This window comes from Plecotus auritus (assembly GCF_963455305.1).
Source record: "Plecotus auritus genome assembly, chromosome: 3".
Lineage (NCBI taxonomy): Eukaryota > Metazoa > Chordata > Mammalia > Chiroptera > Vespertilionidae > Plecotus > Plecotus auritus.
This window is the reverse complement of record NC_137772.1, coordinates 172,101,694-172,173,782: the sequence shown is the minus strand read 5'-3', so window position 1 is coordinate 172,173,782 and position 72,089 is coordinate 172,101,694. Positions and strand designations below refer to the sequence as shown.

Sequence of the window (72,089 nt, the reverse complement as noted above, 5' to 3'; positions counted from 1 at the left end):
TTTGTGCCCAGTTAAAAATGGGTTGCTTTTTAGAGTTCCCTTCTGTTAGCAGCTCTGCGGACCCCCTTCCACATTCACGGATCACGCCAGCCCCAACAGCCATGGATTTTTCTAGGCGCAGACTTCCCCAGGTCTCCAGCTCCCACATGCACGTTCCTCTCTCCTGCCAGGACCACAGACCTCACCTTCTCTCAGGCAAAATCTGATCTTTCTGTGGTGGAGTGTAGAGCTCCTCTGAATCCGCGTGCTTGTGCCACTTGGGGACCGGTGTTCTCGGGTTCGCAGCTGTTCAGTGGGTGCCATAGTTGTAGATTCCCCAGGCTTTTCAGGCGTCCGATAACATCCACTTCCCCCTTCAAGATGCCGCGGTCTCTGCGTCCAAGCAGGTCGCTCTGGGAGGGAACCCAGCAGCAGTGGGGGCTGCCTGGTCAGGGGAGCCCCGTCTGAGAGTCTCCCACAGTCTCCTGGAGTATAGCTGTCCCTCTACTCATCAACAAACACTCCCCATGTGACCACACACTCTCCCTTTGTTTTCTCACTCACACACTATCTTGCAGTCTGCCTTCCTGTCGGCAGCCATCTTCCTTCCCCCTGATTTCTTTTAATACTCTATATATTTTTAAATTAAATTAAAATTTTAAACATGTTTCTGTGATACCTTTATTTTATTTTAATTATTAATTAATTAATTATTTTTGTTAAGCTTATTGTTGAAAGTATTACATATGTCCCTCATTGACCCCTTCTAACTTGGCCCTGCCCCCCACCCCAGGCCTTCACCACCCTATTGTCTGTGTCCATGGGTTATGCATATATGCATACAATTCTTTGGTTGATCTTGTTCCACCCACCATGCCTACCCCCTCCCCCCCGCCGCACCTTTCCTCTGAGATTCAACTGTCTGTTCTATGCTTCTATGTCTCTGGATCTATTTTGTTCATCAGTTTATTTTGTTCTTTAGATTCCACAGATGAGTGAGATCCTGTGATATCTGTCTTTCTCTGACTGGTTTATTTCGCTTAGTCCAGCCATGGGCAAACTACAGCCCGCGGGCCGGATCCGGCCCGTTCGGCTGTTCTATCCGGCCCACGGAGCCGAAAGAGCGGAGGGTTCTCTTGCTCTCCCCTCCGCTCCTTTACTTTGAATTTATATTAGTTCACACAAACACTCCATCCATGCTTTTGTTCCAGCCCTCCAGTCCAGTTTAAGAACCCATTTTGGCCCTCGAGTCAAAAAGTTTGCCCACCCCTGGCTTAGCCTAATACTCTCCTAAAGGAATACAGATGCTTGATTAACATTTGGGAACTTTAGACTATAATACTCTATACTTGTGCTTATTTCTACTGAATGACTCTGTACGTGATCACACACCACATCTATATCTATATCTATATCTATATCTATATCTATATATATATCTATATATATATATATATATATATATAACTGTAAAAATAATATTAAAGATTAACCCACTTCATATTTTAAATTTAAAGTCAGTTATTTCTTAAATATTGGATACAAACTATATCACATTCATAAGCCAATTTTTGTTTTTTCCTGACTAGTTTTTAGAAATCACTACCATTCATACACATTCCATTATGTGGAGAGCTTCTCTGGCAAAACACCTTGCTACGAGTGAGCACTCAAACAGTATTTACTATATGAACAAGAAAAACAGGGTTAACATGCACTTACTACCCTTAATGTGCTGGGCTCTTCTCCAGGTACAAAGCAAATATTGCTGTAGAAATATAGGTACTAAAATATAGATCAAATCACTTTAGAAATATATTTGGAATATATTTACTCATATCAATTTTATCTCATCTCTCTCTTCTTCAAAGTCTAAGAAAGTTGAATTGGGGCTCTGGAGAAAACAGAGTAGTGTAGCTGCCCTTTCAAATATAGGTCTTGGTCCTTGAAGCCCCAATGGCCCCACTCAGAGAAAAAAATAATTCAGATGTTTTGCTCTGTATAAAGTCACTGTGTCTTAAAAAGCCCTCTATCCTGAGCAAATTTGGCTGCTTTCAGTTAGTAGCAATTTATTGACTTGTGTGGGGAGGTTTTGAGTTTGGAAGGGCTGCTGGCCACTTAACTGTTCAACCAAATGTGGTGAAATTACTCCTCCAAACTATAACACAAAAAGAAAAGTGGTAGCTAGAGTGTGGGATTAGGTCAGCAGCTAAAATTATGGATTGACTTATGTCACTTTTTTACTGACTGGTATCCCATGTGGAGGAGGAGCTAGTGTGATAGGAAAAAGTGGAGATTTCATAGACCATCAAATCAAGTCAAAGTTAAGCCCATTCTCACTAGTTGTTGCCAAGACAACCTCTCATTATCTCTATTTTAATTCTTAAAACAACTAAAATACTTCAACATTATGGAAAGTACTGAAGCTAGTAAAATATATTGTCATCTATGAACTATCTCAATTTAGCAGATTTAACATTTTTCATATTAGCTCCAGAGCTCTCTGTTTTAAAATTTTGACAGTAAAATGATACTTAGATCACTAAAATTTTATACCTCTGTCATTTCACCCTCTCTTTCATGAATACATTTTACTTCTGCTATTTAAATTTAGGTCCGTAGATAATACATAATATATTTAGTATGACTAACAGTTTATAATTATACTAGAGGCCCAGTGCACAAAATTTGTGCATGAAGTGGGGGGGTGTCCCTCAGCCCGGCCTGCACCCTCTCCAATCTGGGACCCCTTGGAGGATGTCCAACTGCTGGTTTAGGCTCGATCCCTGTGGAATCAGGCCTAATCCGGCAGTTGGACATTCCTCTCACAATCTGGGACTGCTGGCTCCTAACTGCCCACCTGCCTGCCCGACTAATCGCCCCCTGCTGGCCTGATTAATGCCTAACTACTTCCCTGCTGGCCTGATCGCCCCCAACAACCCTCCCTGCAGGCCTGGTCACCCCAACTGCCCTCCCCTGCTGGCCTGGTCACCCCCAATTGCCCTCCCCTACTGGCCTGATGGCCCCAACTGCCCTCCCCTGCTGGCCTGATCTAACCCCAAACTGCCTTCCCCTGCAGGTCTGGTCCCCCCGCAACTGCCCTCCCCTGCCAGCCTGGTCACACCCAAATGCCCTCCCCTGCCAGGCTGGTCACACCCAACTGCCCTCCCCTGCAGGCATTGTCCCGCCCAATTGCCCGCCCCTGCAGGTTTGTTCGCACCCAACTGCCCTTGCCTGCAGGCCTGGTCCCCCCCAATTGCCCTCCCCTGCAGGCCTGGTTGCCCCCAACTGTCCTCCCCTGCTGGCCTGGTCACCCCCAATTGCCCTCATCTCTAGGCCTGGTTGTCCCTAACTGCCTTCCCCTACTGGCCTGGCCCCCCCACAACTGCCCTCCCCTGCCAGCCTGGTCAGCCCCAAAGTGCCCTCCCCTGCTGGCCCGATCGCCCCCAACTGCCCTCCCCTGCTGGCTTGTTCGCCCCCAGCTGCCCTCCCCTGCTGGCCTGATCACCCACAACTGCCCTCCCCTGCTGGCCTGCTCATCCCCAACTGCCCTCCCCTGCCTGCCTGATCGCCCACAACTGTCCTCCCCTTCTGGCTATCTTGTGGTGGCCATCTTGTGACAACATGGGGGCAGCCATCTTGTGGTGGCCATCTTGTTATGGCATCACAGCAGCCACCTTGTGATGATGTCATGGCAGCCATCTTGTGATGACATTGTGTGACACCACCAAGGCTTTTATTATATAGGATCCTTCTTTTCATCATTGCAAGATGTACACATACTAATATATGTAACTATATGTATATATGCTGTTTATTCATTTAAAAATCTATAATATATAGATCAATAAATCCCATATACAATATCATATTGATTAAAAGTATTTTTCAGTTTTTTAAATTAAAAAATGGAAATGTGTTTATGTCTGTTGTGCACACACCTAAGAGCTAATTTGGGGTGTGGCTAAGAATAAAATTGCTGGGCCATGCAATACATGTATCTTCTACATTCTTAGGTATTTATAAATGCTCTCCAAATAGGTTACACTGTGAGTATAAAACATCCATTTTTCTTTATCCTTATTTGCCAGCTTGATGGGTGTGAAAAAATAAGAATTTAAATATTTTATTATTAGTGGTATTGATTGCAATGCAAAGTTTTTGTTTGACAGAGGCATGGATACATGGAACAGACTGACAGCTGTCAGCGGGGAGGTGGTTGAGGGACTGGATGAAAAAAGGTGAAGGGTTTAAGCAATATAGATACATATATATCACATAGAGAACAGTGTAGTGATAGCTAGAGAGAAAAAGGGATGGGGGTAGGAGGAGGTGGGCAAAGGGGGATTAATGGGAATTGAAAGAGACTTTGCTTGGGCCAATGGATACATGATGCAGAGTGCAGATGATGTCTTATTGAGTAATACACTTGAAACCTGTATGGTTTTGTGAACCAATGTCACCCCAATCAATTCAATAATTTTTTTTTTTTAGTTAGCCCACTTATCTGTTTTGTTGTTTCTTTTTTCGTATACATTTATCTGAAATAATTATAGATCCTGGATAGCAATCCTTTGCCGGTTGTTGGCACTGCACGTGTTTTCTCCTAGCTTGTGGGATTTAAAAAATATTGTTTATGATATATTTTGTCATATAGATTTTTAAAATTTTAAATATAGTCAAATTTATGAACCCATTATTGCTTTAGGAACCTTATCCTGATTTTGAAACCCCGTTTGCTAAGTAAAGGAAACCCTAGCTGGAGATTTCTAAACTAATAATCAAATTCACCTTTCTTTCTGGCTGGGCTTTAAAAAGATCCTCTTAGCATGTAGATCTCTCTGTGTCTTTTTTTTTTTTTTTAACTAAGAATACTTTGGCTGTGGCCCAGCCAGTTGGGAAGAGAAAGGAGGCAGCTGCAGACTTGCTCTGATGAGGCTGTAAAATAGGCAGCTGCCTCGTCTAGAATCAACACTCCATGTCCATCAGCTAAGAACTGCTTATCACACTCCTGATAAAATTCTTCTTTACAAGTTTTTAAAAAAGGAAAACAGGATAGCATTTTGAGTAGGCTTGAGCCTTAAAATGTGTGTGTATGTGTGTATGTGTGTGTATGTGTATTTGTATTTCAGGTCTTATATGAATTCCCCCAGTGCCGGAAGCCAATTCCAGCATGTCAGCAGGGCTGAATTATCTGGGATGGCTGAAAGGCATTTCCCCAAACCTGAAAAGAATACATAAATTGATTGCTTGCTGCCAGACAGCTGAGGGCAACTCAATCTACATGTTATTGCCTCCTGTTGGCCAAACACCTGAACAGCCGAAGGCAGTTTCTCCCAAACCTGACAATCTGACAATGGATTCTGTACCTAACCCTACCTTTTGATGTGTATATCTACCTTGCCTCAGGACAAATTGTGTTAATAAAAAGCAAGGGGTCCTGAGACAAGGAGAACTTGGTTTCTTTAGCCAAGCTCCTCTGGCCCCCAATAATTCCTTCCAAAATTATGTTTCATCTCTGGACTCTTATTTAATTTATGCACAGCCCCTTCTCCAGATTGCTGAACCCTTCTAGATGCCAGATCTAGACCACCAGCGTTACCCCAGTTTAATGATACTCTCACTTATTAAGAGTAGAGTATACCCATTTGCCAACCTTATTGATTGATTCCTATTTTGACTTTGTTAGCACTTCAGTTATTTCCAAGCAGTCTCACTTTCATTAGGTTACATGCTCAAATCATTCTTTCCCATCTTTCTTTCCAGTCTTATGTGCTGAATCAAACAAGAAGCATTTAGCAGCAAGTAACTAAAGACTCAGTGAATGTTGCTTAAACCTTAAGAGGCTATTATTTCACATAGCAAGGCTGCTGGAGATACCGTGATTCCAGGGTGAGTTCCATGGCATGAGGACCTCATCAAGGACACAGGTTCCTCTCTGCCTTCTGCTCCATCATCCCCAGCAGGTCAGCAATACCATATGGTCATACAATGGCTGCAATGGATCCATATATCAATTAATTATTATTATTTTAAAATATATTTCTATCGATTTCAGAGAGGAAGAGAGAGATCAAAACATCAAAGATGAGAGAGAATCATCGATCGGCTGCCGCCTGCATGCCCCACACTGGACATCGAGCCTGCAACCCAGGCATGTGTCCTGACAGGGAATCAAATGGTGACCTCCTGGTTCATAGGTTGACACTCAACCACTGAACCACGCTGGCTGGGCTAAGACTCTTTTTAAAAAACATCTTGTTACAGCATATTATTGGCTCCATGGAGCATATTGATCTGTTACTAAAAGATGTAGTACCATTTGATTTACTAGACCAGAAGAGCCAAGTAGCACAGCTGGACCATGTAGTTAGCTTATTAAAAAAATATTCAGGTCATTCAAATGCTTTTTTTCTTAATACCTCTTAGGAAAGACCACCAGGGGCAGTTTGCTTTCATCTGCAAAGGCCAATGATTCATTTTCAAAACTTCCCTTCCTAAGGAGTATATCAACTCTCCAACCCTATGTCATAATTTAGTTTGCAGGGATCTTGAATGCTTTCCATCTTCATAAGACATCACACTGATAACATTATGCTGACTGGATGAAGTGAGAAAGAAGTAGCAACTACTCTAGACTTATTGGTAACACATTTGCATGGCATAAGGTGGGGAATACATCTAGCTAAAATTCAGGGGCCTTTCCTCTTAGTGAAAGTTATAGGGGTCCCAAGGTGTGGGTCATATCAAGATATCCCTTCTAAGGTTGTGGGAACCCCTTTCACGTCCCGTGTGGTTCAGGGTTCAGGTTCAGGGTTTGGGTTCTGGAGAAGGCCGCACACTAATGAAAGAGACTAGAAAAGTGTTAATTTGGGAATATTGGGGGCCAGGCGGGAGCCCAAGAGAGGACTTCACCGCTCTGGCCTTGATACACCCATAGCCTTTGGGCAGGAAATTCCAATAATAGCCAATCAGCAGAAATTTACACGAGACTAACAGGTGGAGGCTGCTTCAGCTAACAATGTTTCAACTAAACAATGAGTGATTAGCTCTAACCTTTCAGAGCAATTAAGGTTGACCAGCCTTCCTGGTTCCCTGTCCACATCTTTCTAATTAGTAAGACATGATGGGTTTCTGGCATAAGGTGAAGGATAAGTTGTTGCAGCTGGTCTCTCTTAAAACCAAAAAGGAGGCACAACACTTAAATGGGAGGAGGGAATAATGGCGGCGGAATAGACAGACGTGTTCCGAGCCTTGTCCCGGAGCAGAAAGAAAGAACAGCTGAGGGTCGCACAAGGAGTGTTTGTTGGCTGGTTGGGAGACAGCTGAATTCCAGAAGGAGGTGGGGGACTGCTGAACGGGGTTCCCCTGACCTGGCAGCACCAACTGCGGCTGGGTCCCCTCCCGGAGCTGCGGGCTTGGACGTGGAGTCTGCGCCATCTTGATCCGGAAAGTGGAGCTTATCGGAAGCCTGAGAATCCACAACTGTGGCACCCAAGGAACGACTGCGAGCCCCAGAACAACGCTCCCCAATTGGCGCAAACACACGGGTTCAGAGGAGCTCTACACTCCACCACGGAAAGGTCAGATTTCGCCTGGGATAAGCTTTCCCTTGCCTCATTCCATATTAGTTGGTGTTGTAGTTTGTACTAATCCCCAGGCACTTGTTGCTGGCATTTGCTGGGATTAGTGATTGTTCTATTGGAGTTTTATCACCAATATAAATAGTCTGTTCCCCTTTCTCTCTTAGTCACTTTCTTGTCTCTCTTACTTTTTTTTTTCTTTACTTTCCCTTTTCCCAATTTCATTTTCACACTCCTTTTTTCTTTTTTTTCTTTCTTTCTTTCTTTTTTCCTCTTCTTCTTTCTCTCCTATCACCTAATTTGCCTTTCTCTGGTGGTCACCTATATTGGAGGTTATTAATATCGTGAATACATTCCTGTTCAGTGCCTTGTGAGTTGTACCTGGTAGTGCTGTAGTTTGTGCCTTTAAAACACTTAAATGGGTCTTTTTGGATTTTGGAGACAACACATTCTTTACTTGGGTTTGTTACTCTGGCCCATAAAGATGCTAGTTTGGGTTGGAGCCCAGAATAAGAGAAGGCTCTGTAACAAGTCCAGGCTGCTTGTGAAAGCATGCAGCAGATTCAATGATGCTTGAAATGTTAGCGGCAGATGGAGATTCTCTTTGGAACCTTTGGCAAGCCCTTAAACATATATCACAGTGTAGGCCTTTACGATTTTGAAGCAAAGCCCTACCATCCTTTGCAGATAACCACTGTCCTTTTGAGAGACAGCTCATGGTCTATTACTGAGCCTTAGTGGAGATGGAACACCTGATGTGGGCCTCCGAGTTACCATGCACCCTGAAAGGCTCATCATGAACTGGATTTTATCTGAGCCACTAAACCATAAAGTTGGGCCTGCACAGCAGCACTTCACCATCCAATGGAAGTGGTATATATGTGATAGTCTCAAGCAGGTCCTAAAGGCACAGGTAAGTAACACGAAGAAGTGGCCCAAATGCCCATGACCCCCACTCCTGATGTACTGCCTTCTTTTCTCCAAGCCTATACCTATGTCTTCATGTGGAGTTCTCTAGGATCAATTGACAGAGGAAAAAAGACATGGTCTTGGTTTACAGGTGGCTCAGCTCTTGAAAGTGAATGACTGCTGCACTACAGTCCCTTTCTGAGACATCCCTGAATGGAAGAAACATGATGGGAAAATTTGTGACAAGAAAATTTTGTTAAGAGGTATATGGATAGACCTCTTTGAATGGGCAAAAAACTTGAAGATACTTGCATCCCATGTGACTGCTCACCAAAGGACGACCTCAGCAAAGGAGGATTTTAATGATCAAGTAGATAGCATGACCTGTTCTGTGGATACCAATTAGCCTTTTTTCCTAGCCACCCCTGTCATTGCTCAATGAGCTCATGAACAAAATGGCCATGGTGGTGAAAGGGCGGGGAGAGACCAACTCCATGTTCCCTTTGTTCCATGTCCTCCACCTCGTGGAGTCAGGTTCCCAACCTAGAACCTCTCCAAGAGCCCAACCCACACTTTTGAATTAGCCAATAGAAATGCAAGAGGAAAGTAAGCCGCGCCCTGCCCCCATGTGCAACCTGACCCCGACCAATCAGCGGAGGCCACACTACCTCACCCCTCCTACCTCTCCCAGGCCCCCTATAAATCAGCGCGTTTGGGGCCTGGGGCTCTCTCTCTCTCCACCTCGCTGCTGCGCCGGTGTGTGTGTGTGTGTGGGACTGAGCTCGAGCTAGCTCGATTAAAGGCTCTTTGCTTTTGCATCGGACTCGGCTCCCTGGTGGTATTTGGGGATCACAAAATCTGGGCATAACAGTGGCAGGGATGGAGATCAGGCATGGGCTCAGCAGCATGGACTTCCACTCACCAAGACTGACCAGGCTTTAGTCACTGTTGAGGGTCCAAACTGCCAGCAGCAGCAGATGCTAAGACTGAATCCCCAATATGGTCCCTTTCCCTGAGGTGATCAGCCAGCTACCACGTGGCAGGTTGGTGGTGACATTGGATTGTTCCCACTATAGAAGGGGTAGAATTTTGTTCTTACTAGACTAGACATTCTACATATAGATTGGCATACCTATATGCAATGCTTTTGCACAAACTATCATTCATGAAGAAAGAGAATGCTTTGTACACCATCCTTGTATTCCATACAACACTGCTTCTAATCAATAAACTCACTTCTCAGCAAAAGGAGTGCAGCAACAGGCTTATATTCATGGGATTTGCTGTCCTACCGTATTTCCCATCATCCTGAAGCAGCTGGTTTGATAAAATGGTGAAATGGCCTTTTGAATACCTAGTTACAGCACCAGATAGGTGACAGTATCTTGGATGGCTGGGGCAAGGTTCTCCAGAAGGCTGCATATGCTCCATCAGCATCCAATGTATAGTGTTGTTTCTCCCACAGCCAGGATTAATTGGTCCAAGAGTCAGTGGGTGGAAAGAGAGTGGCATTCCTCATTACCTATAGAAACCCACTAGCAAAATTTTTGCTTTCTTTTCCTGTAGCCATATGACCTACTGGCATAGAGGTTTCTAGAGGAACAGCATGCTCAGGTTGCTGTGGTCTTGGATCTTCGCAAAGCTTGGTCTGGCCCAAGGGTTCTGTGCAAGAGGCCAGAATGGCTATTGGGAGCCCGAAGGTTATAGATTCACAGCCCATGCATGTGCAGTTCAATCCTTTGTTCTGGCCTAAAAACATCCCACAGCTTCACAGCCTCTGGGCCAGAACTCTTGTCCAGCACCCACCAGAGCCACTGAGGAGAGGCTGCACTGCACTGACTCTGAGTTAAGGGTCCAAGGTGTCTGTGAGGATTGGCATTTGCTTGTAGGTGGCATGAGCCAGACTCCTTATGGACATGTCTAGGACCAGGGTCCTCTAGAACCCCAGGCACCCAGTTGTTCCTAATCCCAATTATCCTCTGCTTGGCTGTAGTAAAATTTCTGAGATCCCTGGAGATAGTACTTCCTCTGGGAAGCTGCTACTCAGGCCTGAACTCACCATTCTCCGAGCCATTCCTGATGCTCAGTGCACTCCAGCCCATCTTCTCCCTGCTCCTGTGGATCTGCATTTACTGCCCCACACTCCCCAAGCCACATAGAGCACCCCGCAGGCTCCAACTGCACCTTGTTTACCTTCCTGGGAAACCCCACACGCCATCTACTCCGACCAGGCACTGGCTTGTGGATGTCCTCCATGGTATTTTATTTTAAGGTGAGTCATTTTAAGATGACTTTGAATTTTACACCCTAGCAATATTCATCCTTCATTTCACCAAACTAAAATAAAAACAAACTAACAAAAATGTTATACCTATGGTTACACTCATTCTCCCTTGATGGGTCTTTGATATGATGATGTAGTGTCTTGATTTTGTGTATAGATGTGCTAACCTAGGAATTATTATGATAAAGCTGATGGCACACCAGGGCATACTTTAAAAATAAATTCTAGAAACCTCAAAGAGCCCACTTATTTTGAATCTGGACTTACAAATACCTGCATGAGTTATGAAGTGATTTCCTCTAAACATCAATAATCATAAGCAAACCATATAGACTAAAGTTGTTTTCTTTGTTCTTCTTTTGTCAAAGGAAAATAATTTCATTTGTCAATTACTCCATATAGCTTCATATATGTTTTCTCCATTATAATTACAACTAGAGGCACGGTGCACGAAATTCGTGTATGGGGGGGGTAGGTCCCCTTAGCCAAGCCTGCACTCTCTTCAATCCTGGACCCCTCGGGGGATGTCCGACTGCCGGTCTAGACCAGCAGTCAGACATCCCTCTCACAATCCTGGACCACTGGCTCCTAATCGCTCACCTGCCTGCCTGCCTGATCTCCCCTAACTGCCCCCTGCTGCCTGCCAGGTAGCCCCCAACTGCCCCCTCCCTGCCATCCTGGTCAACCCTAACTGCCCCCCCCCCAGCCTGGTCACCCCCAACTATCCCCCTCTGCTGACCTGGCTGCCCTAACTGTCCCCCCTGCTGGCCTGGTCACCCCCAACTGCCTCCCCGCCAGCCTAGTCACCCCTCTCTGCCCCCTGCCAGCCTAATAGCCCCCAACTGCCCCCCTGCCAGCCTGGTTGCCCCCAACTGCACCCCCCCCCCCCGCCAGCCTGGTCACCCCCAACTGCCCCCCCTGCTGGCCTGGTCGCCTCTTACTGCCCCCCTGCCAGCCTGGTCACCCCCAACTGCTCCCCCCCACCCCCGCCAGCCTGGTCGCCCCTCATGGCCCCCATGCTGGTCTGGTCACCCCATGCAGCCTGCTGTTCAGACGTTTGGTCATCCCTCACTAACACACCTGCTGGCCTGGTCGCCCCACACAGCCTGCTTGTTCAGTTGTTTGGTTGTACCTCAGGCCAGCCCTGGGAGGCTGGGCAGCCACCATCTGAGGCTTGACTGTGCCTCTGGCCGGCCCTGGGCAGCTGGGGGGCTGAGGGGACTGCGGGACTCTGGAGGCAGGTGTGAGGAGCCTGGGGTCGGGCCCTGCTGTGCTGCATGCCTGCTGCCCTGGTGGGGCTGAGGGGACTGGGTGCCGCCATCTTGTGGCTGTGGGCACCATCATCTTTGAGGGTGTGGCAGTCAATTAGCATATTCCCTCCTTATTAGAGGTGGGTGCCACCAACTTTGTGAGGGCATGATGGTAATTTAGCATATTCCCTCTTTATTAGCTAGGATTCTTGAAAGATTTTCTGTATTCAGCTGGATAAATGTTAATCTTTGAAATTATTTATAAAGAAATATTTTTTAAAATTACACAACAAACAATTATAGTTAAGAATTGGATTTCACAGGAAAGTATTCAGTGTCTTCATACTTTGATAAATACATGAAAAAGATATTATGCATAAGATGATATACAACTTTAGGTATGGTCCTTATTTATATTTTAAAGGAAATATACATTTCACATTTTACATTCTTACCAACAGTTCAGAAGGGTTCCCTTTTCTCCACATCTTCACCAGTACATGTTATATCTTTTTTCTTATGCTAACCATTCTAACATGTGTGAGGTGATATCTCTGTTGTTTTGAGTTGCATGCTCTGACAACTAGTGATGTTGTCAGCTTTTCATATACTGTTGGCCTACCATATAGCTTCTTTGAATAAATGTCTTTTCAGGTCCTTTCCCATATTTTAAGTGGGTTATTTGTTGTTTTGCTACTGATGTGTATTAGTTCTTTATATATTTTGGATATTTACCCTTTATCAGATATATGATTTGCAAATATTTTTTTCCTGTTCCAAAGGTTGTATTTTCACTTTGTTGATAACCCTTTTCTTTCCTTTCCTTTCCTTTCCTTTTCTTTCCTTTCCTTTCCTTTCCTTTCCTTTTCTTTTCTCTTCTTTTCTTCTTCTCTTCTCTTCTCTTCTCTTCTCTTCTCTTCTCTTCTCTTCTCTTCTCTTCTCTTCTCTTCTCTTCTCTTCTCTTCTCTTCTCTTCTCTTCTCTTCTCTTTTCTTTCCTTTTCTTTCTTTTCACTGTGCACCTAAGGAGATTTTGCACAGCAAAAGAAATCATCAACAAAGAGAAAAGACAATCTAAGAAATGGAAAAGAAAATATTCTTTTTGATTCTCAGTAGCATTTTTTTCTTTATTTCTCTTTAGGTAGCTGTACTTTATACTAGTATAGTTTCTCTTTTCAGATAGTACTGAATTGCAACTAACTTTTGTATATTGATTTTGTATCTTGCAATGCTATTGTATTAATTTACGGTATTAGTTCTAACAGGTTTTGGGTGGAGTCTCTAGGATTTCTATATATAAACTCATGTTATCGGCAAAGAGAGACAATTTTACTTCTTCCTTTCCAATTTGGATGCCTTTTATTTTTTTACTAGAGGCCCAGTGCACAAAATTTGTGCACGGGGAGGGGTGGTGTCCCTCAGCCTGGCCTGTACCCTCTCCAATCTGGGACTCCTTAAGGGATGACCAACTGCCTGTTTAGGCCTGATCCCAGTGGGGCCTAAATGGGCAGTCAGACATCCCTCTCACAATCTGGCTCCCAACCACTCACCTGCCTGCCTGATTTCCCCTAACCACTTTTGCCTGCCATCCTGATCACCCACTAACCACTCCCCTGCCAGCCTGATCAATGCCTAACTGCTCCCTGGCCAGCCCAATTGCCCCTAACTGCCCTCCCCTGCCAGCCTGGTCACGCCTAACTGCCCTCCCCTACTGGCCCGGTCACCCCTAACTGACCTCCTCTGCTGGCCTGGTCACCCCTAACTGCCCTCACCTGCAGGCCTGGTCCCACTAACTGCTCTCTCCTGTAGGCCGGGTCCCCCCCCAACTGCTCTCCCCTGTAGGCCTGGTCCCCCCAACTGCTCTCCCCTGCAAGCCTGGTCACTCCCAACTGCCCCCCCTGCAGGCCTGGTTGCCCCTAACTGCACTCCTCTGCCAGCCTGGTCACCCCTAACTGCCCTTCCCTAAAGGCCTGGTTCCCCCCCAACTGCCCTCCCCTGCAGGCCTGGTCCGCCCCCAAGTGTTCTCCCCTGAAGGCCTAATCCCCCTCAACTGACCTCCCCTGCAGGCCTGGTTCCCCCCACTGCCCTTCCCTGCAGGGCTGGTCCCCCCCCCCCCCAACAGCCCTCCCCTGCAGGCCTGGTCCCTCCAAACTGCCCTCCTCTGCTGTCCTAATTGCCCACAACTGCCCTCCCCTGCTGGCCATCTTGTGGCGGCCATCTTGTGTCCACATGGGGGCAGCCATCTTTGACCACATGAGGGCAGCCATCTTGTGTTGGAGTGACAGTCAATTTGCATATTACTCTTTTACTAGATAGGATTGGTTGAACGGCTGACCAGATGACCGGACACTTAGCATATTAGGCTTTTATTATATAGGATTGCCTAATTGCCCTGGCTAGGACTCCAATACTATGTTGAATAGCAGTAGGTACTCCTGTCTTGAAAAGTTTTCAACCTTTCACCATTGAGTATAATGTTAGCTGTGGGCTTGCCATCTATGACATTTAATATGTTGAAGTACATATGTCATAGGATTGAGATATTATTAATTTTACATTATAGTATTTAAGTTATGGGATATCAAGGAGCAAAGTAAACATCATTTAAAGATTTGACCTCTTCTGGGGAAGGCATTAGTGTATTTTTGGTTGTATTTTTGGGGGTGATCAGGATGGCAGGCAAACAGTTGGGAGGGACAAGGCCTGCAGGGGAGGGCAGTTGGGGAGGAACTAGTTGTACCATGTTGCTTGGAATTATGACCTTGCCATGGTATTTGTTTGGAGACTAAATATTGTTTACAGAGATGTATATGGGTTCCAAGTTAACAAGGAGTGTATTTTAGATGCTTAATCTTATTGGTTAACTTGAATGAATTATAGGATGCTCAGATATCTGATTAAACATTGTTTGTAGGTATGTCTGTGAGGGTGTGTCTGGAAGACACACGCATTTGAACTGGCAGCCTGAGTAAAGCAGATGCCCTCCTCAATGTTGTGGGCCTTATAGACCTGAATAGAATGAAAGAAGTTTGAATTTCCTCTGTCTGACTGCTTTAACTAAAACTTCCATTTTCTTTTTTTTAATTTATTGATTAAGGTGTTACATATGTGTCCTTACTCCCCCATTGCCCTCCAAACCCCCACTCATGCCCTCACCCCCCTAGTGTCTGTGTCCATTGGTTATGCTTATATGCATACATACAAGTCCTTTGGTTGATTGGACTGGGATTTACAGCATTGGTAGTTCTCAGGCCCTTGGACTCAGACTGGAATTTTTAAAAATTTATTTTAAATTTTTATTTATTGATTGATTTTGAGACAGAGAGATAGAGAGAGAAATATCAATTTGTTGTTTTACTTATTTATGCATTCAGTGGTTGATTCTTATATGTTCCCTGACTATGGATGGAACCCACAACCTTGGCTTATCAGGACAGCACTCTAACCAACTGAGCTACCTCACCATGGCTCAGACTAGAATTTACATGATCACTTTCCTGTATCTCCAGTTTACAGAGGGAAGATGGTAGACTTCTCAGCATCACATGATCCAATTCCTTATAACAAACCTCATTATCTATCAATCTCTCTATCTATCATCTATCTATCTAATTTTCTATCTATAATCTCTATCATCTACCAATACAATGATTTTCTTTTTGTCTATGGAGAATCCTAATACAACTACTTAATGGATTTTAAGCTTACTTTCACTTATTATGCTACTCTGCCTCTTTATATTTCTTCCAAGAATTATCAAAGTTTCGTGTGTGTGTGTGTGTGTGTGTGTGTGTGTGTGTGTGTGTGTGTCTTTTTAAGGCTTTGTGTATCTGAGATATTTTTATGGCATGCTTGCATTTGGTCCTAAGTTCTTGATTTAATTTTTTCAGTGCAGCCTTTAAGAAGTCAGATGGCAATATCATTCTTATTCCTTTAAAGACTATCTATTCTTTCTCTCTGAAGGGTTATAGAAATTCCTTTTTTTAAAATAAATAATCTTAAATTTTACTGTTTCCTCCTTAAATATTATGCTTAGTTTTCTGTGAATATATATAAATTCTAAATTAATAAGATGGTATAGTACTCTCTAAGTTCAAAACAAACATTGATGTATTTATTTAAAGATTGTGTAACTCTTTATTTTCTTAATTGCTTTCAACATGAAAAAGTTACTGGCAGACAGAAAAGTCTTTTCTAGAAAATGTTTACTTAATCATGGTCTTTGACTCTTTGTTTCTACTTTTATAATGGCAATTAAGACAGGACAATTATAACAATGACGACAAAAAAAATTACCAAAACTCAACTAGGCCTGCAAGGCACCATGCCAAATGGAGCAGCAAAAGTTACCCAGAAATTCATTAAATTTAACTCTCATTGCAAACTACTCTCTGCCTGAAAACATGAGTATAATAAATCCCAGTGGGGAGATGCTAGGCTTGTTTAACTTGTAGGACTGATAATGAAGGAAGTTTTAGTGGTGTAGTTCCAAATGTTAAAACTTCAGGAAGTTAAGTTATCAAGTGCTGGTGACTGGGAGGCATGCTTCTTCAGTCTGTATAGTTCCAACGCAAATATCACAGTGGTTTGTAGACTATCATGCAGGCGTTAAGTGACTTTTTCTCTGTTAGCTCACCTCCTCCAACTTCTGAAACTGAAAAAGTTCCTATACAATCTCTACTGGCACCAAAACTACTTAATGAATATATTACAAGATTGTTTATTTACCCACTTCTTCTGATATTACTTGTAAAGGATTCATTCAATGTAGATAATAGATCCCAGATTCAAAGAGTAAAATTATCTCTTCTTCACAATAATAACAAAAAACCATCAGTTCCTAAGATACTTTCTAAAATTTGCTATTTTTCTTATTTTAAAAATTATGCAGATTAAATTAAGACAGTTTCTTTCTTTTAATCTCTAGATCTGCATTTATAGATAATATGATAGAAAAATATGCCAAGGAGAGTCTAAGTCTACAACTTTCATTAGATTTTTAAAATAATTAATGCCTTAATTGCTACACTATTAAATGAATAGTACCTTATGTAAATGCTTTTCCTAGTCAAAACATCAAGTGCATATTACATCAGAAGATTTGACTTTGAGTGATAAGCACACAATGCAGTAAACAGATGAGGTATCAAAGAATTGTACACTTGAAACCTATATAGTTTATTAAACAATGTCACCCCCATACATATAATCCTAATATATATAAAGAGCTAGGTGGTGTCATGACTGAATGGGTGACTGGTCACCATGAAGTGCATGGAGCACTTCTTGGTCCCCTCTCTCCCCCAGCCCCCAAGCCGCTCACCATGAGAGGGGGCTGGCAGCAGGGTGGGACTCGGGACTGTTGAGCAGTGGTGGCAGGCTGCTTCGTGGGGTGGCTGTGAGCTTAGCGGAGCAGTCAGCCAGGTGCAGCAAGTTTCACGAAGCAGTCATGGGGCGGGGGTGTTTCGCGGAGCAGTTGCGGGGTTGGGGGAGCCTTGCGCAGCAGTGGCGGGGCGGGGGGAGTTTCGCAGAGTGTCCAGTGACGAGCTTCGCAGGGTGGCAGCAAGCTTCGTGGAGCAGTCAAGGGGTGGTGGGAGCCTTGCGGAACAGTCAAGGGGCCGTGAGCATCGCGGAGTGTCCCAGAGCGGGGAGCTTCATGTAGTGTCACAGGGCGCCAGAGGCCATGCAACGGAGGCCAGGCTAGGCTTAGAGACCCTAACTGCACACGATTTTGTGCATGCTGGGCCTCTAGTTAAAAAATAAAACGAAAAAGAACTAACCACTAAAAGGGATACATATGTGCTTATTTTTTAGAGATGTCTACTATTAACGATACTGTTTCTGTATAAACTTGTATAAATATTATTCTTAATTTAAGGAAAATTATATAACATAGTAGGTTTTAAATTCAATTTTTACCTATTTATTAATTGCATTTATTTTTATCATGTTTTTATGACATTTCATTAGCCTTTTACTTCAAGAGTGGGTGGGTCAAGCTGCATAATGTCAACATAATTTTGAGATCTTTAATCACATAAACATTTCATGAACTCCTGTGTGTCAGAGGCAGTGGTTTCAAAGTCTCCATTTTGTATTTTATATTGACAACTCTGGGTCTTTTGTCACATCAGATTTTAATATTAAATGCAGTATAGAACAGTACTGACTGTACTGTATTTATTTCTTTTACATTTTAGTTAATGCTATTCATTCTGTTATTTGGTTATTATTATTATTACTAGAGGCCCATTGCATGATTTTTGTGCAAGAATAGGCCTTCCTTCCCCTGGCTTTGGTCCTGGCTGACCGGGAGTCTGCAAGTCCTTGCTCCCGGCGGACCAGGAGCCTGCAAGTCCTCTCTCCTGGCCAGAGCACCGCTCCTGCAGCTTCCTCCACTGCCCCCCTCCCCCTCATAGAAGGCTTCCCGCCCCTCCCAGCTGCTCCGCACCATTGGCGGGTTAATTTGCATACTCACTCCTGATTGGGTGTAGCATAGGTATGGTAAATTTACATGTTTGTCTATTATTAGGTAAGATTTGTAACTAACATATTCAGGTAGGCATTTAGAAATCCATGCTGACCAGAAAATAAGGCATACCAGAGGAAGGGAATGGTAATATGTACTTGTCAAATTTCCATCCTCAAAAAATGTCTCAATAATTTTGTCCTGGGACTCAGTATAATAAATCTAAAATTTAGTTACATTTTGGAATAGACCCAACACTAATGACAAACATTATGCTTTTTTTCTAAAGATATTGTGCTATCATGCAGCAGTACAATAAGCTATTTTTACAAGAATGAGCACATAAAAGTAACATAGGATACCACATTATCTGTTCATTTGATTTCCAAAGAATCAGCATGATATTTTCACCTCAGTATAAGATTTAGTTTGGGGAGAAGAGATCTTCAAATATGAATAATTAGTATAGAAGTAACAGTAAAAAGGAAGGGATATTTCTGAGAGTGATTCTCAAGGAATAAATGAAAAATATGGATGAAATTTTGTATAGGGAATGGAGAAAGTTTAAATACCACCATACAGGCCTTCATGAGAAAACAGAGTCTCTCTTCCCAACTCTAAAAAGCTTACTAGTAACTGTTAAAAATAAATAACTAGTGCCTTTGCTATCATCACCACTACAATGATTACAAATCGCATATTTGGATCATGTTGAACCCTAAGAATATACACACTGATCTCACTGTCTTAGTCTTCTATAAATCTTCTAGTGCAATATTCTAGGCATTTATGGAAAGTTTGCTATCACGTGCAGCCTCCTTTGCACACAGTATAAACATATGAATTTGCCCATAATAATAAGCACTGAGTGTGAAGTTTCTTTTAGAATTTGATACTAAGAAAACTTTGCTTTTTTTGAAGTGTTTTTTACTAGTACTTCTTCTCCAACAATTCCAAAAATTTTAAATGATATAAGAAATGCTTTTCTATTCAGCTCTGATTTGCCATACCTTAAAAGAGGGTACTTGAAGCTAAATTATAGAAAATATTCTAGCTAGCCATATAAAGTTTGTACTTTCACTGTTTTTGTGAGATCTTGTCATTTTAATTTTGCTGAGCAGAACTATGATACAGTTGCTTAATGGTTAAGAGTGGTGTTTCTGAAGGTAGAAACACCTAGCATTTGAGCTCTGCCCTTTGATATTAAATTTCTCTGCACCTCAGTTTTATCATCTCCACAATAATAAAATTAGTATGTAAGAGTTTAAGACTAGTAGATAAAATTGTTTTGGGGATTAAAATATGCAGTTTATATAAAAGTGCTTAGAAAAATGCTTGACACAAATTGTTTTCAGTAAATTTAATATATTATTTTGTCACTACTGTTGTTATAAGTTACCTGAAAATCTTTTTAGAAAAAGAAAATACAAAGAAATTTAATAAGTTAAAAAAAATGACCATCTGTGATGCACTCCAAATAGTGGTAAGTGCTATATTGAATCTTGCTGAGCAATACATTCCTTCTTAATGTAGCAGAAAATACAGTTGGGAATATAAAATAATATGCACAAAATAACCAAGATATAACTAGGTGCTATAATATATGGGGATGATTATTAAAAATAATATGAAGAAGTGATACCAAAGTTGATTACCATAGCAAGACAATGATATATTTTTGGGAGATACTAAGGGAATTTCTCTCCTTGAGTCTAGTTCTAAACACTACCAACAGATGTTGGTAGTGTTTAGAACTAGACTCAAGGAGAGAAATTTTGGGATCATTTGAACAGGGTGCTAAGTCCAGACTGAGCAAGATAAATGGATGCAAAGTGAGTCATCCCATCTGATTTCATAAATTTACAATTTGGAGAGTAATAGAAAGCTCATTTTGCTTCCTGCACATCCCCTACTGAGGATCATGTCCGCAACTAAGGTACATGCCCTTGACGGAAATTGAACCTGGGACCCTTCAGTCCTCGGGCTATGCTCTATCCACTGAGCCAAACCAGTTAGGGCCATATAAGACTTTTCAAAATCACATTTATGTTTAGGTGAGGAGGTTCCAAATTTGGATTACACTGTAGCAGTGAAATAAAGAAAAAAGGAATATATCTGAGGATTATTTGCATTATTTGAAATACCAGATTAAAAATATTTTCTTAGGTAATAAAAATGCAGTGTCATTACTTATAGAAATTTGATAACCGGGATAGGAGCTCATTAAAAGTTGTCACCATTAGCCAATGCAGATTGTGTGTGTTTGTGTGTTGGACAAGAGGGAAGCAGAGAAAGGGGGGCTAGACCTATGTGCTTAATAGTTGGGAGAGTAAGCACATAAGAGTAACATAGGATCATTTTTTGTATAAGTTTATTTGTCTCATCACTAGGATTTCAATCAAGATGGTTTATTTGTTTTACTTTATGCAATTTAAATTTTTTTCATGATTTTCTCAATGCTCATCCTGTCACTATAATGCCTTATATAGATGAAAATCCATTACTTTGAAGGAAACAATTATTTTTCATGCTTCATCCTCTCTTTTATATTCATTTCTATGCCATTATGTCAGGATTGAAAGAGGGATTGTCATGAGTTTGTTTAATAAGCTAATAGGACATCTAAATGGGCAACTGGGTTTTAAATTCTGTGTGCAAAAATTTATATTTTAAGTTATGGTGATAAATGAACATATGGAGGGAAGAGTTTAGAGGTATTTATGAGAGTATCCTATATGATAAAAGCCTAATATGCAAATCGACCAAACAGTGGAATGACCAGTTGCTATGACATGCACTGACCACTAGGGGGGTAGATGCTCAATGCAGGAGCTTTCCCCAGCCCACAGGCCCCAGGCCAGCCAAGGCAGGTGCCAGCGGGGGCCCCCCCGATCGCCCTGCCGGTCGCCCCACGGATAGGCCCCGATTGCCGGCCAGGCCTAGGGACCCTACCCGTGCACAAATTTTGAGCACTGGGCCTCTAGTTAATAAGTAATTTCAGTACACAAGTGAAAATAAAGGGGTAGGAAAGATAGGTCAATAAAGAAGGCATGAGTAATGGTAGGGAGTCATAAAACTTCAAGGTCTATTCAGGCAATGAGAGTAGTATGCTGAGTCTGAGTGTAAGTTGAAGGAGAAGAAAAAGTAGGACTTGAAGGTAGATCGAAGTTACAAAGAAGCACACTTTAGCTTAACATAAGAAACTTTCTAATAGGGAGTTTTGTACAAAATAACTTTGTGATTGTCCCAAGAGTATTCCACAAGTGAAGAAGTCATGGCCCTAAAGTTTGGCCCTTGTTATGAAATTCTGATTGGCTTATTTTTCAGTCCTTTCTCAGAGGGACTTCTTCCTCCAAAATACTGAAAAACTTTATGCTGCAATCCTCTGAAATAGTTACCGCTACTACCATGCAATCTGACTGTTACTATTTTTGTATGTCACCAGGGACCAGGGAGCTGTTGTTTGTCTTACTAGTAAATTTCCACTTTGCTCCCATTCATTTTATGTCCTGTGAAACATGTCAGCATGGAGGCAAGAGACTTGCATGCAGTTTGATTTCATAGATTCATTGGCATTTATTCAATTTTGGAAGAGAAATACCCATAACTTTCTAAGATAAATAAAGAGATTCTAGTCTATCATCTTCACTCTGTGTTCAGGAAGACAGATACATGAGGTTTTCAAACAAAATTATATTAAAGAAAGAGCGAATTTTAATAATAGGTAATGCACCTGTCACCAATGCCCATAAGAAGAGCATGGTCATGCCCTGCTTAAAAGGGTTGTTATTTTACTGAGATTGAGCTGTTTAATTTTGACATTGTCATTGATCATTTTTATTTTTCAAATACACCTTCTTTCCCAGAGTGAGATAAAAAGAATTTGGATCTCTGCAGTTTCACATTTACAAAAAATATAAATTCAGGTAAGAATAATTATAAAATAGAGACATAAGACAGCCAAGAACATTTTCTATATGTTTAAAATATGTTTTTATTGAATTTCAAAATGTGCTATCTTAAACTAAAGATGATCAAGATGAGAATAAACCTTAATAATCCACAGTCCATTGTTTAAAGAAAGATCAAGGCTAAATTACAGGCTTGTAACATGACAATGTTTTAAATATAGTTCTAATAATGTGAATTCTATTACCTTGTTTTATCTTCCTTGTTCTACTGCTTAGAAGATCTCAGAATTATAAAAATCTTCCTTTCTCTATTTTGATTATTTTATACCTAATATTGACTCTTTATAATTCTTTTGTGAAGGAAGGTTAACCTTTTCATAGTTCATATTTTATAATTTTTGTATGAAAGCAATATAAACAACATTACTCTATAATATTTTATTACTCTAGATTAGGTTATCCTTGAAATATTAATGCTACCTTCATTGAAGCAACATCAAAAAGTAATATTTGATTTAGTTTAAGAACTTAAATCTCTTCCCCTTTTCTATCTCCTTTTCCTTCTTCTTTCTCTTCTTTTCATCCTCCTCCTTTTCAAATAAGAATAAAGGATAAGGTCTATTAATCCTGTGACTCTTTGCAGAAAGAAGAGTTATGTGTGAAATGATTTTGTATGTCTTAAGAGTGCTTCATAGTCTTTTTAACAGTTCTCTTTATCAAATACCAGCCAACACATGATGCTTGAAACTGCTCTAAAAAGCTTCATTCTGTTAGTTCCAGAATACAATAAAATCATCTTCATGTATGTTAACCTATATACTTAATTAATTTCCCCAACCCTAATAAAATAAAATTAATATGCAATTATTTAAATGGATTTAAAATATATGGTAGAGCAGAGGATGAAGACAGAATAATATTATTTTGTTTAATCATTTACCCCATTGATTCAAATTTACATGAATTAATTTAATGTCCTTTTTGGAGGAAGTTATTGGGAGAAGCAACAAATGAAAGATGCAAATAAGGTCATGAAGACTTTGGAATCTGAAAGATTTTTGTAGACCATAGAAAAAATAATTAAAGTAAACCTCTTAAAATTGAGGGAGGTTGAAAAGTCTAAGAGAAACTCTGCATACTTTCTAATTTTGATTATTACTATATTATTCATTTTAATTTTGGTAAGGATCACTTGCTGGTTTTTATTGTCCAAACCACTCTTTGGAAGGATAAATGCCACTTAGTTTAAATGTAACAAAAGAAGAAAAGATGTGTAAGATTATCCTTAATTGCTAAACAACTTAATTGACAATAAGTTTGTTGTTTCACAGAAAAATTTGAAAATCTTGCAGATTAACTAAAGGTGTTTTGGTTGCTCAACAGGTCACCCAGATCCAAATAGGTTAATTTGAATGCTTCTAGGAAATCAATACTCTTAATTCTACTTAGCTCTATCAGGTTAAGAGTTTAGTAAATCTAATACATTCTCTTACATCAACATTTTTTTATCAGTTCCTTACTTTGAAGCTTCTAATTTTTTTCTCATGTTTAGAAAAGCTTAAAATAACATGAATTTTTTTTTGACAGGATCAAAAACCTCACAAGATAAAATAATATAAATATAGCCATGGGTGGTGTAGTTCAGTTGGTTAGAATGTTATCCTATACACCAAAAGTTGGCTGATTCAATTCTTATTCAGGGCACATATCCAGGTTTCAGGTTCGATCAGGTTGGGGTGTGGGTGGGAGGCAATCGATTGATGTTTTCTCTCTCTCTCTCTACTTCCCTTTCTCTCTCTAAGATAAAAAACATATATATATATATTTACACTAAAGGCCCGGTGCACAAAATTCATGCATAGGTAGGGTCCCTAGGCCTGGCTGGTGATCAGGGCCCATCTGTGGGGCAACTGGCAGGGTAATTGGGGCTTCTGCTCGCACCCACCTTGGCCTGGTGCCTCCTGCTCGCTGGACCCACCCCCTGCTGCCACTGCTGGTTGGGGCCTGCAGGCTGGGGGCAGCTCCTGTGTTGAGTGTCTGCCCTCTGGTGGTCAGTGTGCATCATAGCGAGCAGTTGTTCCATTGTTTGGTTGATTTGAATATTAGGGTTTTATATAGATACATGTTTTATATATAAAGATATCACTCATATTTTACTTTTGCACTTAAATAAAAATAGACTAGTTCCAGAAATTGAAGACTGATTTTATTTTCAAAGTAGCTAAACAAGACAATTTCTCTCTAGTAAATTACTTGCAATTGTAAGAGCTCTTTTTAGTAGAAACTTCATATTATCTTAAAATGTATTTTTAGCTTCCCTTTCCTCCATTTATTTTATTATGACAGAAAAATAAATAATAAATGATAAATTAAATTTAAGGCAGTGCCTTTTTCTTAGTATAAGTTTATCAAACTATAATATTTTGAAATCATACATGCCATCTCACAAACCATCTCATATGACAAGATAGAGAGATATAAAGCAGTATCAGACTATGTTGTGTTGAAATCAACACTAGACTTAAATACAAAATGTTTCACCTTGAGTCCAAATTCCTTTTTAACTAGTTGTACTGCCTTATGCAAGTCAAAGCATGTCTCATTTACCTTGTTCATGTGTAGAAACTTAATGGAGATAATGGATATAAAAGCATTATGTAAACCATAAAGTATTTTTTAACATGAAGTTTTGTGATCATAGAGCAAGAGTGGAAACTTTATTTGTTGACTTTCTTTATACCTTTGAGCAGAAATTTGCCATGGGTGACAAGAGAGGAGACAACTACTCAGAAGTGACTGACTTCATTCTTGTAGGCATCAGGGTCCAACCAGAGTTCCACAGTCTTCTCTTCCTGCTATTCCTGATTGTTTATGGGATGGTCCTTCTGGGAAACCTTAGCATGATTGGCATCATTGTGACTGATCCCCGGCTGAACACACCAATGTATTTCTTCCTAGGCAATCTCTCTGTTATCGATCTCTCCTACTGCACTGTTATTGTACCCAAAGCCATGATCAACATCCTATCTCAGAAAAAGACCATATCTTTTGCAGGTTGTGTAGCTCAGTTGTTTCTTTATGCACTTTTCATGGTAGCAGAGGCCTTTGTCCTGGCAGCCATGGCCTATGACCGTTTCATTGCCATCTGCAATCCACTTCTCTATACTGTCCGCATGTCAAGAAGCCTCTGTATACAGTTGCTGGCTGGTTCCTATCTCTGTGGCTGTGTCAGTTCCATTCTTCAAATTAGTGTGACATTCTCAATGTCTTTCTGTGCCTCCCGAGTCATTGATCACTTCTACTGTGATTCAAACCCAATTGAGAAGATCTCCTGTTCTAATATCTTTATGAATAAGATGGTGTCCCTTAGTTTAGCTGTCATCATTATTTTGCCCACAATAGTTGTTATTGTAGTATCTTACATGTATATCGTAAGCACTGTCTTGAAGATCCGCTCCAGCGAAGGGAGGAAGAAAGCCTTTTCAACTTGCAGCTCTCACCTGGGGGTTGTAAGTTTGCTCTATGGGACTGTCTCCTTTGTCTATCTCACACCTCCAAACAATCCCGAACTTCGTAAAGTTGCTTCAGTATGTTATATTTTGTTCACACCTATGCTGAACCCTTTAATCTACTCTCTAAGAAATAAGGATGTTAAAAATGCCGTGAAAAAAGTCCTGTGGAAGAAAAATGTTTTACTCTAAATCTCTTTCGGCTCATTTGATTGTTTCTTGCGTCATTTGACTTTTTCTTTCAGATCTTTTAGATTTAGGCATTTAAAGCTCAGGTTTATTTTTTTAAAATCTTAAATGTTTTATTAAATGGCATTAATAATATCCTATAAAAAATGCTCCAAATGACTTACTGAGTTTTCCTCAAGGCAATGTTAGATCTGTAAGTTCCGGATACCCATAAAAATCTGCTGCATTTTACAAAGAGTTATATATTTCTAATTAATAATATAATTTGTAATGGGGAAGCATGGAGTTTTGGTGTTTCTCTTTTCTGTATGACTAAGTAAAATTTAGATTGAGAAAATATTATGTATAATTATCAACTTGGAAACTGTGTGACCCAACTGGTTAATATGCAAATGACTCTCAATATAAATGCTAATGTTATGTTTTGTTTTTGATGTCGCGCCAAAGATGTGAAAGCATGTGTATATCATGAAGAGGAAATGGAAAGGTAAAATGACCAGTGATCTTTTTTTAAATCCTCACCTGAGGATATGTTTACCAATTTGAGAGAGAGAGAAACATTGATGTGAGAGAAACATCGATTGATTGTCTCTTGTAGATGCTCTGACGGGGATTGAACCCACAACCTAGGTATGTGCTGTGACCAGGGATCAAACCGGTTTTGGTGTACAGGATGATGCTCTAATCAACTGAATCACCTAGCAATTGAAGGAACGAAAGAAGAAGAAATGGGGAAATAGCATTGATTTGACTTAATTTATGAAATTTTGTTTGGTTTTCTTTTAATGCAATGGTCGTCTCTTCTTTGCTCTCATACAATGAAAACATCTTATGATGTTTATGATGTTTTACAGCTCAAGTCCTCTATTTTTTGAGGAATACAAAATTTTGATAGTGACTGCAATTTGAAAGGACTATATTGAAATGAAGTCAGCTTGAAAACCTCAGTTAACAATATCACAAGGCAGTACAATAACCTTTGTGGTTGGTTGGATTATATGTAAATGTATGTTTTTGTGTGCAGGCATATGTGTGTCTATGTGTGCATATATCAGAATTAGTTTGAAATGGGGTATTTTAAAAATGTGATTAGTTCTAAATATCAGACATCAGTTGAGGGGGAAGGGTGGTTAAGGAAACATCCCACAGATTTGACATGTATCAAAGGAAGCCAAGTTCTAGACAAAGTCATATCAGAGTTACCATTTTTTACAATTGACAGAAGTAATGCTTCAGCTAAACAATTACAATGTCTATGTCTAGACTATATTAGACATTAGACAAAAACTAAACCTAATAAATAAAATAAAACTACCAGTTTTGTTTATATACTTGGCATTGTGAAAACCTAAATTATGGATCCTGGATTAGGTCTTCTTTTTCTGTTTTGTTTAGATACCAAAGCCTCCTTTGATGAGTGCACAATGATGTGCATCCTGGTGAGTTAATGTTTATTAGGGTAAAAGATCTGAGAAATAACTATTCTTATGAGAGAGAAGCTAAGTGACTTACTATTTCTCCCTTTCTCCCTAGCCATGTGTGAATCTACCATTTTTCTTGGTGCTCAGATACTACCATTTTTCTTGACATTAAAAAAAAAAAGTCATTTGGGAGCAAAATAGGAATCCAAATCAGCTTGTAAATGGACCTTTGACATTGATTATTATAAGTCTAGAAAATACCCTTTTTAGGTTTAGGTTTTATTTATTTATTTAGAATGCCACTCTTTGATATGTCTAACAAGTGTGGGTTAGTAAGGACTATTGGAAAAAAGGCAATAAGCTATTGAATGCAAATACAGTCTAGATTCATTTGCTTTAGTTTAATGGATTATATTTTCTGTTTTATAGCCATAACAGATTACAGTATTCCAGTGTATAACCTCTAAGTGGCATTGCTTAAAACACTCCAAATGTTGGAAGGAATCCAGGAAAGTTGAAAACTAAGGCAGAACGCTTTGAAAGGTGTTAAATTAAGCTCGCTCTTATTTTACTTTAATTGCCATAAACATTTTCCTTGGTAATTTTTTTCTGGGTTCACAGGAATTATGAAAAGTAGTGCCTGCTTTATATATTTCTTGTTATTTGTGCCACTAAGATTCCATCAGAACAACCCAATGTCTTAACAACCTTTTGTTGGCTTTCATTGACAAACTGTTTTCTTTTTCACTGATGTATAGATTGTTTATGAAACACTGCCACCTCTAAGAAAGTTTGAGGACTGAAAGCCAAGATGGCAGCCAATGGGATGGCAGGCTGCAAGATTGTGTGAGTGAGAGAGTGAAATGAGAGTGTGTGGATGTGCAGGGAGTGTCTGTATTTGTGAGTGAGGGACAGCTATATCCCACAGGACTGTTGGGGACTGGCGGACCAGGCTCCCCTGGCCAGGCAGCCTCTACTACTGCTGAAATCTCTTCCAGAGTAGCCAGCTCTGCTGCAGAGACCCCACCATCTTAAAGGGGAAAGCGGCTGTGATCAGAAGCCCAGCCTTACCTTCAACTGGGGATCAGATACCTCTTGGGACCCTACAACCACAATACCCAGGGACCAGCAGCATCAGCTGTGAACCCACGAACACCAAGACTCCAGCCTCCCCAACTGTGGGAGCCTAAAAAGTCTGTCCAGGGGGAGACAAAGTGGTGCCGAATACATGGTCAGGCCCTGCACCTTCTCACAGAGCAGATAGAAAGAACATCTGAATCGAATAACACCCACCTGAAATTGGTGAATTAAACACAACTGGTGAGGCAATTCTTGGGTGGAAAGGTCAGAGATCTCCTGGAGAGAGGTGAGATCTTGGATCCTGGCTGGAGGGAGAAACACATGCAGCGGGGACTAGAGCCTCAGAGGGAGACTGCACCCTACCAAATCCGCGGCCCTTGGGGTCAGTGTAGCCCTTGAATGTGGAAGGGGGTCCACAGGGCTGCTGGCAGAAAGGGACTCTAGATATTACCCCACAGCCATGGGAAACTGTGACCAGAAAGGCAGCCTGAAGTTCTATACTGGCCGCGCAGTGCCAAGGGAAAAAGACGTGAGTCGGTGTGGCTCCTTTGTCTTTTTTTTCTTCTTTTTTTAACCTTCTTGCTTTTGCTTGCTAAGTCCAGCACATAGGATCTTCCAATTAAAAACACTCACTGAGACTGCAGGGGAAAGTTGTTTTTGTGGAAACTGGGGATCAGAATAAGGAGAGACAAGGAGGAAACCAGCTCTGGGTCAGTATGTCCCTCCAATCCAGTATTAAGTGCGGCATGGAAAGAAGAGTCTAAACACTGCCACCCAGGGGTTGTGTCAGAAATTGACTCTTGTGTAAGGCAGGCAGAGAAACAAAGTGAGCAGAGAGATCCTGCCTACTTGAAAACAAGGTTGTGGCTTATGACACAGAGGAGTGGTGGATTGCAGGGAACTACAATACTGTGCTGACTACCTGACAGGAAACAGATGTGCCAGGCAGAACAGTAGAGGAAGTGAATGACCTTCACTACGTCACTTTTTTATTTTTTATCTTTTACTTAAGAAACTAAAATGTTTTTCTCAATTGATTTTACTTTTTTATTATTATATTTTTATTTTTAATTATTATTATTACTACTATTATTTTACCTTTTTTAAAGTTTTATTTTATTTCTCTTTATTTTATTTTGGGATCAGTGTTCTACAGTATATTTTTCTTTTTCTTTTAGCATTATTTTACTCTATCTCAATTTTTCCTTTATGCCAACACTCTCTTCCTCACTTTTCCCCTTTTCCATCCTGTTTCTCTTACTCTGTTCCTGCTTTAGTTTTTCTCTAGTCTTTCTTCTTACTCCCTGTTAAAAATTGATCTTACTCATATATCTAATTTTCTCTCTGCTGCTCTAAGTCCATGCACACTTCTCTCTTCTCTTTCTTCACTAGCCAATTATTTTTGCCTTTTTTCCTTCTTCTTTTTTTCCTTTTTCTTTCTTTCTGTCTTGTTATTGTTGTTTGTTTGATTGTTTGTTAGTTGTGTTTTTTTTTTTTCATTTTCTTCTTTTTTTTTTTGCTTCTGTTTTTCCTCTCCTTGCTTGTTCTCTTCTTCTACTAAAAGCTTAATTAATTCCAATCACCAACTCAGGCCTATCTACTCTCTATTATCCTTCTCCAATAATAGATGAATACATAGATAGAAAGATTAAAGAAAGGGGAAATTTTTTTGTATATATACATATATATAAATTTTCTTTTATATATATTTTAACATATATATATATTTCTTTTCTCTTTTTTTTGCATTTGTTTTTTTCCTTTTTTTCTTATACACTCATCCTCTTTCTACCTCCTCTATACTGAATTGTGGCCATTTCCCCATTCATTCAATTCCTTGACCTTACCTTCTGGAAATAACCTCTGCCTCCTCAGATTCAGCTGGGTGTTTGTTATTTGCATTTTTTTGGATTAGCTGTTGGTTGTTTTGAGTTTTCTCCCCATATGATTATATTTTTCCCCCTTCTTTTTTGTTCTCTTCCTTTTCTCTCTTACATTTTTTCCTTTTCTCAATACCATTTCTGCACTCTTTACTCTTCCTTAACTCCCTTTTCTCTGGTGGTAACCTTTGTTTGGGGTTATTAGTATCATGAATACATTTGTGTTTGGTGCCCTGTGTGTTATGTCTTGTCATGTGGTATTTTGTGCCTTTAAGTCAACACAGGGGAGAGAGAGAGAGAGAGAGAGAGAGAGAGAGAGAGAGAGAGAGAGAGTTAAATAACCAGACAACCTGAGAGGAGAAAACATGGGGACATAAAGAAATAACCCCCATACAAAAGAAAAGAAGAGATCACTAGAAAAGGAAGTAAATGAAATGGAGGCAAGCAATTTGTGAGAGAAAGAATTCAGAGCTATGGTCATAAAAATGCTGAAAAGGATGGAAGACAAATTCAACAATATTTGTAAGAACCAAGAGGAAATGAAGAACAACCAAGAAGAAATGAAAAATGGCATCACTGCAATAAAGAACACAATAGAAAGCATCAACAATAGACTAGAAGAAGCAGAGGACTGCATCAGTGAGCTAGAAGACAAGGTAGAAAAAAATACCCAAGCAGAGCAGCACCTGAAAAAAAAAAACTTATAAAAACAGGAGGAGAGCCTAAGGGAACTTTGGCACAACATATGCATGATAGGGATCCCAGAAGGAGAGGAAACTGAGCAAGAATAGAAAATCTGTTTGAGGAAATAATGACAGAAAACTTATCTGATATTTGGAAGAAGAAAAAAGTCACACAAGTCCAAGAAGTGCACAGAGTTCCAAACAGGATGAACCCAAAAAGACTGACACCAAGACACATTATAATTAAATTGGCAAACACCAATGACAAAGTAAGAATATTAAAGTCTGCCAGAGACAGACAGAAAGTTACCTGCAAGGGATCTCCCATCAGACTATTGACTGATTTCTCAACAGAAACACATCAGGCCAAAGGGAATGGAATGAAATATACAAAGTCATGCAAAGGAAGGGTCTGAATCCAAGAATTCTGTACCGAGCAAGGCTGTCAATCAAAGTTGAGGGTGAAATCAGGAGCTTCACACACAAAAGAGGACTAAGGGAGTTTATTGCCACAAAACCAGCAATGAAAGAAATGCTAAGGGTACTGCTGTAAAAAGAAATAGGAAGGGAAAAAGGAACACAGGTATAAAGAATAAAAATGGCAACAAACAAGTACCTATCAATAATAACTTTAAATGTAAATGGATTAAATGCCCCAAATCAAAAGACATAGGGTAGCTGAATGGATAAGAAAACATGACCCATATATCTGCTGTCTATAGGAGACCCACCTCAGAACAAAGGACTCGCACAGACTGATGGTGAAGGGATGGAAAAAGGTTTTTCAGGTGAATGGAAATGAAAAAGAAGCTGGGGTAGCAATACTTATATCTGACAAATTAGATCTCAAAGTGAAGGCGATAACAAGAGATAAGGAAGGCCACTTCATAATACTAAAGGGAGCAATTCAACGAGAAGATATAATTCTGGTAAAAAAACATATATGCACCCAATACAGGAGCACCAAAATACATAAAAAAAACTTCTGGAGGACAGCAATACAGTCATAGTAGGGGACTTTAATACCCCACTATCACCACTGGATAAGTCCTCTGAACAAAAAATCAGCAAAGAAACATCAATCCTAAACGACTCACTAGATCAGATGGAATTAATTAACATCTTCAGAACATTTCACCCCAAAGCCACAGAATATACATTCTTCTCAAGTGCACATGGGTCATTTTCAAAGACAGACCACATATTAGGACACATGCAAAGTCTCTTCAAATTCAAGAAGATAGAAATCATAACAAGCATCTTCTCAGATCACAATGGCATAAAACTAGAAATCAACTACAATAAAAACAATGAAAAAAATCAGACACCTGGAGGCTAAATAGTATGCTATTAAACAATGATTGAGTTAACAAAGAGATCAAAGAAGAAATAAAAAACATCATGGCAACAAACAACAATGAAAACACAACAATCCATAATCTATGGGACACAGTGAAAGCAGTCTTGAGAGGGAAGTTCATAGCTCTACAGGCCTACCTCAAAAAACAAACAAAAAATGGTAATAAATTATCTAACCCTACAACTCAAAGAGTTAGAAAGAGAGCAATATGAAAAGCCTAGTGTAAGCAAAAGGAAGGAAATAATAAAAATCAGAGCAGAAATAAATGACATAGAGACAAAAAAAATACCAAAGATCAACAAAACCAAGAGCCAGTTCTTTGAAAGGATAAAAAAGATTGATGAACCTCTAGCCAGGCTCACCAAGAAGCAAAGAGAGAGGACCTAGATAAACAAAATCAGAAATGAAAGAGGTGAAGTAACAACCGATTCCACAGAAATACAAAGGATTATGAAAAAGTACTGTGAACAACTCTATAACAACAAAATGAACATATTAGAAAAATACAAGCTTCCAAAACTCAATCAGGAAGAATAAAAAAACCTGAATAGGCTGATAACTACTGAAGAAATTGAAGCAGTGATCAAAAATCTTCCAGCAAACAAAAACCCTGGCCCGGATGGCTTTATGGGGGAGTTCTATCAAGAATTCAAAGAAGAACTAAAACCTGTCCTCCTCAGATTATGCCAAAAAATTCAAGAGGAAGGCACACTTCCAAGCTCTTTCTATGAAACCAGCATTACCCTAATTCCAAAACCAGATAAAGACACCACAAAAAAAGAGAACTACAGGCCAATATCCTTGATGAACATAGATGCTAAAATCCTCAACAAAATTCTAGCAAATCGGATTCAGCATTACATTAGAAAGTTCATACCATGACCAAGTGGGATTTATTCTGGGGATGCAAGGATGGTACAATATGCGCAAATCAATAAATGTGATACATCACATATACAAATTAAGAGACAAAAATCACATAATCATATCAATTGATGCAGAAAATGCATTTGACAAAATCCAACATCCTTTCTTGATAAAAACTCTCAGCAAAGTGTGAATAGAAAGATCATTCCTCAATGTAATAAAAGCCTTATTATGACAAACCTACAGCCAACATCATACTCAATGGGCAAAAACTAAACTCATTTCCTCTGAGAACAGGAACAAGACAGGAATGCCCTCTTTTACCACTCCTGTTTGATATAGTACTGGAGTTCTTGCCATAACAATCAGATAAGAAGAAGAAATAAAAGGCATCCAAATTAGAAAAGAAGTAAAGCTGTTCTTATTTGCAGATGACATGATACTATACATAGAAAACCCCAAAAAGTCCATCAAAAACTACAAGACTTAATAAAAGAATTCAGTAATGTAGCAGTATACAAAATCAACACCCAGAAATCTATGGTTTTTTTATACACCAATAAAGAGAAAGAGAAAATTTTTAAAAACCCCATTTACCATTGCAACAAAAAAATTAAGATACCTAGGAATAAACTTAACCAAGGACGTAAAAGACCTGTACTCAGAATACTACAGGACATTGAAAAAAGAGATGGAGGAAGACATAAACAAATGGAAGAAGATACTGTGTTCATCGATTGGTAGAATCAACATCATTAAAATGTCCATACTTACCAAAGCAACCTATAGATTCAATGCAATCCCCATTAAGATACCAATGGAATATTTCACAGTCTAAGAACAAACTCTCCAAAATTTCAGCCACGGTTCTCAAAACTGCCTGGTACTGGCACAAGAACAGACATATAGACCAATGGAACAGAACAGAGAACCCAGAAATTGACCCAAGCCATTATGCTCAATTAATATTTGACAAAGGAGGCAAGAGCATACAATGGAGTCAAGACAGTCTTTTCAATAAATGGTGCTAGGAAATTTGATCATATACATGCAAAAAAATGAAACCAGATCACCAAATTATACCACACACAAAAACAAACTCAAAATGGCTAAAGGACTTAAATGTAAGATGGGAAACCATGAAAATTCTACAAGACTCCATAGGCAGCAAAATAGCAGACATATGTCATAGCAATATTTTTACCAACACAGCTCCTAGGGCAATGGAAACTAAGGAGAAAATAAACAAATGGGACTACATCAAAATAAAAAGCTTCTGCACAGAAAAAGAAACCATCAACAAAACAACAAGAAAGCCCACTACATGGGAGAACATATTTGCCAATAATATTTTAGATAAGGTTTTAATCTCCAAAATTTACAGAGAACTCATACAACTTAACAAAAGGAAGATAAAAAATCCAATCAAAAAATGGACAAAGGACCTAAATAGACAGTTTTCAAAAGAGGACATACAGAAATCTGAGAGATATATGAAAACATGCTCAAAGTTACTAATCATCCGAGAGATGCAAATCAAAACAATGAGATACCATCTCACACCTATCAGAATGGCTATCATCAACACATCAACAAATGACAAGTGCTGGCGAGGATGTGGAGAAAAAGGAACCCTCGTGCACTGCTGGTGGGAATGCAAATGGTGCAGCCACTGTGGAAGACAGTATGGAGTTTCCTCAAAAAGTTCAAAATGGAACTCCCATTTGACCCAGTAATCCCACTTCTAGGACTATATCCTAAGAAACCAGAAACACCAATCACAAAGGATATATGCACCTCTATGTTCATAGCAGCACAATTTACAATAGCTAAGATTTGGAAACAGCCTAAGTGCCCATCAGCAGGTGAGTGGATTAAAAAACAGTGGTGGTACATCTACACAATGGAATACTATGCCACTACAAAAAAGAAGGAACTTTTACCATTTGCAAAAGTATCGATAGAACTGGAGAGCATTATGCTAAGCAAAATAAGCCAGTTGGATAAAAGTAAATATCACATGATATCACTCATTTGTGGGATTTAATGATCAACATAATTTGATGAACAATAATAGATCCAGAGACAAATGGCGGGGGAGGGGGGGTTAGAGAGCAACCAAAGGACTTGTATGCATGAATATTAGCATAACCCATGGCACAAGAACAGACATATAGACCAATGTGACCAGACACTGTGGTGGTGGGGGCTTACCCAGAGTGGGAATGGCTTGTGGGGGGCGTGAACTGGGGCAAAAGGAGACATACTAGTACGTAAAACTTTAGACAATAAATAAATTTAAAAAAGAAAGTTTGAGGACTATATTCTGCATCATATACATAATAAATTGTCATTCTGAGGGGACTTTAAAATTGTACACAAAATCCACATGGAGAAGTCTTCATAGTGATATGATCTTGAGAGGCTGAAGACTGCATTAGGTATCTCAAACACTTTAAATTTTTTGTACTGCATCATCTTATCGTCCCTGGTTCCATGTTTGTAGACAACACACATATATTGATTGTTCTGAAACATCATGTGCTGCATTTTGTCTTTAAATTTTATGTACTAATAATATTTACCTAATGCTTAGTCTTGTAATGTAGAACTTCAGTGAGGGCATTTATAATAATAATAGAGGCCCAGTGCACGATTGAAATCGTGCAAGGAGGCCCCGTCTCCCACCGTGCGAGGAGGCACCCTGTGGGCCGCTGCGGGAGTCAGGCCTGACTGGCGCCGTGGCGACCGGAACTCGTGCATAACTTCCACCCCAGGTCCCCCTTTCCCCCCTGCCAGTGTCTGCTCTGGGGCTGCCTGAGCTGGCATGGCAGCTCGGCCAGCCCCAGGCCCCCCCTGGCCCTCCTGCCCCTGTCTGCTCTGGGCTGCCAGAGCCACCATGCTGGCTCGGGCAGGCCCCCTTGTCTCTTTTTCTGTCTTCGCTCCAGGCTTCACCTGCTGGCACTACCTCCTCCTGTCCCGTCGTGACCCGTTACGATGTCCCAGCCTAATTTGCATAATATATATATATATATATATATATATATATATATACACACACACACACACACACACACACACACACACATATATATATGTGTGTATATATATATATATATATATATATATATATATATATATATAGGGAGAGAGAGAGAGAGAGAGAGAGAGAGAGAGAGAGAGAGAGAGAGAGATTGATTTTCTGTTGTCAGGATGCTAAGATTCTCTCACTCAGATAGTTGCAAATGATAATTAAGCATTGATTTGAAACTTCACAAATATAAGTTAAAATTGCTAAATTAAGCATTCATAGACAAGCACCCAGAGCTTTCTCCATTTGTCTTTCTTTAGGATAGTTTTAAGTCCTTATTATGAGATTTAAATTGGTGATTGGAATAACTGAACTGATTAATATTGTAAAAATGTAATGTTGAATTGATATGATTCTAAATATTCTTACTGTTGTGAGTTGTGTATTGGATGTCACTTTGTCCAATCCCATGATACTAATATATATCATAACATCAATAAAAATTTTGAGTGCATATAAACTGTTATCCTAGTGCTCTCAGTGGGGACAAAGCTACTTACTGTTGTGGGTTGGAGAGGGAGGGGACGGACAGGAAAGAGATGCGGTAAGAAGAAGGTAAGGTATCTAGAACTGAAAACATTATAGTAAAGGAATCCATTTCAAAATCATTTCTTAATTATTCTAATTTTGTAAAAACAAAAACAAAAAATTTAGCCAAAGAATGGTTTCAATATTTTTTAGTTTAAAAGATATGGTTCCTTCTTTCCTTATTCACATTTAAAAATCATCTGTGTATTTACATTTGTTTGCACTGTTATGATTGGTATTTGTTTTCTCAATTGAATGTCTATAGTTAGGTTTCTGTTATGGCAACCTACTTACCTAAGGTGACTTTTAACTTAAGCAATAGATAAAATAATTATAACACACACACACACACACCTATCTATAATAATAAAAGCATAATATGCTAATTAGACTGGCCAGCTGAGTGACCTTTTGGACATCATTTTGGACATCTTTCTGGACAAAGCCGCTGTGGTGGGGGCTGAGGCCGAGGCATTTAGGGGCGATCAGGCAGGCAGACAGGTGAGTGGTTAGGGGTTATCAGGCAGGCAGGCAGAGTGGTTAGGGGCAACAGGCAGGCAGGCAGAGGGGTTAGGGGTGATCAGGCAGGTAGGTAGAGTGGTTAGGGGCAATCAGGCAGGAAGGAAGAGGGGTTAGGGGCAATCAGTCAGGCAGGCAGAGTGGTTAGGGGCAATCAGGCAGGCAGGCAGGTAGGTGAGCAGTTAGGAGCCAGTGGTCCTGGATTGTGAGAGGGATGTCCAAATGCCGGTTTAGGCCCGATCCCATGATCCGGCCTAAACTGGCATTCAAATATCCCTCGAGGGGTCCTGGATTGCGAGAGGGTGCAGGTTGGGCTGAGGGACCCCCCCATGCATGAATTTCGTGCACCGGGCCTCTAGTGTATGTGTATGTGTGTGTGTGTGTGTGTGTGTGTGTGTGTGTATATATATATATATATATATATATATATATATATATATATACACACACACACATATATATATATAACACCAAACTCTCTTGGATAAGCAATATACCAGTAGTAATGCTGGAGAGGGTGAGTTCCTAGTCAGCATTTAATGAAGTTAGAAAGTGAAAAATATACAAAGAATCTTCAAATAGGATCCAAAATTGTCAAATGCCATACTTGGAAATATTTACTTCAAGAAATATTTACTCCAAGAAATTTTCCCTATGCTAGATAGTTCTGAGACAGGATCTAAATATCCCTAAAAGTCCACAAAATGTTTGGGTAAGTACTTTTCTTTAGTGTTTTGTCTCCCAAAGAAGGTTTGTTGGAAGGATTTTAGTTCACACCTTACTTGAGTATCCAGACCTCTCTTCATTCCAGTGTAACTCTGTATGTGAACCAACTCAGATGTAAGAATTGGGCGATTTGAATCATGGTGGCTCAAGTCAGGTCTCTGTTGATCAGCTGTAATCTCAATCTCTGTGTTTCTCTGAGAAGAGTATACACTTATTTTATTCAAAGACAACTCAAAATTAACTAACCTTAGGTGGAGATTACTATATCACATTCATCCTTTTGACTAGTAAGCCAGAGCGGCTACTTTCAGGCTAACCAAACCTTCCTTTGCTCCCTCAGTCAGGTGCCACATTTTGAACTCTCTCACTCCATTATTCCCATTGATATCTGGAAGGTCATTTTAACTTCAGTGTCTCCCACCAACATTCTTAGAGAGAAGTATCACAGCTGCTTTGAAAGTTGCTGGTTATTCCCCTTTTCACTGGTGAAGGGGATATTTTCTTCCACCTCAGGGTACCTAACCAAGGTGAATGAGACAAGAACATCTAAAGATATTGTATTTCTTTTTCTACATTCCCAAAGCACTTGTAGTGTCTCAGTTTCCTTTAGAGAGATCCAGTGATTAGGTAACAGTTTGCATTAGCAACCCAAAAAACCATTAGACCTCTACTATTCACATGAACTAGCACACTATTTGACAAATGTCTGGTAATTACCAATTCTTCCCTATATCTACATCCTCTTCAAGTGAAAGAGCCTCTGAAATTCATTCACACTGAAATAGTATACTTTAAAGCCAGTCTTCCACAAATTCTGCATCTACATTGGAGTGGTATTTCTGCTTCAGCATGGGGGTTCTGGTTCTAGTAACGAGGCTCATAAAATTGAGGAGTGGGTTATAGGAGAAATTACAGCTTTTTCCTTCAGGGAAACTTCCTCAATAAAGGAGTAGCAGCATCTTAAACCAAGTTGGAAATAGCTCTACCAGTGGGGTTTACTTCCTCATGCAAAGGTGATTGGAGTAGAGCTTCAGAAATAACAGGATATTTGTTTAAGTAATCTTATACACCCAGGAATCCTCAGTGTAAGAGATAAGGGTGAATGAATCAACATATTTTGAACTCAGTGAACCAAAAATTCACAGTCTGGTGTTAGTTGTCTGCTATTTCATCTCTGCAGTTAACCTATCTAATAAAAGAGTAATATGCAAATTGATTGCCACTCCAACTCACAAGATGGCTGCCCCCATGTGGACACAAGATGGCTGCCACAAGATGGCCGGCAGGGGAAGGCAGTTGGGAGGGACCATGCCTGCAAGGGAGGGCAGTTGTGGGTGATCAGACCAGCAGGGGAGGACAGTTAGGGGTGACGAGGCCTGTAGGGGATGGCAGTTGGGGGTGACCAGGTCAGCAGGGGAGGGCAGTTAGGGGGGGGACCGGGCCAGCAGGGGAGGGCAGTTAGAGGCAACCAGGTCGGTAGGGGAGGGCAGTTAGGGGCAACCAGCCTGGCAAGGGAAGGAAGTTAGGGGTGACCAGACCAGCCAGGGAGGGCAGTTGGGGGCCACCAGGTCTGCAGGGGAGGACAGTTAAGTGCAACCAGGCCTGCAGGGGAAGGCAGTTGGGGGTGACCAGGCCGGCAGGGGAGAGCAGTTAGGGGCAATCGGGCCAGCAGGGGAGCAGTTAGGCATCGAGCAGGCTGGCAGGGGAGTGGTTAGGGGCAATCAGGCAGGCAGGCAGGCGAGCGGTTGGGAGCCAGCAGTCCTGGATTTTGAGAGGAATGTCTGACTGCCCGTTTAGGCCCGAGTGGGATCGGGCCTAAACAGGCAGTTGGACATCCCTCAAGGGGTTTCTGATTGGAGAGGGTGCAGGCTGGGCTGAGAGACATCCCCCCTCCCCTGTGCATGAATTTCGTGCACCAGGCCTCTAGTAAAATATAGGAAATTATCTTGCTATGGTGACAGAAATTCCCCATCTAGAAGTGACAACGTAAGAATCTGAGCTCAATTTTTGCTTTAACTTATCAGAAGTACTCACATTGTTTCAGTCTTTGAACTAATCATGCCATAATTATATGTAATGATGGTGATTGTTTGGTCTAGCAGACCATATAAAATGAATTTTCTTTTTTAAAAAAATATTTTTTACTAGATAAGCAATTCCCAAACCCTAGTTTTCCCTGAAGCAATTACATCCATGCATTCCCTTGTACTAATTATGGATATTTGTTTAGACTTTTGGGTGCAAGTAATAAAAACTGAGTTAAGCAACCTAAGCAAGAAGTTATTTATTAGACTGGTAAGCATATTGGTAACATACAGAATTGTAGTGAGGCAGAAGAATCAGATTTAAAATAGGGTAAAAGCAAAAACACTGCAGAGAATGAAGAAGTATGACATATAGAAATAGTCTAGCAGGGACCTATCTGAAAAGGCTATCACAAGTTGGAAATATAAACTTCCAAGCAGTAACATTCTCTGAGATACTTTGCTAAAACTTCCAATTCCAGTGAGGAAGCATTCTATTGGCCTTCCTTTCTTATGGGCCTGTTTGCCAAGGGAAGATAGGACACCTAAATTGAGTCCAATAGATTCAATTTGAAAATGGTTAATGTCTCAAAAATAGATCAGGTATTATTAAGGAAGAGAAAATGGAAACTAGATAGCAAAAAAGCAATCCATAATCTCTAAACAGTTTTTATTTGTACCTTACATTTCCTTAAGAAAACATTCAATTAAAAACATACTTAAAATGTTTACACTCTCAATTCTTAGAGGACATTCTATCTTGGTGATGCTGAGATAAAACTAATCCTATCTAATAAAAGAGTAATATGCAAATTGACCATCACTCCAACACACAAGATGGCTGCCCCCATGTGGTCAAAGATGGCTGCCCCCATGTGGACACAAGATGGCCACCACAAGATGGCCAGCAGGGGAGGGCTATTGGGAGGGACCAGGCCTGCAAAGGAGGGCAGTTGGGGGCAATCAAGCCTGAAGGGGAGGGCAGTTAGGGGCAAACAGGCTGGCAGGGGAGCAGTTAGGCATCAATCAGGCTGGCAGGGGAGTGGTTAGGGGGTGATCAGGCTGGCAGGCAGAAGTGGTTAGGGGCAATCAGGAAGGCAGGCAGGTGAGCAGTTGGGAGCCAGTAGTCCTGGATTGTGAGAAGGATGCCCGACTACCAGGATCAGACCTAAACACGCAGTCAGACATCCCTTGAGGAGTCCCAGATTGTAGAGGCTGCAGGCTGGGCTGAGGGTCATATCCCCCCGTACATGATTTCATGCACCAGGCCTCTAGTTTTGTAATGAAATTCTATTATTGTTTGACTGCCCAGCATCTAAACACTTCCCTGTAAGAAATTTGCCAATGTGTGGTTATAGGTGGGAACCATACTCCTTCCACTTTTTATAGAAATCTGAAGGTTGAGAAGCTTATCTCTCTATTTCTGGAAACTAGGACATTGGGTATATGATGAGAAGTCAGATAATCTGATACTTTTGTCTAGGACTTTGAATTTAGAGGAATAGTGATAAGAAACCATAGCAGTTTGAAATGAACACTATTGATAGCAATAATGGAATCTAATAAATGACAACCTTGACACTGTTGCTTGTGGTGACATTTCACTGTCCTGAAATATTGATGATGGTGACACAACTGAGCCACAGAGGCAGTAGCATTTTGGATGTCCAGACTTATTTCTTACTAATTTCTGAGTCAAATTTTCTATACATTTTGTGGATTCTCCCTTTATTTTAAAAACAACTTTATTGAGGTACAATTGCTATATTAAAAACTGGACCTATTTAATCTATACAATTTAATAAATTTGGAGATATGCATACACTGGTGAAACCATCACCACAATCAAGGTAGTAAACATAGCCGTTGTCTCCAGAAGTTTTCCTTTGCCCCATTGTTTTTTCTTATTATTTTGTTGTTGTTTGCTTCTTTGTTTTAATGGTAAAAATATTTAACATGGAATCAAGTTTTTAAAAATTTAAAACACACTAAATTCTTAACTCTATAATTTTTTGGCACATGTCATATGTACTGTCAGATTTTCTTTGCTGTGTAAAATATGTTTCTAAAAGCAAGATTGTTAGAGCCAAAATTTTGTGTATTTCATTTTTAGAAGGTGTTTCTTAATTGTTTTCAGTAAAAATTGCTATGCATCATATTGCCATAAGCAATGCATGGATATCCTGGGCTTACATCTCCATGAGCAGTGAATGTCCTCAATCTTAATTTTATCTGTATAATGAATGAGTGATGAATACATTTCCTCAAGTGCTGTTGCACTAGGGTACTTTTACATTTGTTGTTCTGATATTTGAATACTAGAAGCCCGGTGCACAAATTCATGCACCAGTGGGATCCCTTGGCCTGGCCTGTGGGATCGGGCTGAAACTGGCTCTCTGACATCCCCCAAGGGGTCCCAGGTTGCGAGAGGGTGCAGGCCTGGCCAAGGGACCCCACTGGTGCATGATTGGGGCTGGGGAGAGACGTGGGAGGTTGGCCAGCCAGGGAGGGAGCACTGGAGGGTTCCAGGGTGTGTCTGGCCCATCTCACTCAGTTTCAATTGGCCGGACCCCAGAAGCAAGCTAACTTACTGGTCGGAGCGTCTGGCCCCTGGTGGTTAGTGCACATCATAGTGACTGGTCAACTGGTAGACTGTCTGCCCCCTGATGGTCAGTGCACATTATAAAGAGCGGTTGAATGGCCTTAGCATATCATTAGCATATTATGCTTTGATTGGTCGAATGACTGACCAGTTGACAGGACACTTACCATATTAGGCTTTTATTATATAGGATATAACTTGAAAATAGCACATAGATATATTGTTAAATTCAGTCTGAAGATATTTGCCATTTAACTGGAATAGCCAATTTACATCTTATTTATTGTAACAGTGATTTTTCAGATTGTGTTTGCATCAGATTTTGTGATTTCTGTTTCTGTGTGTCTTTTCTTTTCTTTTCTTTCCAACTAGAGGCCTGGTGCACAAAATTTGTGCACTTGGGGGGTGGTCCCTCAGCCTGGCCTGCACCCTCTAGAAGTTCGGGATCCCTTGGGGGATGTCCACCTGCTGACTTAGGCCTGATCCCCCTGGAGATCAGGCCTAAGCTGGCAGTCAGACATCCCTCTCGCAGTCCAGGGCTCTTGCAGCCCGGGACCCCTCACTCCTTACTGCCTGCCTGCAGCGGAGGCGGGAGAGGCTCCCGTCACCACTGCTGTGCTTGTCAGCCATGAGCCTGGGTGGCTTCTGGCTCAGTGGCACTCCCCCTGTGGGAGTGCACTGACGACCAGGGGGAAGCTCCTGCTTTGAACATCTGTCCCCTGGTGGTCGGTGCGTGTCATAACAACTGGTCGACTGATCTTTTGGTCAACTGGTCGTAACAGTTGCATAGGCTTTTATATATATAGATACTTTTTTGAATATGTTATATTTATTTATTTACTTATTTATTTATTTAAATCTTTATTATTGAAAGTATTATTTATGTCCCCTTTTCCTCCCCCTCATTGATCCCTTCTAGCCCGCCCCCACCAGGCCTTCACTGACCTATTGTCTGTGTCCATGGGTTATACAGATATGCATACAAGTTCTCTGGTGAATCTTTTCCCATCCACCCACTGCCTTTTCTCTCAGATTCAACAGTATGTTCCATGTTTTTATGTCTCTGGATCTATTTTGGTCACTAGCTTATTTTGTTCATTAGATATTTTTTGAAAGATTATTTTCAGTATTTTTCCTGCTAGAAACTTCAATGGGCTTATTTAACGTATCAAGGTCCAGTTACTAAATATTTAACATTTTCCTAAACAATACAAGAACCTTAGGAGACTTTAATGCTTTCATCTTTTCCTCATTTTTTTTCATTTATTTTATTCCTATCTTATTTTTGAATTTCATATAATTTTATTGTTAATTTGAATTTATCAATATAATTAACCATTTTTTGGGGGGGAGTCATACTTTATTATATGGGTTGACTTTGTAAACATAAATCACTAATACTAGTATAACCAAAAAGTAAAATAAAAAAGCAATTTAAAACATTGAAAACAAATAGAAATGAACCCAACTTTGCTACATGTTGATAAACACACAGGAAAAAAATGACATGAGAACACATTTTGTTCATGTAGTCTGTATTAATTTCTTAGGGTTGCTCTAATAAAGTTCCACAAACTTGGTGGCTTAAACAATAGAATTTTTATTTTACACAATGTAGTGTCATTCTTGCTATAATGATTGGTACTTGGAGGAGAGTAATGCACCCCAAGCTAGTCTACACATGTCATTTTCCTGCCCACATTGGGTTTGTCTTTTCTTTTTTAAAAATTATAGTTCACATTCAATATTATTCGGTGTTAGTTTCAGGTGTACAACATAGTGGTTAGACAATCATATACTTTACAGAGTGGTCCCCCTGATATTTCAAGTACTCCCCACCCCTGGCCCATCTATAGCTATTACAATATTATTTTTCCCCCATTGACCACTACCCAGCCACTCCTAACTTCCAGCACATGTCCTAGCCCCCTAGTGTCTGTGTCCATAGGTTATACTTATCTGCCGTATCTTCTAACTCAGTAATTTGGTCCTCCACTTTTTCTAGTCTACTGTTGAAACCTTCCATCATGTTTTTTACTGTAGCTATATCATGCTTGATTTCTTCTTGAGTCTTACATAAGTTGTTGGTTTTCTCATCCATTCAGTTTATGAACTGTATGACCATTATTCTGAATTCTTCTTCTGACATATTGCATGCCTCTGTTTCATTTAGTTCATTTTCTGGTGATTCCTCCTTTTCTCTCCGTTGGGGGTTGTTTCTTTGTCTCTGCCTTCTTGCTATCACTGGTCTGAGGCTTGCTGGCAGGATGTGCAGGTTCAGGGTCAATGCTGCGGGCTTGGCGGGCAGGGAGCACAGTCCCAGGCTCACAGGCGGGATGCGCTTGGCCCAGGGCCCATGCCACGGGTTTGGTGGGTATGGAGTGCAGACAGAGGCTAGGCTGCAGGACATGCATGGCCAGGGCCAATGCCATGATCTTGGTGGGATGTGCTGGGCCCAGGGCTCACACTGTAGGCTTGGCAGGTTGGAGAGCATAGTCAAAGCTCATCTGTGTGATGCGCAGGGCTGGAGTGATGTTGTAGTGGGCGGGGGGTGCGGTTCAAGACCCATAGGATTCCACATCCAGTGAGACTAGAGTCCTGGTGTCTGTGGGTCTGCAGCTGAGGTAACAGGTCTCTCTTCCTCACTGCCGTCTTGTTGGCCACCATCTTCCTCTAAACAATAGAAATTTATTGTATCACAGTTCTGAAGGCTAGAAGTTGGAAACCAAGGTATTGGCAGGGTTTGTTCATACCTCTTAGCTTCTGGTATTGCTAACAATCTTTGGCATCCTTGACTTATGGCACCATAGATATGATCTCTGTCTCTGTCATCACATGGCATTCTCCCTGTGTGTCTTCATGTCATCTTTCCTCTGTGCATATGTGTTTCCATATGTCTTTTTATCTTTGTTTTTATAAAGCTATCAATCATACTGAATTAAGGGCCCACCCTACTCCAGAATGACCTCATCTTAAATAATTACATTAGCAATGATCCTTTTTCCTAGTAAGGTCACATTCCCAGATACTGGGAGATAGGACATGAAGAGATAATTTCTTTTTGGAGAGACAATTGGACCCATAACACAATCATATATATATATATTTTTTTTCTTGCTTTTTTCTTAAATATTTATTGTTGAGAGTATTACAGATGTACCCCCATTGCCCACCTCCACCCAGTTCCCACCCCACCTCCCTATTGTCCCTGTCCAAATCTCTTTCTGTACCCCCCCCCCCCCCACTTCCTTTTGAGATTTTTCTGTCTGTTCCATGTTCCCATGCCTCTGGTTCTATTTTATTCATCAGGTTTGTTTGTTCATTAGATTTCTTATTTGTTTCTTTTGTTTTTTAGATTCAGTTGTTGATAGATATGTATTTATTGCCATTTTATTGCACTTTTTGACCAACATTCTTATACACTACTGTGTTGTTGTTTTTCCCTTATATTTTTTTAGGATTTGTGAATTTATATTAATGATTGATATTGCCTGTAATTTTTCTTTGTTTTACCATAGTTTTTACTCTATATTCCTAGGTAAGTCACATAAGTGATAGGGAATATGAGATATAGCATATGAAAATGTAGGAATGTGCAACTGTGCAATCCAGTGAGCTGGGTCATGTTTGTCTATTCCTTCCAAAGTGAAGGAAAATTTGCTGGACCGTTCACACCCTTAGTAGGAATAGTTAAATACTTTTTTTTGAATTTTGGAGGCGATATATAATGCTTCTTAAGTGTGTGTACATCCATTATGCACCCATAAAATCTCACTGTTCTTCAGCTGATTCAGACTTTGAAATAAGCAGCATTGTCACTTGGAACTTATGAAGAAGAATACTAAATGATGCTCAGGGTTCTTGTGGAATATTAGGTGTTTTGTGGAAACGGTGGCATACTCTGATTGGAAAGTCAGAGCGGTGGCATCTAAGGATTTATGAGCAGCTGTGAATTGGCTCCTGAAACATACTAGTCCAATTCATGGTTGTTCTTTAAAGGATGCTGTTAATGAAAATATTGTTAATGGACATAATTTCCAGATGCATTGCTTGATGATTTAATTTTTATCAAGTACAAATTGACTATTTTTGTACTGATATAGAGCAATTTTAAAACATATTTTTATTGTGTACAGTGACTGTTTAGAAATTATTAATTTAATACATAACACCTGGATAAACAACTTTCAAGCAATTAAAAAGTGAACCAAAGGGTGGGGTGGTTGCAGGGAGAAAGGAGTCAATGGGGGAAAAATGGACTTCTATAATACTTTCAACAATAAAATACAATTTTTTAACAGTGAACCTAACTTTAAACCAAATCAATCATTATTTACCCTTTACTTTACTTTGTTAAACAAAAAGCTTAAAAACCAAAAGTTGTTCTGAAAGAGACATTTGCTAGATAGAGAAAGGACCAGGCCCTGGGTCATGTAGTCTAAACCACCAGGAGCAGTCTTGGGGTTCATAGGATTCCCCTCCTCCTCCTCCTCCTCCTCCTCCTCCTCCTCTTCCTCCTTCTCCTCCTTCTTCTCCTCCTCCTCCTCCTCCTCCTTCTCCTTCTTTTTCTCCTGCTCCTCTTTCTTCTTTCTCCAATGAGTTTGGGCAAGAAAGAGGTAAGTTTTTTTTTAAAGGAATTTACATTAGCTATAGATATGGGAAATGGGGAAAAAAGGAGAAGCAGGGAAAGTTCTGGGATAGGTGAATAGTCCCTAAGAAAGAAGTACTTTTTATATATGGATTGATTGTGGGAATAGTCTGAAAGGTTCATGAGTAAGCAGAATGCAGTGGCCTGTGGCTGGTGGGCTATTTTATTAAAGAAAATTGCTGAAATAGCTGCCTGAAAGTTTATTCAAAGTTTCAACATACATTCAGGAGTATGAGCAGTATTTCCTTGGTTTCTGCCTGTGGTTGCTCACTGATTAACTTCAAGTCTCTTCCTCTCATCCTCTGGCCTACTGTAATTTAAATTAGGACATCTGAAAAAAATTTTCTCTTGTCAACTTAATTAATTAGAGGGCATTTGTTGGACTTTGCCCCCCTATCATGGTCATGCTAGTCTACTTATTATCACCTACAGGCCCGGTGCATGAAATTCGTGCATGGGGGTGTGTGTGTCCCTCAGCCCAGCCTGCACCCTCTCCAATCTGGACCCCTTGAGGGATGTCCCTCTCACAATCCAGGACTGCTGTCTCCCAACCACTTGCCTTCCTGCCTGCCTGATTGCCCCTAACCGCTTCTGCCTGTCAGCATGATCACCCCCTAATCACTCCCTTGCCAGCCTGGTTGCCCCTAACTGCCCTCCCCTGCTGGCCTGGTCAGCCCTAACTATCCTTCCCTACAGGCCTGGTCACCCACAACTGACCTTCCCTGCTGGCCTGGTCACCCCTAACTGCCCTCCCTTGTCAGCCTGGTCGCCCCTAACTGCCCTCTCCTGTTGGCCTGCTCACCCCTAACTGCCCTCCCCTGAAGGCCTGGTACCCCCCAACTGCCTTCCCCTGCAGGCCTGGTCACCCCCAACTGCCTTCCCCTGCAGGCCTGGTCACCCCCAATTGTCCTCCCCTGCTGGCCTGGTTCCCTCCCCCCCAATGCCCTTCCCTGAAGGCCTGGTCACCCTTAACTGCCCTCCCCTGCTGGCCTGATTGCCCACAACTGCCCTACCCTGCTGGCCATCTTGTGGTGGCCATCTTTGACCACATGGGGGCGGCCATCTTGTGTGTTGGAGTGATGGTCAATTTCCATATTACCTCTTTATTATATAGGATTATTATTGGCAAAATATAGGTAAAGAATAACTATGGTGAGCCCTAGCTGGCTTGGCTCAGTGGATAGAGCATTGATCTGCAGACTGAAGGGTCCCAGGTTCGATTCTGGTCAAGGGCACATGCTTGAGTTGCGGGCTCAATCCCCAGTAGGGGGTGTGCAGAGAGCATCCAATCAATGATTCTCTCTCATCATTGATATTTCTATTTCTCTCTCTCCCTTCCTCTCTGAAATCAATAATAATAATAATAATAATAATAATAATAATAATAATAATAAAGAATAACTATGGAGAGTTTCTGGGTGAAAATGAAGTGAACTTTATAAGTAGGAACAAAACTTTCCCTATAAATTATATTATGAAGGATAATATTTCCTTTCATAACTATTTTTATTTCCTATCAAACCTTTTGTCATGGTAAATTCAAATGCTTCTTTTTCAATGAAGAAGTTATGATCAAAGATCTTTTTGGACTCCCCCCACCTCAAGGGATTCACACAGCAAGGAAAGAAACTCTTACATGCATTTTGACTTTTGATTCCTTTGGCTCTTCCCCCCGCTTAGTTTTCTTTCTTTCTTCCTTCCTTCCTTCCTTCCTTCCTTCCTTCCTTCCTTCCTTCCTTCCTTCCTTCCTTTCTTTCTTTCTTTCTTTCTTTCTTTCTTTCTTTCTTTCTTTCTTTCTTTCTTTCTTTCTTCCTTTTTCTTAAATCTAGAGCCTCTATAGTGTTCATGGAACTTGGCTCTGGGGCCTAGATATCTTAATAACTTACTTATGCTTCCTGTCTCCCAGGAGGATATCCTCCCAGAAGATGAGGGAAACCTCACTGCTGCAATTATTTGAAAAAGTTACACTGTTATGCTAATATCAAAGCCATTATAGATAGCTGCTGCTGGTATTTTGGCATATTATTAGAGATTCCAGATGGCTCATGGCCTCTACTTACATATTCAATACAATCTATTTTCCTTCTTTAAAAGCATTCAAGCATCCAGGAATGCAAGAGAGAGGCAATCCTGCAGAATGAGTCCTCAGGCTCACTTTACATAACTATAAAATATAATTTCCGGGTTTATTTCAGTTTTATCAGAGCATCATTTGGAAAATTTACTTTGTCTCTCTTCTGCAAAGGACTACAACATTTTTCAAGGAATAACCACTGAAGGAAAGAACAGTTAAGTAGAGCAATGAGGAAGAGAAGTCAATATTTCTATGCGAAGAATCTAACACTGAGATAATGAACATGCATTTGTAAATTTGTAGGGGGAATGGTTCATTTTATCTTTTTATCTTAACCTAATGATTTTTTAGTAATTATAGTCAGAACATAGTTATTCATTATCTTTATGTTTATCCTTTCTAGAATTAAAATAATAACAAGAGGTGAACACTGGAGTTCTGTTGCCTCATCCTACAGAATCTGACAAGTTACTGAACAACATAAGGTAAAAGTAAATTTTAAAACATGTGAGTTTTTGACAAATAATAAGTCACAAACTGACTACTTGTTTATTGATGACTCTGGGAAAACTCTCTTTTCCAGGTATAAATGTCTTCAGTCATAAACTTATTAACATTAGAATGAGTTTGATAGGAATAAATCTTGAAGATTAAAACGATCTAATCCTTGTCCCTAGGCAAGATTAAAAGGATATAAATAAAATACATTATTTTTCAAAAAATATTTCACAACTACTTCAGGCTCTTTTCACTGCTTAGATATTGTATACCTTTTCAGACTCTAAGTACAATCTATTTAAAATCTTGTTCCTTTATAATACAGTTATTTGCATGTTTAATTTTTGATGGAATTTGTGAATAACAAAAGTATAACAATAAGTCACCATGTTATTTTCTTGTTAGTCCTCTTTTTTCCAGGCAGAATATTACACTTCTCTCAGATTTTTTTATTCTTTTAAAACTTTTAATAGTTGCCCTGATTCCTTCTCTCAACTTAGAATGGTTTATCCAAAAAAGCTCATATACATGGTATTAATTTTCAACCTAATTAACACTGATTATTTTGGTGTGCATTATGGGATTGAGTATGACAAGATATAATAAAATAGCTATAATAATGGATAATATTTATACATTATTATTTTATTATATACTGAGTGCTTTGTCACCAATGGTGCTAAGTGATTTACTTGCAGTATTTCATTATATACTTTAAGGGCTATGTTAGTTTTATTCCTCTTTTATATGAGGATACAGTGGTATAGTAACTTGGTAAAATCACATCAATTACTTAAGTAAGTAATATATTAAGTTATATAAGCAACATAAGCAAGTTATGAAATAACTTGTCTAAAGTCCCAGTTTGAAAATGAGAGCAGCAACACTGGGACTTAACCTCTATTTAAATCTAAACCTGTGCTCACCACAGCAGTATTACAACCTTCAAGTTTTTCTCTGATTCTGCACGCTAAAATATCATTCAACTTTTATCTACACAATAAATATGCAATGATTAATTGCCATTTGTCAAGCACAGAACATAATGCTGACAATATATAAAGGACAAGTTGAAGTTTTGATCATACAGAAGTTATTGTCAAGTAAAAAATTATTAATATTTAACATTAAAATGTGGTGATAATAGCTTAGTAGGGAGCATGATGTATACAGAGATATTTTAACCCAGATTAAAGAATGGAGGAATGTATTTTGAAGATAATAAATTTTAACTGAACTCTAAAGTTGAAGTGGAAGTAAGTCAGTAAAGGAACAGGAAGTGCTTGTTATCAAAGGTGGTATCTTGCAGTGAATAAGAGCGTGGATTCCAGAGCCAAGCTTCTAGGCTTAATTCTGAGTTCAACCCTAGTAGGTGGCTTCCAACAGATTTCATTTCAATGTTTCCTTATCTGTAAACTGGGGCATATAATGATACTTACCTCATATTATTGTTGTATGGATTATAAAAACATTTAGAAGAAGTGTCCAGAATATAAATGGTGCCACATATATGTTTGCTATCATTATTATTGTCTAGGCAGAATCATGCATATAAAGGCATGAGGAGAGAGAGAGTGTGTCCATATTATTAATACAAGGAGTTCAAATTCTTAGTTGAGCTGTCTAGTAAATGAATTACTGATGGCTATGGAAATTATGTCCAGGTAAATAAACATGCAACCAACAATTCCTTTATATGTATATTTTGTTCAGTATTCATTTCTAAAGAATTCATTTTTATTTAAACTACCTATAGGCCTCTTAAAAAACTATGATCCATGGGCTGAGGAAATGAGGGAAATTGTGTCTATGAAAAGGCTTTGGAGGCTCATCTGGGAGAGAAATCTTAGCATGCGAGTGCTAATAATTTTTATGCTTGGTTGTACACAACTTTTATCTTAGTAGAATATAAGTTACATCAGAATCCAAAGTTTCCATTACTCACAAGAAGTCATTGCACCTTTTAAGTAATTTTTAAATTCAGTGGCTTACTTTATCTCTGCTGGTACTCTAAATTAAGCTTTTAAAGTTAAATTTTGCTAAACTAGACTATTGCAACCCCCAATATCTCCAAAGCCAAACATCAAAATTGTTTCCCAAATGTCACTTATTAAATTACTAGAGGCCCAGTGCACGAATTCATGCACCAGTGGGGTCCCTCTGCCTGGCCTGTGGGATTGGGCTGAAACTGGCTCTCTGACATCCCCCAAGGAAGCCCAGATTGCAAGAGGGCAAGGCCAGGCAGAGGGAACTCACGGGTGCACGATCAAGGCCAGGGAGGGACATGGGAGGTTGGCCAGCTGGGAAGGGACCATGGGAGAGCTCCAGGGTGTGTCTGGCCCATCTCACTCAGTCCCAATTGGCCAGACCCCAGAGCATCTGCTCCCTGGTGGTCAGTGCACATCATAGCGAATGGTTAAGCAACCTTAGCATATCATTAGCATATTATACTTTGATTGGTTGAATGGATGACCAGACTACCAGACACTTAGCATATTAGGCTTTTATTTTATAGGATTTGTTCTCTCTTCCAATCAGTGCTTCATGACATCAAATTTATACATAAATCATGAGTCAGAAATATACAGAGAAGTGATAGTGCCAAATGTGAAAGGCATTTGGGTGGAATGATATTACATTAGCCTCACAGGAAAAGATCTAATCCCACTTCTTATAGGAATTAGAACATAAAATTAACCATTTGATTAATTATCAGTAGGAATTGCCTTAAAGGTAAGTCATAGTAATTTTATAAGGTTAAAATGAATAATGACTATAAAATAGTTTTGTGAATCCTAATATTAAACAGATTATTTGTATCTAGGATCAAAGGCAAGGGTTCGTTTATTTATTTTGCCTTGTGCCTCTCAGCAGGATTCTGCCATGGGTGACAAGGGAACAAGCAACCACACAGAAGTGACTGACTTCATTCTTGTAGGCTTCAAGGTCCGCCCAGAGCTCCATGTTCTCCTCTTCCTGCTATTTCTATTTGTATATGCCATGATCCTTATAGGAAATGTTGGGATGATGGCCATTATTATGACTGATCCCCGGTTGAACACACCAATGTATTTCTTCCTAGGCAACCTCTCCTTCATTGATCTCTTCTACTCAACTGTTATTGCACCCAAGGCCATCATCAATTTCTGGTCTGAGAGCAAGTCCATTTCCTTTGCAGGTTGTATGACCCAGCTCTTTCTCTTTGCCCTCTTCATTGTGACTGAAGGATTTCTCCTGGCAGCCATGGCTTATGACCGCTTCATTGCCATCTGCAACCCACTCCTGTACTCTGTCCAGATGTCAACACGTCTCTGCATTCAGTTGGTGGCTGGTTCCTATCTTTGTGGCTGCATCACCTCAGTTCTTCAGACCAGCATGACATTTACTTTATCCTTTTGTTCTTCTCGGGCCATTGACCACTTTTACTGTGATTCTCGTCCACTTCAGAGAATATCTTGTTCTGACATCTTTACCTATAAAATGATTTCTTTTTTCTTATCTGGCATCATTATCTTGCCTACTGTCATAGTTATTATTGTTTCTTATATGTATATTGTGTCCACAGTTCTAAAGATACACTCCACTGAGGGACGTAAGAAAGCCTTTTCTACTTGCAGCTCTCACTTAGGAGTTGTGAGTGTACTGTATGGTGCTGTCTTTTTTATGTATCTCACTCCTGACAGATTTCCTGAGTTGAGTAAAGTGGCCTCCTTATGTTACACCCTAGTCACTCCCATGTTGAATCCTTTGATTTACTCTCTGAGAAACAAAGATGTCAAAGAAGCTCTAAAAAAAATTCTAGAGAAGAAAAATACTGTTCTTTGATTATTATTTCTCTTCCACCAAAGGTGCTGTGGCTATTCTTGCATGCTCCTTATGGCCATCAAGGAAAGTTATTCTCCTGAACATTCTAAAAGTGTTATCAGTAGCATTTTCAACAGAGACTACCCTTCCCATTATTACTTTTTCCTTTTCTACGGAGACATTGTTAATTTTGAACACCCTGATTACAGGAGATGTCCTGGATGTTAGAGAAGCATTCTTCAAGATGAACCCTCCCACTGATTTCAAATAACGTTTTATTTCACAGAATTGATTTCTATTTATTTTTATGGCATGCTGCTTTACACTCTTTATATTTTATTATAATGTTTAAACAATATTTTGTCTGGTGTTTGTCTTTGGAATTGCTCCTCCACTTAAACAATCATTGATAATTGACAATAATGCCCAATTTATTTTTTTAAATAAAATATTTCTCAATTTTATAACTAGTTTCTTTACTGTGTTAAGTGGTCATTGAAATTTCACTTTGAATCAAGTATTTTGTATGTCTTATATTGAGAGAAAAGAGTAATAAGAAGAAACGGATAATAAGTAATCTTCACTATATACATTAACTTGTAAAACTGTGTATTGAGTGTGGCAGGTATTGTGGAGTGCCCTGAGGCACTACTAGTTGCTGAATTTTAATATAAATAACTAAAGTGGGAGATAAAAATTTGCAAGTATTTTTGAGCAATAATTCCTTCGATTTATATCTTCATAATTTTTTGTTATTATAAGAAATTATTTCATATTGTTATAGAAGCAAGCCAGTCATCAAAATAGAATGTGATCCAAATTTACTCATCTATGCCTTTGAAGGTTTATTTATTTTATTAATTTTATGTTCTTGTTTTATAATACTAGTAGTCTCAGGTATAAATGATCTCATTCTTTAGGGAGCTTATAGTTTACTGTGAGAGTTACATCCTTGGACAGACAATTAAAACCCAGAACTGCCAAAGGTAATAGAGATTGCAAGGTTGGGTGCTTGAGAGCTGGTGGTTGGTAATCAAGGAAAATCATTAGGACTCTGAAAAATGTATTTAAAAGGGGATAAAAATGAGTCAGGGAAACTGCCATGTCAGTTTATATTATTGATGTGTGCTTAAAGTACGTCAGTGTAAATTAAAAAAGACTGAGTTGAAAAATTCAGGTAAAATACACAGAACATATTAACTGATTAATAGGAGGAGAGTATACTGAAAAAATTGTCTCTCACCATTTTTTAACTTGAATGGTGTGTGTGGTGATGGTACAAACAGATAAACAGTAAAGGAATTCTCACCGAACTAGGAATAGGGAGGAATTTCCTCAACTTGATAAAAAAAATCTACAAAAAACCCAAGATCATATTTTAAAAAGCTAAGATAATCTTTAATTGCGAGAAACTGGAAACTTTCTAACTAACTAAGATTAAGAACAAGCAAGAATGTCCTCACTCACCACAACTTTCAACATTCTATTGGAAGTCTTACTAATATAATAGACAAAAAAAGAAATGTGTTGTGGGTTGAATTATATCTTCCAAAACTTGTATGTTGAAACCCTAGCCCTCAGCTTGTGATTATATTTGGAGATAGGGCCTTCAATGAGGTAATGTAAACAAGGCTCCTGGTGGGCTCTAGCACAATCTGACTGGTATCTTTATGAGAGAGGAGATGATGACACACAGGGAGACACCAGGGGTGCCTGTGCACTGAAGAATGCCAATGTAAAGAGGGAGCAAACAAAGAGAGAGGCCTCAGAGGGAAACCAAAGCTGGGGGCACCTTCATCTTGGACTTCCAGTTTCCAGAACTGTGAAAGAATAAATTTGTTTTTTAAGCCATCCAGTCTGTGGTATGTTGTTATGGCACTTATAGCAAACTAATAAAAAAAAAGTATACAGAGTGGAAAGGAAGAAATAATACTGACTTTGTTCACAGATGACATAATTGTGTGTGCAAAAAATCTGAATGAACTGACAACAAAACTCCTGAAATGAATAAGGGATTATAGAAAGGTTGCAGGATATATGGTTAATGTACAAAAGTCAATAGCTTTCTGTGTGCTAGCAATGAGTGAGTGGAATTTAAAATGAAAACACAGTTACATTTGTATTAGAACTCCTCAAAAATAAAATACTCAGGTATAAATCTCACAAATATGTACAAGATCTACAGGAAAACTATAAAACTTTAATGGAAGAAATCTAAGAAGACCTAAATATAAATGGAGAGGTATTCTATGTTTATGGAGAGAGAGACTCAATACCAAGCTGTCAGTTCTTCCTAACTTGATCTATACATTCAATGCAATCCCAATCCAAATCCCAGCAAGTTCTTTTGGATGCTTAGATACATTAGATATTGAATCTAAAGGTTACTGGTATATGCAGAAGAACTAAAGTAACCAAACAATACTGAAGGAGAAGAACGGAATCAGAAAACTGACATAACACAACTTCATGACTGACCATACAGCCACATTAAGACAGAGTGGTATTGGTGAAAGAATAGAAAAATAGATCAATGAGGCAGAACAAAGGGAATAGAAATAGAGCCACGTAAATATAGTCAACTGATCTTTAATAAAGGAGAAAAGATAATACAATGGAGAAAAGATAGCCTTTTCAACAAAGAGTACTGGAACAACTGGGCATCCACATGCAAAATGTGAAGTAGATATAAACTTTATATCATTCACAAACATTAACTCAAAAGGATCATAGATATAAATGTAAAACAAAACTATAAAACATCTAGAAGATACCATAGAAGAAGTCTAGATGATGTTGGGTATGATAATGCCTTTTAGATGCAATACCAAAAATTTAGATGCAATACCTGTATGATCCAGGAAAGACATAATTAGTAAGTTGGACTTCACTAACACTGAAAACTTCTGCTCTGTGAAAGACATTGTAAAAGAATGACAAGAAAAGACAAATATTTTCAAAAGACATATCTGATAAAGAATATGAAAATATGCAAGGGAACTCTTAATACTCAACTATAAGAGAACAAACTACCTGATTAAAAAATAGACCAAGCCCTCAATAGACACCTCACCAAAGAAGATATACAGAAAGCAAATACACACATGAAAAAAACTGTTCTATACCACATGTCATCAGGGCATGCAAATAAAACAATGAGATACCACTATACACCTATCAGAATGGCCAAAATCCAGGACACTGACATCATTAAATGCTGACAATCATGTGGAGCAACAGGAACTCTCTTGTGTAGCTGGTGGGAATTCAAAATAGTACAGCCATTTTGGAAGACAATTTGGCAGTTTCTTGCAAAGCTAAACATAATGTAACTATATGATTCAGCAATTATGCTGCTTTGCATTTACCCAAAGAAGTTAAAAGTTGATGTCCACACAAAAACCTTCACTGAGGTGTTTATAGCAGCCTTATTCACAATTATCAAAATTTGGGATAACCAAGATTTCCTTCAGTAAATGAATAAATAAATGTAGTATATCTAGACAATGGAATATTATTCAGCACTAAAAAAGAGCTATCAAGCTGTACAAAGATGTGGTGGAAACTTAAATGCACATTACGAAGTGAAAGTGTACAACTGAAAAAATGACCTATTGTATGATTCCAACTATATGACTATTCTGGAATAGTCACTTGAGATTGTGGGGTGTAGGAAGAGTTAAATAGGCAAAACACAGAAGATTTTCAGTGCAGTGAAGAGACTGTATGCTTTTTAATCCACTCATCTACAGGTGGGCACTTAGGCTATTCCAGACCTTGACTATTGTAAATTGCACTGCTATGAACATAGGGGTGCATATATCTTTCTGATTGATATTTCGGGTTTCTTAGGATATATTTCTAAAAGTGGGATCACTGGGTCAGATGGCAGTGCCATATTTAATTTTTTGAGGAATCTCCATACTTTTTCCACAGTGGCTGCACCAGTCTGAATTCCCACCAGAGTATACTAGGGTTCCCTCTTCCCTATATCCTCACCAGCTTTTGTCATTTGATGATAGCTATTCTAACAGGTGTGAGGTGATACCTTGTTGTTTTAATTTGCATCTCTCTGAAGATTAGTGATTTTGAGCATTTTTCCATATATCCCTTGGCCTTCTGTATGTCCACTTTGGAGAAGTGTCTATTTAAGTCCTTTGCCCATTTTTAATTGGATTGTTTGTATTCCTTTTGTTAAGTTGTGTGAGTTCCTTATATATTTTAGAAATTAGCCCCTTAGCAGATGTATCATTGGCAAATATGTTCTTCCATGCAGTGGGCTCCATTTTCATTTTGTTGATGGTCTCTTTTGCTGTGTGGGAGCTTTTTATTTTGATGTAGTCCCATTGGTTTGTTTTCTCCTTTGTTTCTCTTGCCCTAGGAGATGTATCAGTAAACACATTGCTATAAAAGATGTCTGAGATTTTGCTGCCTATGGTTTCTTCTATGATTTTTATGGTTTCACAACTTACATTTAAGTCTTTTATCCATTTTTAGTTTATTCTTGTGTATGGTGTAAGTATATTTACACCACGGAATATGATGCAGCTCTAAAAATGAAGGATCTCTTACCATTTGAGATAGCATGGATGGACCTGGAGAGTACTACGCTAGGTGAAATAAGCCAGTCTGTGAAAGATAAGTTCACATGATCTCACTCATACGTTGAATCTATGAACAAAATAGATCCAGAGATATAGAAGTATAAAAACAGACTGATGAATCTCAGGGAAAGCTGGGGTGGGTGGGTGGGTGGGGAGAGATTAACTGGGGAACTTACATGAATAAATGCATAGCCCATGTAAACAAACAATAGTGTAGTGAAGGCCTGGGAGGGGGAGGGTCCATGGAAAAAAAGGGGGACATCTGTAATACTTTCAACAATGAAGATAATTTTTTTAAAAAAGAAAATGCTCCATATAATACCATAATTATGGATACATGTCATTATGCAATTGTCCAAACATATAGAATATACAATTCCAAGCGTGAACCCTGAAGCAAAGTACGGATTTTGGGTGACGATAATGTATCAATCAGGCTCATCAATATTAGCAAGTATATCAATCTGGTGGAGGATGTTTATAATGGGGGAAGCTATACATGTGTGGGGTAAGGGGATATACAATAAATCTCTGTACCTGCCTCTCTTTTGCTGTGAGCCTTAAATTTTTCTAAAAAAGTAAAGTCTTAATTTTAAAAAACAAAAAGAAAAAAATGCGATACTACTACATTCCTATTAGAATGGCCTAAATCTGACCATACCAAATGCTGACAAGAATGTGGAGCAACAAACAGGCATCTTCATCAGTGCTAGGTGAATTCAAAATGGTATAACTACTTTGGAAGACAGTTTGCGGCTTCCTACAAAATTAGGCATATTCTTACAATGTGATTCATCAAATACCTTTCTGGTATTTTACTCAAAGGAGTTGAAAACTTATATCTTCACAAAAAGCGGCACATAGTTTATAGCAGCTTGATTCATAATTGCCAACACTTGGAAGTAACCAAAATATTTTTCAGTAGGTAACAAATAAACTGTGGTACATCTAGACAATGGAATAATACTCAGCACTAAAATGAAATGAGCTCTCCGCTTTGAAAAGACATGGAGGCACCATAAACCCACGTTATTAAGCGAAAGAAGCCAACCTGACAAGGCTACATACTGTATAATTTACACTATATGACATTCTTTCGGCTACTAGTATTTCTATATTTTTGTTCTTGTTTGCTTTTTTAAAACTTTTTAAATGATTTTGCTGGACTATTTTGTTGAATTCTGTTTGCTCTGAGAAGCCTCTGATGTCACTTCTCTTATGCAGTTATACTGCTGTCATCCCCTAACCATTTTGTTGAGTGATGTGCCTCTGTAGGTTTCTTACCCAGCAGATAGCCTCCACTAATCTTTTTTTTAAAGAAGGCAAAAATTATTTTATGAATTAAATATACAATCCAAAATTGACATTATAGTCATGAATACTCACATGCTAGTTTCAGAATAAATTATGCAAAAATGTAAAACACATAAGAAAACAATAATATTGTATCAAATAGTTTAACACATTGCACATAATTTTTTTCAAGAAAAATGATTTTAAATATAATAATATTACCAAAACTGTACTAACAGTATAATATTACAAAAGTTGTAGGAACTATTAAAAATCTGCAAATAAGAGTATCACTTCTCTTATTTTCTAAAATATTTTTTTCCTCTGGCTCTATTTTTGTTCATCAGTTTATGTAGTTCATTATATTCCACAAATGAGTGAGATCATATGATATTTCTCTATCTCCAACTAGCTTATTCACTTAGCATAATGTTCTCCAGGTCTATCCATGCTGTTGCAAATGGCAAGAGTTCCTTCTTTTTTACAGCAGCATAATATTCCATTGTATAGATGTACCACTGTTTTTCAATCCACTCATCTGCTGATGGGCACTTAGGCTGTTTCCAAATCTTAGCTATTGTAAATTGTGCTGCTATGAACATAGGGGTGCATATATTCTTTCTGATTGGTGTTTCTTATTTCTTGGGTTATATTCCTAGAAGTGGGATTACTGGGTCAAATGGGAGTTCCATTTATAATTTTTTGAGGAAACTCCATACTGTTCTCCACAGCGGCTGCACCATTCTGCATTCCCACCAGCAGTGCATGAGGGTTCCTTTTTCTCCACATCCTCTCCAGCACTTGTTGTTTGTTGATGTGTTGATGATAGCCATTCTGACAGGTGTGAGATGGTACCTCATTGTCGTTTTGATTTGCATCTCTCGGATGATTAGTAACTTTGAGCATGTTTTCATGTGTCTCTTGGTCTTCTGTATGTCCTCTTTTGAAAAGTGTGTCTTTGCCCATTTTTTTTATTGGATTGTTTATCTTCCCTTTGTTAAGTTGTATGAGTTCCCTGTAAATTTTAGAGTTTAAACCCTTATTGGAGATAACATCTATATAATAAAAGCCCAAATGATTGTTATGGTGGAACGACCAGAATGACCGGTTGCTATGGTGCGTACTGACCACCAGGGGGCAGATGCACAATGCAGCAGCTGCCCCCTGGTGGTCAGTGCGCTTCCACAGGGGGAACGCTGCTCAGCCAGAAGCTGGGCTGATGGCTGGCGAGCACAGCGGTGGTGGCAGGAGCCTCTCCTGCTTCCGCGGCAGTGCTAAGGAACAGTGAACTGAGTGGTAGGGAGCAGAGAGCAGGCAGGCAGTAAGGAGTGAGGGGTCCCAGACTGTGAGAGGGATGTCCAACTGCCAGCTTAAGCCCAATCTCCAGGAGCGGGCCTAAGTCGGCAGGTGGACATCCCCCAAGGGGTCCTGGACGGCAAGAGGGTGCAGGCTGGGCTGAGGGCCCCCCCAGTGCACGAATTTCATGCACCGGGCCTCTAGTTGGTATATATGTTCTTTCATGCAGTGGGTTTTCTTATTGTTTTGTTGATGGTTTCTTTTGCTCTGCACAAGTTTTTTATTTTGATGTAGCCCCATTTGTTTATTTTCTCCTTAATTTCCATTGTTCTAGGAGCTGTATCAGTAAAGATATTGCTACAACATATGTCTGATATTTTGCTGCCTGTGGTTTCCTCTAGGATTTTTATGGTTTCCCATCTTACATTTAAGTCCTTTATCCATTTTGAGTTTATTTTTGTTTACGGTGTAAGTTGGTAGTCTAGTTTCATTTTTTTTTTTTTGCATGTATCTGTCCAATTTTCCCCAACACCATTTACTGAAGAGACTATCTTGACTCCATTGTATGCTCTTCGCAAATATTAATTGAGCATACTGGCTTGGGTCGATTTCTGGGTTCTCTGTTCTGTTCTATTGCTCTACATGTCTGTTATTGTGCCAGTACCAGGCAGTTCTGAGAACAGTGGCTTTGTACTATAGCTTGATATCTGGTATTGTGAACCCTCCAACTTTGTTCTTCATTCTCAAGATTGTTGCAGCTATTCAGGGTCCTTTTTTTTATTCCAGATGAATTTTGGGGGAGTTTGTTTTAGGTCTTTGAAATATGCCGTTGGTATTTTAATAGAGACAGCATTGAATCTGTAGATTGCTTTGGATAATATGGGCATTTTAATGATGTTGATTCTACTAATCCATGAACACAGTATCTTCTTCCATTTGTTTATGTCTTCCTCTATCTCTTTTTTCAATGTCCTGTAGTTTTCTGAGTACAGGTCTTTTACCTCCTTAGTTAAGTTTATTTCTAGGTATCTTAATTTTTTGTTGCAATGGTAAATGGGATTTTTAAAAAAATTCTCTTTCTCATTATTGGTGTATAAAAAAGCCATAGATTTCTGGATGTTAATTTTGTATCCTGCTATGTTTTTTTTTAAATATATTTTATTGATTTTTTACAGAGAGGAAGGAAGAGGGATAGAGAGTTAGAAACATCGATGAGAGAGAAACATCGATCAACTGCCTCCTGCACACCTCCTACTGGGGATGTGCCCGCAACCAAGTTACGTGCCCTTGACCGGAATCGAACCCGGGACCCCTCAGTCCACAGGCTGACACTCTATCCACTGAGCCAAGCCGGTTTTGGTCCACCTATGTTTTTTGATAGAGTCTTTAGGTTTTTCTATGTACAATATCATGTCATTTGCAAATAATGACAATTTTACTTCTTCTTTTCCAATTTGGATGCCTTTTATTTCTTCTTCTTGTCTGATCACAATGGCTAATACTTCAGGTACTATGTCAAACAGGAGTGGTGAGAGTGGGCATTCCTGTCTTGTTCCTGTTCTTAGGGGAAATGATTTTAGTTTTTGTTCATTGAGTATGATGTTGGCTGTGGGTTTGTCATATATGGCCTTTATCATGTTGAGATATGCTCCCTCTATTCCCACTTTGCTGAAAGTTTTATCAAAAATGGGCGTTGAATTTTGTCAAATGCTTTCTTTGCATCTATTGATATGATCATGTGATTTTTGTCTTTCAATTTGTTTATGTGATGAATCACATTTATTGATTTATGAATATTGTACCAGCCTTGCATCCCTGGAATAAATCCCACTTGATCATGGTGTATGACATTTTTAATATATCCACTAATCTTGGAAAGATTAGTAAGATATGTATAACCCTAGCTAATTTAACAAAGGAAAAACAACATTAATTCATAAATATCAGGAATGAAAACTAATGTCACTGTAGATCCTCCTGATATTAAAAAAAGAATATAGTAAATTATTCTTACCAAAAATTTGTTTCTTAAATTAAAATATTTTAAATAAAATAAGTTGGTATGCAAAAAGAGAGAGATAAATTTTAAAATATCTATTAAAGAAATTAAAATTTTATTAATAATCTTCCCACTGGCTTCACCAGTGTTTACTTTCAAATGTTTAAGAAAGAAATGTGACCATTTTTGCATAAACTCTTTCAGGAATAGTCATAAAGGAAATACTTCCTAACTATATGAATCTATTGTAAGTCTCTTATAGATGTTAAAATAAAAAATAAAAAATTATAGATACATCTCTCCTATATATTTAACATAAAAATTTGAAATGGTATATTAACAAATAAAATACTTCAATATAAGAAGAACAGTTAAATCTTCCTGAAGTGATGTTTATACTACAAATGTGAAGGCCATTTAATATTTATAAAAATAATCAAGATGCTTCAACACCTACTCATGAAAGTTACTGTAATATTTGCCTTCCATGGCCAAAACAAACAAACAAATATATTTTTATTTTTAAGGGTAATTAATTAATTAAATTATTTTATTTTTTTCCATCACCATTTATCCCCTCTATGCCCTCTTCCACCTCCACGCGCCACCCCCCCCCCCCCCCCCCCCGCTCCACAATCACCACTCTGCTGTCCATGTCCATGAGTTCTTTCTCTTTAAAAATTTTTTACTCAATCCCTTCATTTCTTATCTCTGCTGGTGTATTTATAGTACAGATAAGAAACAAGTTTCTAAAAGTAAATAAAAAAACTCATGAATGTTTATCTGTGTAAATCATGAAAATAAAGAATCAGATGATTCTCATTCAAATGTGTGTTTTTTTAAATTGTTTTGTAAGTAGAAGGTTAGTTATCACGTTTTCTAGAAAGTTAAAGAGCCCTATTAACTTTCTAAAAGTTTGGTGAACTTACTAATTGATAATTCCTTTTTTTCTCCCTTTCTTCCTCCCTCCTTCTTCCCCCTCCGCCCCCCCTCACCCCTCTCTCTCTCTCTCTCTCTCTCTCTCTCTCTCTCTCTCTTTTGCATTATGATACAAAAGACATTACTGTTGGGAGAGACCTTAGTCCCTATCTTGTAAAGGGAATGCCCACTGCTCTGGTTTCCATCCCCATGGGAAATTTTTCTCAGAACCCACCCCAGGTCTATTTGTTGGTTTAATTAATAAAAAACTACAGTAAACTTCAGAAAGACAGAGAGAAGCTAAATTTTTTGCTAGTACTTCTTCAGCTTAGGAATTCTGAGCCATGATCTGAGTAGTGAAGAAATGTAATACATGTTGCAGAACAACTTTCTATTAAACAAATATTCTTTTCATACTTTTGTTTCTTCATGAATGTTAACTAAGGTAAGAAGTAGCGTCCATTCTTGAAAATATCTCTTACATTTAATTTGTTTATTGTCAACACTCTTCTCTTTTAGATAGCATTAATTACATATTTCCCTCCAATTTTTCTGTTTAAACTAGAAACTTGCTTATGTAAAATATGAATTTAAGGAAAACATGTATTTTTGTAGTTAATACATGTTACCAGAGTTTATTTTTGAGCATTCTTCAACTTTTTAAAATTAATCAGTCAACAATGCTATTAACTTTTAATTTTTTCAAAAAAGAAGATATTGAATTGATTCTAATATACAACCAAATTGATTCTAATGTACTTGCATAGTTCCATCTTATTTTAAAAGAAAGTCAAAATTAGTAAAATTATAGCAACAACAAAAATTGCAAGAGACATTTTATAGTTTATATCACATATAATTTTATTATACTTATATAATCTATAGATAAATTTACATATATACTGAATTCTCAATTTTATAATTATACAACTATAAAATATTTTCAGAAATTTACTGCTTGTCAGTTTTTTACATTGTATGACAGATTATTGAATAACAAACCACTATGTTAGTCAATCTTATGACTATAAATAAGCCTCTTAAATCTTTCTTGTCTCAATTTTCCTACTTATAAAATTAGAACAAAAATTTTTCTCTACCTTTCCAATGTATGTTATTTAAGGACACTGTATAGTCATAATAACATAAGTCTAAATAAATATAATGCAAGTTTGTTTAAATACATATTTCTTCCCTTTTCTTCACTTGTAACTATCTACATTGTTCTGTGAACCTTCTGTCCTTCATAGGCACAGATGTCTGTATTTTTGAAAAGACAGGAAAATCTCTGCCCAAGATCTTAGAATTCTCCACTTGCATTCCTATCTGCAAAATTCAAAGAAAACAAAAGAGGGAGGGAGGGAAGGAAGGAAGGAAGGAAGGAAGGAAGGAAGGAAGGAAGGAAGGAAGAAAGGAAGGAAGGAAAGAAGGAAGGAGAACAATAAAAGTCTGATTTCATTGAGTTAAGAAATATAAGAATCACTTCTGTTTTTAGCAGATAAACTGTGCCACTAAGAGGATGTATCTCTATAGAGATAAAAATAATGGAAGAAATAAGGACATGAGGTTAATGTGTAAAAGGATGATGGTTTTGGCAGGATCTGAAATCTTTTTCCTAATGTAAGAAAGACAGATACAGTGTTTATGTATTATTTTTCTGTAGTAGATTAAATAATTATTTAAAAACAAAATGAGAGACCATCAATTGAACCAATTTTTACTTTAAATATATTCTCAAGTGGATTACAATATCCATGAGAAATGTCTTTCACTAAAGGAGGCAGCTTTCTAAACTCATCAAGAAAGAAAAACAAAAGAAACTCTTCTTTTCAGATGTTTTCCTGGAATTTTCATTTCTTCAAAGCACAATTAGAGGGAAAAATCTGCATTATTTGCAAATAGGTATATCTAAAAAGGCTAACCAGATTGAATTTTTCACTAGGAAGACTTTTTAAAAATAGTAATTATTCTTTTAAAACATTTATTTTCTAATTACACTTTATATTCAATATTATTTTTATTAGTTTCAGGTACACAGTATAGTGGTTAGACATCATGTACTTTACAAAGTGATTCCCCCTGATATTTCAAGTACTCAACTGGCACCGTACATAGTTATTGCAATATTATTGACTATATTCCCTATGCTGTGCTTTACACCCCCATGACTATTCTATTATGCCAATTTGTACTTCTTAATCCCTTTACCTTTTTCACCCAGCTCCCCAACGCCTCTCCCCTCTGGCAACTATTAGTTTGTTCTCTGTATCTATGAGTCTGTTTCTATTTTGCAATAATTCATTCTTTATGTTCATTGGTGTTTTGTAAAGTATTGGGAACAATATTATATGAAACTTTTTTTCATGCTGATTCCTAGTTATTTGTACTAAAACAGTATTCTGGTCACTTATTTCTTTCATTTTTACCATCTCCTCAGTTCCATCTATATCTCAGCTATGAAGAATGAGCTAAATAGGAATTATTCAGAGGTGACTGAGTTTATTCTACTAGGGTTCAGAATCCCTTCAGAACTACAGATCCCCTTATTCCTAGTATTCTTGCTGATCTACATGGTCACTGTGGTGGGAAATATCAGCATGGTAATTGTCATAAAGAGTGACTCCAGACTTCAAATACCTATGTATTTCTTCCTTAGAAACTTGTCATATTTAGATCTCTGCTACTCAACAGTCATCGCTCCCAAAACTTTAGCCAACTTCTTATCTAATGAAAAGAAAATTTCTTACAGTGGCTGTGTGGCCCAGTTTTTCTTCTTTGCCCTATTTGTCACAACTGAAGGCTTTCTTCTGGCTGTCATGGCATTTGATCGATTCTCCGCCATTTGCTCCCCTCTCCTTTACCCTGTGCACATGTCCCAGAAAGTCTGTGTTCACTTGGTAACTGGATCCTATATCTGTGGAAGCATCAACTCCATAGTCCAAACGAGTTTCACCTTCAGTTTGCATTTCTGTGGAGAAAACAGATTGGATCACTTTTTCTGTGATGTCCCAGCCCTGATCAAGATCTCCTGTGTTGACACCTTTGTAAATGAGGTTGTACTGTTTATTCTCTCTGGTCTCATCATCATCACCACCACAACAGTCATTCTGGTTTCCTATGCTTACATCCTCTCCACTGTCCTGAAGATCCCCTCACCCCATGGCAGGAGTAAGACCTTCTCTACCTGTGGCTCCCACATAGCAGTGGTGAGTTTATTCTATGGGACGGTGTTCTTTATGTATGCCCAACCTAGAGCCATCTCCTCACCAGAGCAAAAAAAGATTGTAGCTGTGTTCTACACACTTATAATACCAATGCTAAACCCTCTAATATATAGCTTGAGAAACAGAGATGTGAAAGATGCTGTAAAAAATATATTATGCAGGAAATGATTCTCTCACTGACATTTGTAAAATCATTATATAGCACACAAATTTTGTTTCTGAGGGTTCAAGTTACATTTGTTCTTGTAAAATTATTATATCAAAGATATTTTTTATATGGCAACAAATATTTTACTATTTTATAAAATAATGTTTCTAACAACATAGGTCTATATATTATTACTTTATTTGCTTAGGATATATAAAATCATGTGTTCATAATTTATGATGTGCTAATATTTTCATTTCAATTTTACTTTGATTAAGAAGTAAATGTTAAAAGCTGTTATTTCATAATAATTAAAATAATATTTGTCTGTGCAAATTATTTTTTAATTTTTTTATTCTACAAAGCAACTATGCTGATATTTGTTTAGAAAGGATAACACCCCACTGTGTAGATGACAGAACAGAATGGTAATGAATACATAGAACACTTTCCAATAAAAGGCCTAATCTTTTTTAAATATCCAGGTTTATATTCTGAGGATTATCATCCTTAGAATTACAATGCCTATAAAAAGGAACTTGTAATATATTATTAGAGAGGCAATTTTTCACATGGAAAATGTGTCAATAACATTCTACTAATTTTTACTTTCTCATTTTCTTTTGAATATAAAATGATCTATATATATAAAAGCCTAATATGTAAAGTGTCCCCTTGGGAGTTTGACCATCCAGGAGTTTGATTGCTTAAAATGACATGTGCTGACCATGAGGGGGCAGCACGGAATGAAGGGAGGCCCTGGCCAGCAGCCAGCAGCTGCTAGGGACCTTACCCATTCCCAAATCTCATGCACTGAGCCTCAAGCACATTTTATAAGATGATATGTAAAGGACAGGTACTATATGCCACTTATCATTTTTATGACTTTTCAAATGAGGAAATTGACACACCAAGTGAATATTAACACATGTATAAAGTACTCATGCATTTCTTTTTTTTAATTTTTAAAAACTATGTTTTTATTGATCTTAGAGAGGAGAGGAAGGGAGAGGGAGAGAGAAAAAACATGTATGGGCTGTCTCCTGCACAGTTCCTACTGGGGATTGAGTTGGAAATTCGGGCGTGTACCCTGACAAGGGATTAAACCAATAGACCTCTCCATGCATAGGACAACATTCAGCCACTGAGACACACTGGCCAGGGCTTCATGTATTTCTTTACTTTTCAAATCAGACCTATCATGAAGGGAACATTACATATGGACTGGAGGCCCAGTGCATGAAATTCGTGCACGGGAGGGTGTCTCTCAGCCTGCACCCTCCCAATCTGGGACCCCTCGGGGAATGTCCGACTGCTGGTTCAGGCCTGCAGGGATCGGGCTTAAACCAGCAGTTGGACATCCCTCTCACAATCCAGGACCGCTGGCTCCTAACTGCTCACCTGCCTGCCTGCCTGATTGCCCCTACCCACTTCTACTTGCCAGCCTCTTTGCCATATAACCGCTCCCCTGCTGGCCTGATCGCCTCCAACTGCCCTCCCCTGCTGGCCTGATCACCCCCACCTGCCCTCCCCTGCTGGCCTGATCGCCCACAACTACCCTCCCCTGCCACGATCCGCCTCCTCCACCAGGCCCCGCCTCCACTGTGTGTGGCCATCTTATGACAGCCATCTTGTGATGACCATCTTGTGACAACATTAGGGCCTGATGTGTGAGGGCGTGATGACCACCTAGGTTATTTGGTATAGATTGAATGTATAATTTAAATTAATATATATTATGAGTATAGAAATTGTATCTTAGAAGCATTAAGTAACATGCTTAATAATACATCGCCAGTACAAACTAGAGTGAGTTTTGGAACACAGAACTTTCTGACTTCGAAGCTGCAAAGGTAAAGATTATGTGGCAGTGACTCAGAGCCCTTTCCAAGGGCTTAGTATCTTTTTGACTTATGTAAAAAATTTCCTTTCCTTTAAACACCTTAAAATCAGTAACCAAATGAGTTTAAAAATATGAGGAAACAGATAAAAAAAATAATTAGAATGGTATGACCCAGAAAAGGATGTGCAGAACTGTGCAGCAGTTCTGGAGGGTTCTGGTTTTAGAAGCAAACCCTGGAGGCAGCTACAGTTAGCTGCCACCTGGTGGCTGCTATCTGCTCTAACTAAATCTACTAGAATGGGACTTCAGAACAATAGTTAGGAATTAAAAGTATTTCCTAGTTACTTAGTTTTCATCCTCTTTCTATTGTCTTGAGCAGGGGAGATTGGTTAGAAATAACCCTACATCTTCCTGTCTTCTGAGATGTGATTGTCTGTTGTTGTCAGCACGCTTTACCCTCCTCATCTTTTGTTCTTTTCCCTCATCAACAATGTCTTGTATGATCTCATTTCCTGTTTCAGAAAAGGAATGAACAGAAAATGAGAAGTAATTACCAATTATATCTGAATTTGTCTTATTTTGAGATGCATTGTCACAGGGTTTTCCTAAATGTTATTTAAAATTGTGTGCATGTTCATCATCTTACAAAGTATTAGTTGGTTTCCTCATACTAATCATGGCACATTTTAAACTCAGGTTTGCTTGTCTTAATATCATTAAAAGATGTAAACTTTTTTTTTCCTCCTATTTTATTTTGAAGAAGGTATTGTATAACATTGAAATTATTCCCTCCTTGAAGTCTTGCAAGAACTGAGGGGAGTTGCCATCTAGACAAGGAGTTTTTATTATGGGAAGAGTTTTAGTTTGTGATTCAATTGCTGTAATGGTTATTAAAAAGGTGATAATCAAAATATGCAACAGCTTGCTCAATAATAATTATATGAAAATGCTTATATATCAATAAATAAATCAATAGTACAAAATAGCACCCTTTAGTACCTCCATACTAAACTGCTTAGCTAGTGAAGTTTTTAACACAAAACATTCTAAAAGTTTCCAAATCATTTATTGATTATTTTTATAATTTTTTGGGGGAAGTCTTTGGTTTGTCATGTTAACAGTAAACGCTATCTGAGCCACAGTTTTAATGTGAAGGGACTAGGCTAGACCAATCCATTACTATGGTTTTTCCATTAAATGGAAAGTCATTAAATGATGTGTTTGAAAAAGTGAAACTTTCTATAAACCTGTTCTTAATTCTTAATCCTCTTCAGGCTTCTGCTAAACCAATATCAATTATATTAAAAAAAATTCTAACTCCTTATTTAATTCCTGATCTTCAGAGGAAGTCATTCAGTCTTTAATTATTAAGGATGATGTTACCTATAGGTTTTCATAGATGCCCTTAATCAGGCTGAGGAAAATTGATGAGGTGTTATCAGGAATGAATGTTTGGTTTTGTCAAATGTTTTTTCTGTACCTATTGAAACGTGACTTTATATATATGTATATATACACACATATAAAAATATATATGCACATATATAAATATAAATATATATAAATATTTATATTCTCCTTTTTGGTTTGTTAATATAATAAATTACATGATTTATTTTTGAATGTTAATCAGCTTTGCATTCAGGGATAACGTGGTCTTTTTCTTTTTGATTCTTTGTTAAATTGAATTTACTAAAATTTTGCTTAGAAATTTTGTGTCTGTGTTCACAATCGATATTGACCTGTAGTCTTCTTTTTTTGTTGTTGTTCTGTTTCTGTCTGTTTTTTAAAAAATATATTTTATTGATTTTTTTACAGAGAGGAAGGGGGAGGGAGAGAGTTAGAAACATTGATGAGAGAGAAACATTAATCAGCTGCCTCCTGCACACCCCTTACTGGGGATGTGCCCGCAACCAAGGTACATGCCCTTGACTGGAATCGAACCTGGGACCCTTGAGTCCGCAGGCTGACGCTCTATCCACTGAGCCAAACCGGTTAGGGTGTGTTTCTGTCTGGTTTAATATCAACTTTATACGGGCTTCATTGATTAAATTAGGATATATTCCCTCCTTTAAAATCTCTTGTAAAAGTTTATGTAGAATTGTTATTAAGTTTTCACTTAAATGTTTGGTAGTGACTCACTAGTGAATCAAACTAGAATTGTTAATTGTAGGATAGTTTTTAACTACAATTTCAATTTTTTTTAAAAAAATATTTTTTTATTGATTTCAGAGAGGATGGGAGAGGGAGAGAGAGATGGAAACATCAATGATGAGAGAGGGTCATTGATAGGCTGCCTCCTGCATGCCCCATAATGGGGATAGAGCTTGCAACCCAGGCATGTGCCCTTGACTGGAATCTAGGGACCCTCTGTCCGCAGGCTGATGCTCTATACACTGACCTAAACCAGGTAGGGCTACAGTTTCAATTTTTAAAATTGCTCTCAATTAAATAATCTGGGGCAATCATTGGGCTTGCCACTGTGAAAAGTTGACTTAAGTGGAGACATTTTAAACTGGAGCCAGAGTAACTATTCTAGATAAATTGCCTTGTATATCTTATTCCTTGAAACTTTGGAATATTTAAACTAGGAAAAATAACCTTTGGATTGGACCAAACCAACACAGACCTACAAATAACTGTTTACAAAGCTAACAGGAAAGCAGACATCCTGACCATAAGGACTAATGATTATGAACTCTTTTTCTGATGACAGAATCAGTAACCAACCTTTTATAACTAAAGAGTAACTCAGGTTGTTAGCATTAATAGACATTTCTTTCTTTTATTCATGGAATTATTTTCTTCCTTTTCTCCTAAAAACCCCTTGCTCTCACCCTGTAATTGGACACTATTTGAGTTTCTATCTGAATCTGGG

At 38.8% G+C, this 72,089-nt stretch overlaps 2 protein-coding genes across 2 annotated transcripts; both read left to right on the top strand.

Moving 5' to 3' along the window:
• Nucleotides 1-25,142: 25,142 nt before the first annotated feature.
• On the top strand, nt 25,143-67,388 carry LOC308244248 (uncharacterized protein; the record flags this gene model as incomplete). The annotated part of the gene is made up of 3 exons (XM_080660218.1): nt 25,143-26,072; nt 65,495-65,616; nt 66,392-67,388. 3 exons carry the CDS (start codon nt 25,143-25,145, stop codon nt 67,386-67,388), a joined length of 2,049 nt encoding a protein of 682 aa, XP_080516344.1.
• On the top strand, nt 52,966-53,907 carry LOC308245258 (olfactory receptor 9K2; the record flags this gene model as incomplete). Its single annotated transcript, XM_080662217.1, has 1 exon — nt 52,966-53,907. One exon carries the CDS (start codon nt 52,966-52,968, stop codon nt 53,905-53,907), a length of 942 nt encoding a protein of 313 aa, XP_080518343.1.
• Nucleotides 67,389-72,089: the final 4,701 nt, after the last annotated feature.